This window comes from Arachis stenosperma, chromosome 1 (genome assembly GCF_014773155.1).
Source record: "Arachis stenosperma cultivar V10309 chromosome 1, arast.V10309.gnm1.PFL2, whole genome shotgun sequence".
Classification (NCBI taxonomy): Eukaryota; Viridiplantae; Streptophyta; class Magnoliopsida; order Fabales; family Fabaceae; genus Arachis; species Arachis stenosperma.
This window is the reverse complement of record NC_080377.1, coordinates 130,951,839-131,015,955: the sequence shown is the minus strand read 5'-3', so window position 1 is coordinate 131,015,955 and position 64,117 is coordinate 130,951,839. Positions and strand designations below refer to the sequence as shown.

The following is a 64,117-nucleotide window of genomic DNA, read 5'->3' as shown; positions in this document are numbered from 1 at the left end:
GCTTGTCCTAGTGGCTGATGAGTCTCATCTGTCGGTTATAAAGCCAACCCGACAAGTCCTGGTAGCTAACCATTGGACTGTCCCTCTGTCGTGCATCCCCAACTCGAGTAATTCTCAATTATAATCATAATCATAATCATAATCATATTCATATAATACCCACACTGGTGTTTATTCACGTGGCCAATCTCATATGGAACTTTCACAGTATCCGGCCACACTTACGACATAGAGTCAGTAGAGTATCGAGTCTCAACCTAGAGCACTTGGTGGCTAGCCACTGCTTTCACCCAGGAAAACTCGTATCTCAGATAGTCATTTAATACTTATTCATAAACATTCCATAATCATTCATTATGACCATATCATCACATAATTGCATTTTTTATACATCACTCATCAAACTTGGGGCAAGTGGGGCGAAACCACAACTCTTGCGTCCACCCGGGGAGCCTCTATGCTAACCAACTTGGAGCAAATGGGGGCGAAACCACAACTCTTGCGTCCACCCGGGAAGCCTCTATGCTAACCAATGTGGAGCAAGTGGGGGCGAAACCACAGCCTTTGCATCTACCCAGGAGGTACGTTCTCATATATCTAAGAGGAACTAAGGAGGGGATCTTAACCTCCTACCATCTTGCTGGAGGCGATTTTACAATACCAGGAGGAACAAGGAAGGAGATCATCACCTTCCATCATCTCTATGGGGTCGCACTTTCGAGAAAGAGGACTTAAGATAAAACAATAATCCAAATTCATATATTCATTATTAGCCCTAAATTAATATTTATCATAGTCATATGGCTCATAACATAATCCATAACCTGCCATAAATCATTATCAAATATAGCAATTCGGCTCACGGCATACACCACACTTCCACCATCACCCTCAATAACTCATACATTCATTATTAATCATAATTTATCGTTAACTCTACTCTTACTTCATCCTCAAGCTACCACCCTTCCTAGCTTCTTCTTGTTACTAGGCATACTATAAGGATTTAAGACTAAAAGGATGAAAATAGAGGCTTAGAGGTTTGAAATTCGGTTTTTAAAAAACACAAAAATCATATTTGCTGAAAACAAGGTCACGCGTGCGCGTGGGTCACGCACGCGTGAGCGCTAAAGAAATCCCATGTCACGCGTACGAGTGGGCCATGCGTACGCGTGAGCATGCATGTTGTCCCATTACGTGTACGCATTGCTCTTTTTCGTGTACGCATATGGACCAGGCAGAATCGACTGGTCGCGTATAAGACTTTTTGCGTACACAGAATCCCCATGTCACGCGTACGCGTGGGCCACGTGTACGCGTGAACGTGCATTTTTTCCTGCGTATGGGATGTATGCGTACGCATATAATGCAGCAAGACAAAAAGCTGCTGAATCCTAATTTTTCAGTTTATGCACCGAACTTTGGTCGAACATAACTTCCTCATTTTACAATATTTTTCCTCCATTCTTCGAACGGCATAAACATCTCGAACCCAATTTTATTTCTAAATAAGTTTGACACAAATTGGGAGTCCGGAGATCATGTTATGCTTCGCCAAAGTTGACCAAAAATCATAATTTTCACAAAAACCAACAAGCCTCAATTTTCAACACAAACTCTTATCAAACCTCTTTTAATTCAACCAACACTTTACGAATTCAGCCTCAACCACATACTAACTTTCTCATACAATCTATAACCTACTAAATTTATTCACTTTAATCAATCTCAAACTCAATATTTCAAGTTCAACAATATACAATACACATTCATCACCTTACCAATTCTCCATGTTCATCAAATTCCAACCCAATACTTCCAATTCCACAATATTCAATATACAACATCAAATATTCATATCAAGCCCAACAACAATTATCATCATCATATACAATTCACATGCACCAACAACAAGAACATCATTTACACGCTCCAAAACCAATAATTCCTTAATTAATACAATCCATTTTAACCAATCAACCACATTACAAATTCAATTTCTATCTTAGGGTCACTAGCCTAAGTTTTCACATTACATTACATTTTAGATAAGAGAAACCAAAATCATACCTTAGCCAATTTCCCGCTCAACGCGGAACACCTTATTTTCAACTCTTCCTTGATTTTCAAGGCTCCAACACCTCCAATATCAGATTTCCAGCTTGTAAATCCCCTCAAGCTCTCAAAATCTCCATCAAGCTCCAATCTATTTACATATATACCTTGCGTAACACATATAACATGCACCCATACATACAAACTTAACATCTAATCACAACAACTCAAGTATTTTGACTTAGGGTTGAGAATCTTACCAAACCTAAGAATCAAAGAGGTGAGATTAAGCCTTTCTTTTCAAGCTAATTGGATCCTATAACATCAAAGAGCTCAAAATCTCAACACTTTTACTCACAATTTTCGAAATCAAGGCTGAAAAAACTGGAAGGGAAATGTGACTTACCTCAGGAACAAAGTTGTGAGCTTTGTAGAGCTTAACGCTGTGGTCGTGTGGCCACAAACGGTGCGGCGATCGGAGTTTCGGATCAAAAGTTATGGCAATTTGATTATGTAGTGAGGTTTTGTGAAATTTTGTAAAGTGTTCTTCCCTCTTGGTGAACATTCAGCGTTTCAGCATGCAACAAGGAGAGAGAATGATCTAAACTCACTTTATTAAGTGAGTGAGTTGGGCCTACGGGTTTGGTTTGGGTCCGGTTTGATCAGTTCGCCCCAATCTTGAGTCAAAGTTTTTAAAATTAGTGTCGAAATTTTCGTTTTAATTTTTTCTATCATATTAAACCATAAAAATCACATTTCTAATTTTCTAGAATAAATTTTAATTTATGTGCTAATTATTCGTTAATTAACTGGATTTCACAATAGTTACTGGCTAATCTTTGCCGAAGTGTGTGAAAATCAAGAAACTTCTTTGTTTTTGAAAACACCAAACTGAATTCCATGGAAGTAGTGAGAGTAGCTGACTGTCTCTGCTGCATCGATGTCGTACCAAGGGCGAAGTGTGCTTGTGATATTTGGATTTTTTCTCTTTTTTACATTATTTCTTTCTTCATCTATTAGCAATTATATCCTCCTCGATTGAAACTATTAGTTTCAGTAATGACTTTGGAAGTCTTCTTTCTTTTTTTGTGTTGTAGTCCTATAATTTGGACACTTATTTTCTTTCTCATTGAATAAAATATATCTAAAAATTATTTTAGATATTATCATTTATGACTGACGAATGGATTTTTGACGGTTTAGAATTTCACAAATAAAATCTCGTTGTAAAGTATAGTTTCTAAACCAAACAATAATCCTTTCATACAAAAGATTGTTTGTCACAAGTAACAAACCCCTAAATTTATAAACCGAAGTATTGGAACCTCGGGTCGTTCTCCCTAGGAATTACAATAAAGTGTCTTGTTATTGGTTTGAGTTGTTTTGGGATTTTGATAAGAGGCATGAAAGTAAATGACAATGAAAATAAACTAACAACTATAAAAGGCTCTTGGCAAAGTGTGAGAACTAGAAGTCCTATCCTAGTTATCCTTCTCAATTGTGATGAGAATTGTTCATTGCTATCACTTAGTTAACCCTTACTAAATAAAGGAAAGTCAAGTGGATGAATTGACTTGAGCCACAAGTCCTAGCCAACTCCCAAGGAAAGACTAGCTTTAGTGCACTCCAAACCAATTAGCAATCTCTCCAATTATCAATCAACAAAGGAATTAGATAACTCAAGTGTCACTAATTACTCTACCTAGGCCAAGAGGAATAAAATCTACACTAAAACTAAAAGAGACATTTCAACAAACACATAAAGTGCAATAGAGGTAATCATTATTAAATGCAAGAATTAAAGGAATCTACAACTACAAAAACAAGAGATCAACAATAGAAAAGTAAAGAAGAACAATTGTTATGAATTACCTCTTATTGAATTGGAAGAAAGTGGAAGTAACAATACTAGATCTACAACAAAATACAAGAACAACATAAAGGAAATTACAAAAGAGTAAAAGAAGAATGAATGCAACTACAAGGAATTGAGAGATAGAAGTAGAAGGAAGCAAAGATTAAAACCTAGATCTAAGAACTAAACCTAATCCTAATTCTAGAGAGAAGAGAGAGCTTCTCTCTCTAGAAACTACTTCTAAACTAATCCTAATGAGTGTGTAATGACTAATGAGTTGGAATCCCCTTTTCTCTTCAATCCTTGGCTTTAAATAGCATCTTTGGCGCCAAAGTTAGTTGGGATTGGGCCCCACAACCCTTCAGAATTCGTTGGCCACGTTTTCATTAAAAAAAATCATAAACCAACATCGACGCGTACGTGCACATCACGCGCACGCGTCCATGGGGTAATTCGCAGGTGCGCGCAAGCGCCAGGTGCGCGCGCGCGTACATGGGCGAGTTCAACTTCTTTGACTTTTCATGATTTCTCCACTTTGCATGCTTTCCCTCTTCACTCCTTTGATCCATTCCTAGCCCTTTTCAATCTGAAATTACTAACAAACACATCAAGGCATCTAGTGGAATCAAAGGGAGATTAAAACCATCAAATTAAGGGTTGAAAAGCATGTTTTCACATCTAACCACAAATAAGGAGACAATCACAAAACCATGCTATTTCAATGGATAAATGAGGGTAAAAGGTATTAAAATCTCTTAGAATCAATGCAAGACAAACCGTCAAAATGGGGTTTGTCAATGACGCACGGATATTGACAGAGATACAGGACATGGCATGATGCGGGACAAGTAAATTTAAAATTTTATAAGACACAGAAACACGATATATATATATAATATAAATTAATTTTTAATTATTTTAATATTTTTTAATTATATAAAGTATTTAAACTTATTTTACAAATATCTGTTAAAAATAAGATTGGACACGTTGACATGTAATGGTATTTAAGTGTATTTAGAGAATTTTTTTTATTCAAATACGATTGAATATAAAAAATATGCGTGTCAGACGAGTATTAATAAGTATCATATTTAAAATATGTCCACAAATAAGACAACTCAAGAAAAAAAAAGTGTCCTTATCTATATAAATTTAATAATTCTATTAATTACCGATTTATATCATTTTTAGCGTTTTTATCAAGATGCATTGCATCTCATATTTTGTTTATAGTGTAAACAAAATAATTTTGAACATATTTTATTTACATTGTAAATGAAATATGAGAAAATTTTTAAACACGTATACGCAGAAATACATGGACTACATCAATTTTTACGTATTACGTATGTACCCGTAATATGTGTTTAAAATTTTTTTTCATATTTTGTTTACAATATAAACAAAATACGTTTAAAATTATTTTGTTTATAGTCACCACAAAAAATTATTTTGTTTATATTGTAAACGAAATATGAGATGTAATAATTATTTTGATAAAACCACTGGAAATGATGTAAATTGGTAATTAATAAAATTTTTTATTTATATTAAAATGAAATATCACAAAATGTGAAAGTATTAACTCGCAAAGTCGGTTTCAGTGTTGACAAATAAGAACACGCCACGTCATCCTAAGTAGTCAGATGCGGTGCGGGGGATCATCGCTATCCTTCCCTCTTTCCACGACTCTCTCTCTCTGTTTCGCTCCGTTTCGGCAAAACTCCTCCTTGATCTCTATCTTGGATTCAATTTTCGCCATGCGGTTTCTCTGATTCACCTGCATAAACATCCGCTCCCATTCTCCAGTCCCTTAATTCCGATTCGGATGATTTTCGCATTCGCTGAACCAATCGCAGATTAGTTAGGGTTTTCGATTCGATCTGAAAACGACCGAATTGAATGTAAAATCTCTCTCCCCAAATTTTCAGAGCTGGGGGCAAATCAGTCTCGGCCTCACCGAACCCCGGCGGAGGCGGCAGCACTATTATACTACTCCTCGCGGCAGCAGCAGCATCAGCATCAGCAGCAGGGATTCTGGTCCTTCCTCAGCAGCCTTCAGCATGCGCCACGTGTCCCCACTCTCGCCTACCTCCCCCAGGTCGAATCCGTAACCAGCTACGCCTCCGATCTCAACCGCCCCGTCCACCTCCGTCCTCCGCCCATCATGGAATCTGCCTCCGCTGGCGCTGTCGCCGCGCGCTCCTCCTCCGGCTCTGCCGCACCAGCTCCACTCGAGGAGCCCGAGTACCTCTGCCGGTACATGGTCGTGAAGCACTCCTGGCGCGGCCGGTATAAGCGGATACTGTGCATATCCAGCGTCTCCATTGTCACGCTCGACCCGTCCTCGCTCTCTGTTACGAACTCATACGACGTCGCCACTGATTTCGAGGGTGCCGCACCGGTCCTTGGACGTGACGATAATTCGAATGAGTTCAGTGTGAGCGTGAGAACCGATGGAAGGGGGAAGTTCAAGGCGATAAAGTTCTCGTCGAGGTATAGGGCGAGTATTCTGACAGAGATGCATCGGATAAGGTGGAATAGGTTGGCGCCGGTGGCTGAGTTCCCAGTGCTGCATCTTCGACGGCGGGCGTCTCAATGGGTCCCTTTTGTAAGTTATCCTGGACACGCTGTTTTGGTTGCTACTTTTGGTGTAATGCATGGCTGCATCTTCATTGGGATGGTGAAGGGTGTATGATTGTTGGTTTTTAGTCATCATATGTTTTATATTTTTAGCTGCTGGTTATGGTGAAGTTTGAGGATGGGCACGTGTCTTGCATTTTTCAAGTAATTTAGACGACAACGATTTGATATGTAGGGGGAGGGAAGGCCCCGAAAGAGAAAAAACAGAAAAAAAAAAAAGGGGGGGGGGGGGGGGATAGAACACGTTAGGATGAGTTGCTGATGCTTTTCAAAAAATCTGATTGAATTTTTGTATGCTTGATAAAGTGTGTGATGAGCCTCGCTGTACACAAATGCAAAGAAAATAACAGGAAAAGAAATGTATATGCTGTGAAACTAATTATCTTTGTATGACTCTTGACACTTACAGAAACTTAAGATAACCTATGTTGGTGTTGAACTTATTGACACAAAATCTGGTGACCTTCGCTGGTGCTTGGATTTTAGAGACATGGATTCTCCTGCAATTATTATTCTTTGTGATGCATTTGGTAAGAAAAATGTTGATCATGGGAGTGGTTTTATCCTTTGCCCTTTATATGGAAGGAAATCTAAAGCTTTCCAAGCTGCCTCTGGGTGCACAAATTCAGCTATTATTGCGAACTTGGTATGATGACGTTCTTTAAGCCTAAACAATTGTTCTCCTAGATTTTGGCATCTTAATTCATGTTACCATTTGATATTGAGATAATGCGATGGTTTATGTATTGTCTTGTAACACAACTTAACATCAGCAGTAGTAACAGTAATTTTTATTGCAGACAAAAACTGCAAAATCCACTGTTGGGTTGTCCTTGTCTGTGGAGAGTTCCCAAACTCTTACAATCTCTGAGTATATAAAACAAAGGGGTATCCAGTTATAATTATAACATCATTAATCTTCCTTCCACATTTGAATTATTTATTGCCTGTAGTGAGTTTCTTTTGTTTTTGTTTTTTTTTAACCTTAAGCGTATAAATCTAATGCAGCAAAAGAGGCAGTTGGAGCCGAAGATACCCCTTTGGGAGGTTGGTCTGTAACTAGGTTGCGTTCTGCTGCCCATGGAACTCTGAATGTTCCAGGATTGAGCTTAGGAGTTGGTCCAAAAGGAGGACTTGGTGAGCATGGTGATGCCGTATCTCGACAGCTCATTCTTACAAAGGTGTCACTCGTGGAAAGGCGTCCTGAGAATTACGAAGTAAGTGACGCATTTGTTAAGACAACTAGTAATATAGAAAAATGTGTGTAAATGCTTTGGGAAATCTATCAACTTCTGACACAAGAATGTATGCATTGAGTTGCACAACTAGTTTCTGGAATTTAGTTCTGATTTTATCTAGAGTAACACAAACAGTATCAGCTTTTTATAATTTGAAGTATATGCAGATTTGTTGATCACCTATTTTGTGTATTGTTAGGGGCCTACATATTTAAGTTGTCATGTAGCAAGCAACATCATTCTTTTTTTGTCCAGGGCAAAATAGAATTTATGGAAGAATGGAAGTTTTATACAACTTCAATTAATGTACAGTTTTGTGTATATCAATAGTTTTATGTAGTCTTTATACATATCTGACTGAACTGCTTTATATCAGTACATTTCTATCTGCATGTAAGATGATTTTTACTTGGAAAGCTTATATCATATATTGAGAATTTTCACTAGATGTGTGCAGGCTGTTACTGTTCGTCCTTTGTCTTCAGTAAGCGCCCTTGTTCGGTTTGCTGAAGAACCCCAGATGTTTGCAGTTGAATTCAGTGATGGATGTCCTATCCATGTAAGCAATCTTACGCTACTGCAATTATGAAATTTTATGCTCTAAAATTTCTCATTTGTATGGTACTGATTGTAGGTTTATGCAAGCACATCTCGCGATAGCTTACTTGCAGCTGTTCGTGATGCAATTCAAACTGAAGTAGGTAGATGTATCTCATCTTGGTTAAGAATTTTCCTACTATGGCATGTATAGATGGAAGTAAAGTATGGCAGTTCATTTGCTAGTTTAATTGCTTAGAATCTTGATATCAATTTTAAACATTTTACCATACTGAAGCAAATGGCTATATGGCATATTTTTATTTTCCAAAATAAAGAAATCCTGCATTGTCTAAGTGCATCTTTGACTTTTGATGTTTTGTGCAGGGTCAATGTGCCATACCTGTATTGCCAAGGCTGACAATGCCTGGTCACCGGATTGATCCTCCCTGTGGAAGAGTTTATTTGCAATATGGTCAGCAAAAGCCAGTTGCTGATGCTGAAAGTGCTGCAATGCATTTGAAACATTTAGCAGCTGCTGCCAAGGATGCTGTTGCTGAAGGTGGTTCCATTCCTGGATCAAGAGCTAAACTATGGCGAAGAATAAGGGAGTTCAATGCATGTATACCTTTTAGTGGTGTGCCTTTAAACATTGAAGTGCCAGAGGTTACCTTGATGGCCTTGATTACTATGCTTCCTGCGGCCCCAAATCTTCCTCCAGAATCTCCTCCTTTGCCACCCCCGTCACCAAAAGCTGCTGCAACTGTGATGGGTTTTATTGCTTGTTTACATCGACTACTTGCATCAAGAAGCGCCGCATCACACGTGATGTCTTTTCCAGCAGCAGTTGGAAGGATAATGGGTTTGCTTAGAAATGGTTCAGAGGGTGTTGCATCGGAAGCTGCCGGGCTTGTTGCAGCACTCATTGGTGGTGGGCCTGGTGATGCTAATGTGATGGATTCTAAAGGAGAGTGGCATGCAACAATCATGCATACGAAGTCAGTATTGTTTGCTAATCAGAGTTATGTCATTATTCTTGTCAACAGATTGAAGCCTATGTCAGTATCACCTTTGCTGTCAATGGCTGTGGTTGAAGTGCTTGAGGCTATGATTTGTGATCCACATGGGGAAACTACTCAATATAATGTTTTTGTTGAGTTGTTGCGCCAAGTTGCTGGGTTAAAGCGTCGTTTGTTTGCACTATTTGGTCATCCTGCCGAAAGTGTTAGAGAAACAGTAGCTGTTATTATGCGATCAATTGCTGAAGAAGATGCTATTGCTGCGGAGTCCATGCGAGAGGCTTCTCTGCGTGATGGTGCTTTGTTGAGGCATTTATTGCACGCTTTTTTCCTTCCTGCTGGTGAACGCCGTGAAGTTAGTCGACAACTTGTTGCTCTTTGGGCGGATTCCTATCAACCCGCTTTGGAGCTATTGTCTCGAATTCTGCCTCCCGGACTTGTTGCTTATTTGCATACACGCTCTGATGGAGTTCAAGATGAAGAAACGAATCAAGAGGAGTCATCAATTGGGAGAAGAAAAAGACGCTTACTTCAGCAGAGGAAAAGTCGCATCGGGAGAGGACTAACCTCTCAAGAACAACCCTTCGCTTCAGCTAATAATTTTGATGTTTCAGATTCGGGTAGACAGACAGGGAGTGCCATTATTAGGGGCTCAGACAACTACCATAGAGCTGCTCTTGAGCCAAGCTCTGGACAGGCTTCAGATATTCAATCTTCTGTTGTTCATACTAATGAAAATTTGTCCAGTGGATCTCCTACAGCAGTCACACAAAATGGGTATTCAACTGTTGTTGCTTCGGCTACTTGTCCATCTGCAAACTCAAATGAAGCAACGGTACCTGATTTATCAAATTCAGTTGCTCCTGATGGCAATGCAGTTGGCTTGCAGAATGCAGATGTTCCAGCTCCTGCTCAAGTTGTGGTGGAGAACACTCCCGTGGGTTCTGGTCGGCTTCTATGTAACTGGCCTGAATTCTGGCGAGCGTTTGGTCTTGATCACAATCGTGCAGATTTGATTTGGAATGAGCGTACTAGGCAAGAGTTAAGAGAATCTTTGCAAGCTGAAGTCCATAAACTAGATGTTGAAAAAGAGCGTACTGAAGATATTGTTCCTGGGGGTGCTATCCTTGAAATGGCAACAGGGATTGAGAATGTCCCGCAAATATCTTGGAACTATGCTGAATTTTCCGTTCGTTACCCAAGCCTGTCAAAAGAAGTTTGTGTGGGCCAATATTATCTGCGTCTCCTGCTTGAGAGTGGCAGTGGTGGCAGGGCACAAGACTTCCCATTGCGTGATCCAGATGCTTTCTTTAGAGCACTTTACCATCGTTTTTTATGTGATGCAGACACAGGGCTTACCGTAGATGGGGCTGTTCCTGATGAACTAGGTGCATCAGATGATTGGTGTGATATGGGTAGACTAGATGGTTTTGGTGGCGGTGGTGGTTCATCAGTGAGAGAGCTTTGTGCAAGGGCAATGGCAATTGTATATGAGCAGCACTACAAGACCGTTGGTCCTTTTTCAGGCACTGCTCACATTACCGTTCTCTTGGATAGGACAGATGACAGAGCTCTGAGACACAGACTTCTTTTTCTTTTGAAGGTCTTTGTAATTAATCTACTTATTCTTTCTTGTTTTCTCTTTCCTTTTGGTGATTCCACTTTACTAGCTCTACTCAAAGTTAATTTAACTCAATTTCAGGCTTTGATGAAGGATTTAGCTAATGTAGAGGCTTGTGTTCTAGTTGGAGGCTGTGTATTAGCTGTCGATCTTCTTACAGTGGTCCATGAAGCTTCGGAGAGGACAGCTATTCCTTTGCAATCAAATTTGATTGCTGCTACGGCTTTCATGGAGCCACTCAAGGAATGGATGTATATCGACAGAGAAGGTGCTCAAATTGGACCTGTGGAAAAAGATGCTATTAGAAGGTTATGGTCCAAGAAGGCTATTGATTGGACAACAAGGTGTTGGGCCTCTGGGATGCTAGATTGGAAGAAGTTGCGTGATATTCGTGAGCTTCGCTGGGCACTTGCCCTTAGAGTTCCTGTCCTTACCCCACCTCAGGTAGAGTCACCATCTTTGGTGGAAGATAATGTTATATTCATATAACATCAATTGTTCTGTACATATTTTTCTCTATCTCGAATTCTTTATTATTTCTTGTCTGATATCATGATATGTGGCATGAATTGTTTTTTTTTTATGCTATTAATCTTTCATGACTTGAAACCTTATTTATTATTCTTGACGACTTGAATTTATTTATTTATTTTTGGTACTAAAAATCTAATGAGAAAAGCAACATATGTTTAGGTGCCACTATCTTCAATCTCCTATAATAACTTATTTACCAATTACACTGCTATCTTTAACTTGCTTACATTTGCAAAAAATTACCCAAACTTCTTTGATGGCACAATTTTTTTTAAACCTAAAGTTTCTGTGCCTGTTATATTCTTCTGAAAATTGGCATGTTTCTAGCTGGAAAGATGTCATTTCTCTTGGAACATGTATATGTCTTATTTATGCTTTCATTATATTTTCATGGTACTTTCCTGACAATGGTTCTTGCCTTCAGGTTGGAGATGCAGCTTTGTCCATATTGCATAGCATGGTGTCTGCACATTCAGATTTAGATGATGCTGGAGAAATTGTTACTCCAACTCCTAGAGTAAAACGAATCTTGTCAAGTCCACGTTGCCTTCCTCACATTGCACAGGTACTTTAAAGGTTTTTCCTTATTATTTGGCCATGTATCAAAATATGTTTGTTCTGATATACTACTGCTATAATAAAATTTCTTTCTCAAAGATGATAGGAATTGTCTCATTGCTTGTTAACTTTATCATATTTTCAAGTTGTTTGCTATGTGATAGTATGGTTTCAGTTGATTTTTAGTATTTTCTACCCTTCCAATAATTCATTAATATAATATTTTAATCTAGTTTTTATTTTTCTTTTCACTTTTTCCCTCTTTCGTTGTGTGTGTTGGGGGGTGGGTTGTTTTATGAATTCAGGCCATTCTTTCTGGGGAACCAAGTATTGTTGAGGCAGCTGCTGCATTGTTGAAGGCCATTGTTACCAGGAATCCCAAAGCCATGATACGTCTATACAGCACCGGTGCATTTTATTTTGCACTGGCTTATCCAGGATCTAATCTACTTTCAATTGGGCAACTGTTTGCCGTCACCCATGTCCACCAAGCATTTCATGGTGGCGAAGAGGCTGCGGTTTCAACTTCATTGCCTTTGGCAAAACGTAGTGTTCTTGGTGGACTTCTTCCTGAATCTTTGTTGTATGTATTGGAGCGCAGTGGTCCAGCAGCATTTGCTGCAGCAATGGTATCAGATTCTGACACTCCTGAGATAATATGGACTCATAAAATGAGGGCAGAAAATTTAATACGTCAGGTATTACAAATTAAGATCTGATGTGTATATTTTAATAGAATACAAGTGTACTTCCCAAACTACCTTTCCGATATTGTTCATGCGGGTTCAATATATCCCTGTTTACTGTATCAGGTTTTGCAACACCTTGGTGATTTTCCACAGAAATTGTCACAGCATTGCCATGTTTTATATGACTATGCTCCAATGCCTCCAGTTACATACCCTGAACTTAGAGATGAAATGTGGTGTCATCGTTATTACCTGAGGAATCTATGCGATGAGATCCGCTTTCCAAATTGGCCTATTGTTGAGCATGTAGAGTTTCTGCAGTCTTTACTTGTAATGTGGCGTGAAGAGTTGACGAGAAAACCTATGGATCTTTCTGAAGAAGCAGCTTGCAAGATCCTTGAAATATCCTTGGAGGATGTATCTGGTGATACTGTAAATAAAAAGCATTCTTTGGAGGTATCAGATGAAACATCTAGCTTATCAAAGCAAATTGAAAATATTGACGAGGAAAAGTTAAAGCGACAATATCGAAAACTTGCTATGAAATATCATCCTGACAAAAACCCTGAAGGAAGGGAGAAGTTTCTTGCTATACAGAAGGCTTATGAACGCCTCCAGGTAAACATAGTTTGCATGTTACAAGCTTATTTGGATTCATATGTCAATAGAAGTCACTTATGGACAAACTCTAGTTATTTTGAAGTCTTCAAAGGCCATGGGGACATGTTTTGTTGTCTTAAGTTCTTAATTTTTGATATGTAAGTATATTAATCATGCAAACAAGTCCATGTACTTTCTTTAGTGTGAGAAATGGTGTGATAGCCCCTTGTCACTCAGATTGGGAGTGTGTTGTAGATGCATATGCTGTTGTTTTGTTCTTCTTTTCTCCTTTTGCAAGCCAGCTATAGACAGGCTTAGTTATATGCATGCACAGATTTGGGGTGGCAAAATCACGATGTATGTTAAAATTTCATTTTGCTTCTTGGGTGGATGTTTACAGTGAATTTATGCGATATAATATCATTTGCTTGCAACAGTATATTTTTATATTCTAATTCACTGAAAATATTTACCTTTTGTGGACTGTATCTTAGGCTACAATGCAAGGATTGCAAGGTCCTCAGCCTTGGAGATTGCTTCTTTTGTTGAAGGGGCAATGCATTTTATACAGAAGATATGGAGACATATTGGAGCCATTCAAATATGCTGGCTATCCCATGTTGTTAAGTGCTGTTACTGTGGACAAGGATGATAACAATTTTCTTTCTTCAGATAGAGCACCTCTTCTTGTTGCAGCATCAGAGCTTGTTTGGCTGACGTAAAATTCCATTTTCTTTCATATTGGCTTCACTATTTTCTAAAATATTTTGAATACCATTCTAACTCATGCTGCACATTGACTTTTATTGTGGCTAGATGTGCATCTTCTTCACTGAATGGAGAAGAGCTGGTGAGAGATGGAGGAGTGCAACTTCTTGCAACCCTTCTTTCCCGTTGCATGTATGTTGTTCAGCCATCTACTCCTGGAAATGAACCATCTGCCATTATTGTTACAAACATCATGCGAACATTTTCAGTTCTTAGTCAATTTGAGGCTGCCAGATCTGAGATACTCGAGTTTTCTGGGCTAGTTCCAGACATTGTGCACTGCACTGAGTTTGAGCTTGTACCAGGAGCTGTTGATGCTGCTCTACAGACTATTGCCAATGTTTCTGTTTCATCTGAATTGCAGGATGCTTTATTGAGGGCTGGTGTTTTATGGTATGTCAATTAATTTTTTTGATAAAATGCTTGGTATTTATCTCTCAACTATAGGTATGCAGGAGGATGTTCCATGTGAATTTAGGCTTAGTTAGCAAACTTAGTGTTTTTGTGTGCCTGTGTCGCCAAATAGCTTAAGTACTTATTGAGTAAGATGAGCTTTACCATTACATGAAAATTTACTGTGTATGAAAGTAGTTCTGTAAACAGCTATCTACTAAGTTCTCTAGATTTTGCGAAGGCTTAATTTTCAAAGCTTAATATATATTACTTATGAAACTAATCTCAACATCTGATTGGGTTCAAAACCCGTTTTACCAAGTTCATCCATACATGACAAAGATGTTTCATGTGTGCGCTCTTGTTGGAGCAGATAATACCAAAAGTACTTATGTACTAGAATGGTTATTTTTTTGAGAAATGCCTGGCATATTATTTGGCCACTATTTTAAAATGATCTGTCCGCTCCTATATCGGTGGAGCTATAAAGGGAATGCTGTATGTTACTCTAGTTATAATTCGATGATAATTTATTGAGGGATCATACTATCTCCCTTTCTTATCATTTTTATGTTATTAGAGTTGTGTCTAGTTTGGAATTTTCTAGCTATTCTATTTTGTAGTATTATCATAATTTTTGTGGGTTTTGGGCAGACCATTTAAACCTAGCCTTTCCTTGTCTTTATCATTGTCAATTTGATCCTGGGTTCCTCTTCCTCTTGGGACTTCCATTTCTTTCTTAACCTTAATGATAGAGAATCATTTCAACTTTTGGCTCTCTTAGGTATCCTTGATGATTTTTCTTTGTCTTCTAACCCGACAAAAGGATATTGTCTCTTGATTCCTCTGGTAGTTTTACCTGTAATTCTCTCTTCCAATTTTTACTCACTCCTCTATCACAACTTTGGTCTAGACAAACCCATTTGTAAGTCCCAAGCTTCCTCTAAATTCAATTTTTTTATATGGGTCAGCTGTGCTTAACATAGCTAATGCCAATGTCTTGTTGCAGGTTTGAAAATCACATAAGGCTAGATGTGTGTTATGTGTGAGACAAGCTCAGAGTCAAATTCATATCTTTTTTTGCATTGCCCAGTAGCTGTTTTCTTGTGGAGCAATTTGTTTATCATCTTTGATGAATGCTGTGTGCGCTGTTTAATCCTTGACTGATTTCTATTGACTAGGTTTGTTGGGTTCGTAGTAGAAAAGAGGCAAAACTTTTGTGGCAATGTTGAGAGATTGGAAAAGCTATGCTTTATAGATAAATCTAAACCTTTTTTGCCTTTGCTTTTGTATAGGGGATCCCTTACCAACCCCCCCCCCCCCCCCCCCCCCCACCCACCCACTCACACAACAATTTGTATTATCCTTGTCCTGATAAAATGAAGTTCTTTTATCCCCCGGAAAAAAAAAGTGGTTGACCTGTGTGGTTTTCATTCCTTAATGTATGTCGGTTAATCCTTTTGATCAAGCGATGACTTTTCTGCTGTGGATACCTAATGAACTTGTATATGTGGACAGTACATATTTGTGTTAATTTCAGAAAATGACTGTTCCAGTTATGTTATATGCTCACAGAATATTTGTTGGACTAAGTCATTTAGTATGGTCCCTGGTCCATGATAGGTACCTATTGCCGCTGCTGCTTCAGTATGATGCAACTGCTGAAGAACCGGATGCAACAGAATCACATGGTGTTGGTGCCAGTGTTCAAATTGCCAAAAACATGCATGCCATACGGGCAGCCCAGGCTCTGTCAAGGCTCAGTGGTTTGTGTGGTGATGAGAGCTCAACTCCTTACAATCGGGCGGCAGCAAATGCCCTCAGAGTTTTGCTAACACCTAAGCTTTCTAGCATGTTACGAGACCAATTACCTAAAGATTTGCTGTCCAAGTTGAATGCAAACCTGGAGTCTCCAGAGGTGGGTCCCCACCCACTACTCTCTTTCTAGCTAGGTTTTAATCTATCTCCTTTTGTACAGGTTATTGAACATACTTTGAAGGCTGAGTCTGTTAAAAGTAAAATACAAATATATGCTTGGTTGTAGCTTCTGTTCCTATTTGGAATCTGGTTAAGTAATTCTATTTCTTGTACCAAAATGTGCAAATAAGCAGATAACATACTCGTAATTCATGGCTGCAGTAGCTAGAATTTCAATTTTTTTTGGCCCATCCTCCATTTCATCCCCCTAGGGCCCTGCCCCTGGCGGGAAAAAAACATGAAAACGAAAGTAGGGTTACATGCTGACTGGTTATGGTGGTTAATGACAATCCATTATCAATTATGCTTGGTTTAAAATGCTGCTGTTCTGCTTCTAAGATTACTGCATTAATACTATGTTTTTATTTTGTAATCTACTTTTTTAGATTATATGGAATTCTTCAACACGGGGAGAGCTGCTGAAATTTGTGGATCAGCAGCGTGCAGCTCAAGGTCCTGATGGTTCATACGATATCAGAGACTCACATGACTTTGCCTATAAAGCACTATCAAAGGAATTGTTCATTGGCAATGTTTACTTGAGGGTCTACAATGATCAGCCAGAATTTGAAATTAGTGAACCAGAAGCTTTTTGTGTTGCTCTAGTTGATTTTATATCTTATGTTGTGCACAACCATCCTTTTGAGGATGCTGATCAATATGTTGATGGCATCTCTTCTCCTGCTCAGAATTATGAGGATGCTGTTGATGGATTTGTGAGTGAACAGCCTGTCCTAGATAATTCTAGCACAATATCCGAGGAGCAAGTTGTTGGGAAGGAAGAAGCCGAGCTAGTTAAAAGTCTCCGTTCCGCATTGATCTCCCTACAGGTTAATTGCTTAACAGCTTTACTTGTTTGTAATACTTTCTGAGCATGTTTGACTAATCTATCTTATTTTCTGCAGAACCTATTGACTAATAATCCAAATTTGGCATCCATATTTTCCAATAAAGACAAGTTACTGCCTCTTTTTGAATGTTTTTCTGTCCCTGAAACATCAAACAGCAACATCCCTCAACTTTGTTTAGGAGTGCTGTCACTCTTGACGGCACATGCTCCTTGTTTGCAAGCTATGGTTGCAGATGGATCTAGTCTCCTTGTTTTACTACAAATGCTTCACTCATCCCCAAGTTGTCGTGAAGGGGCTCTCCATGTTCTCTATGCATTGGCAAGTACACCTGAACTGGCCTGGGCAGCTGCCAAGCATGGTGGTGTTGTCTACATTCTTGAACTACTGTTGCCTTTGAAAGGTAAGAACTTAATTGATTTATATTTTTTCCTCATTCCTGGAAGGTTTGCAGATTGTTAAATGCTGATGATAAAAATCGTTCATACAGAAGAAATTCCACTCCAACAAAGAGCTATGGCAGCCTCCTTGTTGGGGAAACTTGTTGGGCAACCAATGCACGGTCCAAGAGTTGCTATAACACTCGCAAGGTTTCTTCCAGATGGCCTTGTATCAGTAATTAGGGATGGACCTGGTGAAGCTGTTGTTGTTGCGCTTGAGCAGACTACTGAGACACCAGAACTTGTGTGGACGCCAGCAATGGCAGCTTCCTTGTCTGCACAGATTTCAACCATGGCATCAGAATTATATCGGGAGCAGGTGAAAGGCCGTGTTGTTGATTGGGATGTACCTGAGCAGGCATCTGGGCAGCAGGAAATGAGAGATGAGCCACAGGTATGACCTAATAAATATAATTTAGACTTTTTTTTTTTGTTATTTTGTGGAGTGGAATCAAGTTTTGTTTTGATTCAGGTTGGTGGCATCTATGTTCGTCTATTTTTGAAAGATCCCAAATTTCCATTGAGAAATCCTAAAAGATTCTTGGAAGGCCTTCTAGATCAGTATTTGTCATCCATTGCTGCCACACATTATGACACTCAGGTTGTTGACCCAGAGTTGCCTTTGCTTCTATCAGCTGCATTAGTTTCATTGCTTCGTGTTCATCCTGCACTAGCAGATCACGTTGGATATCTTGGATATGTCCCAAAACTAGTTGCTGCTGTTGCATTTGAGGGAAGGCGAGAAACAATGTCATCAGGTGATGCAAATATTGGAAAAAATGCAGATAAAACATATGACCCTGATAATGGATCAACAGAGCACACACAAACTCCTCAAGAACGTGTGCGGTTGAGTTGTTTGCGTGTCTTGCATCAACTTGCAGCTAGTACCACATGTGCAGAAGCTATGGCAGCAACAAGTGTAGGAACCCCTCAGGTATGAGATTACATATTCTGGAATGTCTAAAATGTATTTACTGTGGGAGACAGAGAGGAGAATGTGAGCTAGATTACCTTTATATATATGTATATATTCTTTTCCCTCTCAAATTTCTTCTTCCAGGTTGTTCCACTGTTAATGAAAGCTATAGGGTGGCAAGGTGGAAGCATATTAGCTCTTGAGACCTTAAAGCGTGTTGTGGTTGCTGGAAACCGAGCAAGGGATGCTCTTGTTGCCCAAGGACTTAAGTGAGTACCTTCAAGTTTTTTATATCATTCGAATATTTTCTACTTGGGAGATTAAAACTGCCAAAAAATGCAAATAAAATAAAAACTTCTATGCTAATCGGAAAAATAATTTAAATAGGAGGAAGTTGGATGTGCTTGTGTGGAAGGTCGTGTAGCTTGTTTTGAACTCTAATCTCCATAGTCCGTATAACATTTAATAATTCTGATCATAAAATTCTGCTATTTTTTTTGTGATGATTGGCTGTGTTTGGTTGTTATCCATGTGTCCATCAAAGACATGGACACAGTGACATAGGTCCATTAATGGTTTAATAAGACACAAATTACGAAGGATGTGCTGACACACGACATAAAAAATACATATATTTAGTATCTTTTCAGATTGTTAGGACACATATCAGATACGACAGATTTTTATTACACTTTTTTCCTTCAAAATTTTTAAAATTCCACTTTCTACCCTCATCACGTTGATCACCAACAACTTCTTCCTTATTAGAGGTAAAATTTGTTTCTAATAACAAATGTGCTCATGTCTCTTTATTAGTGCCTTAACAACCAAACAGGTTACATGTATTCATTTTGTCTGTGTGCATGTATGTCTGTGTGTTTGTCTTCATTGTTCTGAAATAGTAAATAAACACGGCCATTTGGATCTAACAAATTGTTAGATTGGGTATGGTTTTGCCCCATTGAGTATAATTATTAAGGCCCAAGGGACAATTTTTTTCTATCTGTGGATAAAATTAGCCTTTCAGTGTACTTTTCCCTGGTGTACCTGGATATAAAGTCCAGTAAATTGCAATGCATCCTGTGATACACTATGGATTGGCTTTCCAACATGAGACTGTTTGAATAATTGACAAATCGCTTATTTTGTATCGTTTATGAATATGTTGAACAATTTTTGTGACCAATGAATATATCTTGGAAGTTCAATTGTGATTTCATAATCTCGAGGATACCGACTCAAATGTATTCCTACTTTCAATGCAATAGAGATGAATAAAATTTATGCTAGAGATTTATTTTGTCTGTAGAGGTGAATGCTTCAAGGCTATATTTTGTATTTACTGTTGTGAGAGGTACATTTGTCTCTAACCCTAGCAATAATTTTGCAAACAATGCAGAGTTGGTCTTGTTGAGGTACTTCTTGGTCTGCTTGATTGGAGGGCTGGAGGGAGAAATGGCTTTTGTTCTCAAATGAACTGGAATGAATCTGAAGCTTCTATCGGCAGAGTGCTTGCAATTGAGGTTAGATGGATTTTTTTCTTCCTCAAGTAATGAGTCCTGCATATTTTGTTTGGTTTATGTTATTTCCCTCTATACAAGACTATTATCCTAGCTGCTTCGTAAATCATAACGGTCTTCTGTAAAGACTCCCCTGTTCTCTTTTTGTTTTGTGTCATTTTTTTTAAAGGTAACAATCAAAATGGTCATTTTTCCAAAAAACTTATCAGGGTTGTCGCTCCCAATTTTTTTTACCTTAGATCGAGTTAGTCCTTCCTTCAAATAGCAAATTATTGCTGTTAACGTGGACCGTTAACTGCAAATGTGGCAGAGCATTAGGCATGCCTGACATGGCATAAAGTTGGTTCAATCAATTTGGTCTCTATCAACTTGATCAAACCCAAAGAACATGTAACTTACACACTGCATCATCACCTTCTTCATGTTCTTCCCTCTTTTATTTCTTTGCAACCAAGCTCTCTTTCATTCTCCTCCAAGATTTGAAACCTTAGTAATTAGGAGGAGTAATTAAAAGGATTCAATTTAAAAACAATAACAAAAAAGCATCCAATTTTTTTTTTAAATTCCTTCCCAATTTTGCCATTGCAAGGTAAGCTCCTCTACTCTCTTTTTTTTTTCATTTCTTTTCTTTCCAGAGAGGGTATTCCATCATTGGGAGGGAGGGATTGCTAGACTTTAGGTTTTAGGTTTCATGCATTTGATAAGGATTGGGGTTTGACGTATACTGGTTTTGATTGAGATTTCCACATATTGGATTGCCATAATCGGTCTTATTCCTGCCTTTCTTTACTATGTTTACATCATCATTTTGGTTGTATATCCTGGTGAACACCCTCTAAGGTTTTATATCTTGGAGGAGGAGGAGAGATTGGTTATGGAAGGAAGATTATGCAATGTGTGGATTATATATTTGTTGGATTTTGATCAATTTTGGTCTGAACCAGATTGATTCAATCACCTTGCATGTCTAATGTTTGGCGACTTCGGCAGATAACCTTCCACATCAAATTCCCTTTAGTAGTGTTAATTGGCTTTCTGACAGAGGACTAACTTGATCTATGTAAAAAACGGGGGATCATTTTGATAAAAGATAGAGGGACCTTTTTTATTCTTACCATTTATTTTAATGTTAAATGAGTTGGATCTTATCGTGATTGTCTAATCTTTCGACTTCAAAATGAGAATCGTTGCATTTATTTGAGTCCATAATATTTGTATTTCTTTCTGCAAGAATTTTTTACTGATTTGAGCTGACTTTGTTAGTTCATCTACGCTGACATGGTGCATTTATATGCTGAATCAGGTATTGCATGCCTTTGCTACTGAAGGAGCCCACTGTACTAAAGTCCGAGAAATATTGAACAATTCTGACGTGAGTCTAACACATCTGGATTAATAAATTCATATGATTGTTTTCGCTTTGCCTAGTGGCACTTCAAATGTTGGTTCAGCTATTTTGCCGTCTGCCTATTGCAAATATATACCAGCCAAATCACCATTTACGATGTTGTTCTCCTTTCGTGTCTTATAGGTTTGGAGTGCATACAAAGATCAAAGGCATGATCTTTTCCTTCCTTCAAATGCACAATCCGCAGCCGCTGGAATTGCTGGTTTGATCGAGAATTCATCATCGTCAAGACTCACGTATGCCCTTACTGCACCTCCACTGCAGTCATCTACTTCTAGACCTCCCCCATCATCCACATCCGACTTCCATGGAAAGCAAGAACTCTCATAGTACAGAAAGTAAGTCCATTTTTTCAATCAGGTTGACGGAGAGCATATATACATATATGCCTATACTTGTAACTCACCTGTATAGTACACTGTACAGTTTTCTTGTCTACATGCTTCTGGGTTGCCCAAATTGAAGCATGTGAAATTTTTCTCTCTCGTTATTCGTTTGTTTTCAAGAGGGACTCTCCCAAGCATTTTCCTTGTAAATTGGATGGTGTATTTACTAATTTGCTACGAAAATAGCGAGGTATGTGCATTTCGTGAAAGTTCAGTCACAGTTGCGGCAAGGATTCAACATACCTTTTCCCTCTTCTATAGGTCTATTGTTTTTGCTTCTTTTTTCTTAAATAAATTGTCACGTTTTCGTTTCCCATTAGTTTTAAATTGATTGGTCCGTACGTGCGCCACTTTAGCAATTTAGGTATGCTAGATAAGCTAAGAAAAAATCATAATAGCGCTGGAGGAAAATAATTGTACTGCAACTTTTTCAATGCAAGATGTAACTAACCACCTATACATCAATTTCAAATCACCTTGATCTGTTTTTTGGGTTTTACTAATTGGTAAGATTTTAAAGGGAAAATTGTGAAAGAAAGTTTTACTTAGTGAATATATTAGATTTTATATTGGAAACTTTTGGGTTTCAAGTTTTATTTAATGCCTAATTGTTTGTACTTATAAAATGGTAATTTATTCTAGCAATTCATACTTTATAATGTTAATGACTCGTAAAATTAATGAAAAAAAATTAAGAAATTTATAAATTTTGTATTATAGGATGTTAGGATTTGTAACAATTAAATTTGGTTTTACATGATTAATAAATCAATAAAATTAAGTACATTAGGGACATAATTTTGATATTGAAAAGATTTAGCATGTGACATGTAAAGAGTTATAATAAATTAATGTATAACAGATCAAAATAATAAAATTCATAAAAAAATTAAAAAAGCTTGAATAAATAAGAAGAAAATAAAACAGAAGCCGAGATAGGTTATGATAAAATGAATTGAGTTTTTTGTTTTTTTAAATTTCATATCATATTTATTTCAAATAATAATAAATAAAAATATGTGAAAAAACGATGAGATAGAATTATAATATAATTTTAAAATAAAAGTTTAAACTAGATCATTATATTATTACACAACACAAATTAAAGTAATTTTATATTATAATACACCATACAAATAAATAAATAACTTAAGCAAGTTTATTATAAAATCTTTTTAATCGAATTGGAGGGTATGGTGGCTTGTGGTCACAAGTTTCCTTCTTATAACAGTGCCTTATCGGAGGAAAACAAATTACGATAAAATTATTCAGTAACAGAGTAATTGATAAAAAAAAAAAAATTTCTTTTAGTATATATGATCTTTTATAATGGTAAAAGAAAAATAGAAGGAATAAAATTTTATTTTTTTATATTAAAAATAGAATTTGATATTTATCTTAATAAAATTAAATATAAATATTTTAAGAATTAATCAAATCCATTAATTGATACAAAAATTAGTATAATTGAATTCAATTAATATCTTAAGAGACAATAATTTTCTTAACCAAATTAATTTGTATTTATTGTATTCAATTAGAATAAGTAACAAATTATTTATTTTATTATGTATCTTATAAATTAATGAATCAAAATAATCGATATAATGCATTACAATTAATTGATTAATATAAATATAATAAATTGTGTGATATTTAACTATTTAATTGAATTAATTAATTTATATAATTATTTTACCATAATAAATTATTTCTATTGAGTTAAAAAAATAAATTAAAAAAAACAATTATATAATAAATAAAATAGATCGAATAGAATCAATAGATTCTTCAGTAATCGTTGTACATTTATAAATAGGCCCTCATTTAATCGTACCCCTACACTGCTCTGCCGCCGCACTACGGTTGCATGGATGAGAGAGAGATGGCGGAATTGGGTGCGCAACCGAAAAGAAGGAAAGTAGAGCGGAAAGAGATGGATGGATCGTACCTTTGCTTTATGACAACGGAAGACATGTTCGTGATCAAGTTAAGCAATCTGGAGAAACAAGAAGAGGTGAAGGACTGGACTTGTTTATCTCCACTAAAGTTCTATTTCAATTTGAAACTACCAGTAGAGTATTTGTGTCCTTTTGAGTTCGACTCCAAGATCTATATGGCGCCGGGCGAGTTGCGCAGATGGGCAAGGGGGAACGGGCGTTCCTTTCCAATTTACGAATTCAATTTTGAGGAGAAAGAAATCAAGCCTACGGAATCCCTTAATCAGCCATCCGTACCCTTTAAGTCATCATTTGTCACAAACATCTCCGGCTGTGGTGATGTTTACTTTTATGTGGATACCAAATTCGAAGGCCATCAACCTACACTGATGATTCTTTCTGCTGCTACCAAGAATTGGGAAATATTTTACCCGAAACTTCCTTTTCCGCCGGGCGAAAGTGATCCTATCTGTTGCGACATGTTCGCCCTGCACGACAAGATCATGTTGACATCTTCCTTCTTTACCCCTCAGTCCTATTGGACTTTGTTCAACCCCGTAACCAAGTCTTGGACGGATAAGCCAGATGGTGATTACAATATATTCAGCTTAATACGTGCTAAGTGGGGCGACGTGTATCGTACTCTTTTACCTCAATTTGCGGTGTCCGTTCCAGGGCTCAACAACGACTACAGTGTTGCCCTTTCACACACGTATGCTGAACCTCCAGAATTCCCAAAAGGATTTAAGAATGGTGATTTGGTTTGTGTAAGGGTCACTGCTTTTATGGTTAACCAGAATGGGCGTGTCGCATTGTTTCAATACCTTGATAAGTGTTTTGAGGGGATAAGACCCACGCTGAATGCATGGGATACGATTAAATTAAGGATTCTTGACCTTGGCCATGGGAAGCTGTGTGCACTCCTCTTTGGTTATACAATGGAGCAGCACATTCCTGTACTCTGCATATCCATTTTCACACTCTCCGTGCTCAGTGATGCATTGCAACTTCCTGCCTCCCCCATGCAGCGAGATTTCTTGCAAGTGACTGTCCATAGTAAAAGTGCCTACTCCTCGGAGGAGGTGGTTGAGTCTCTTATGCATCACGCCTTTGTTTGGCCGCCTATCCAGGGAGCACGATTTCACCGCTATGACCCGGACTTTTCCCCGTAACTTTTATAGTTGTTGTTACTTGCTTGTGGGTTGTCATGATTTGATTCCAAGATAAGGTAGCATTGCAACTTATCATGTCTTTTTTCATTTTCAATTAACTTCTACTATCTATTCGGATATTTGGAACCTTTTGGATTTCAATCTAGTGCTTGATAATTATATTACTACATCAGAAGTAAATATAACCATTGTAAAGTTGGTGAAGAACTCTGCAATTCAAGATTTTACGGGGAAGAGAGTGGCCAACATATTGTACCGATGTGGTTCAGAGTTTTATCACTCAACAACTTTTGTTGATTAGGCAAGTAGACAAGTTCAAGAACTTGTGCTTTAGACTCACTCCATTGCATTGCTTGGAGCATTTTCCTAGTTGAATAAACAAGTAATTGTTTTGTGACTTCCCTTTCGATTTGTGAAAGAAAGGCTAAAAAGCTTAGTTGAGTATGCCATATCCCTTAGTAGTTGTGAAATACAATTTTAGGCTTCATCGTTTGGTCTAGATTGTAGCATACTTCACTTGTAGCATTGGTAGGTCTTTATATAACCAATTTTACATAAGGATTTTCTTTTCTTTCCTTGAAATGCAGCTCAAATTTTTCTTGTGTAGTATATATATTTGATCATGGACGGTTGCCCATTAGCTCCTTGTTTGCTCCAGGCATTGACATTGTGCATGATCTTGTAATTTTCTTCCTACCCTTCCTGATTTAGACTTTTAGTACTAGGATTACTCCTTTATGTACATGGGATTTTTGGGCCATACATTTTTAGCATGGCACCTCTTGGTTACTGTGGTATTGCCATTTATGCTCTAATTAAAAGTATTAGAGCGATTAGGAAAACAATTAGTATAGGTTACACTTTTTAAATATTAGATTATACTATATTATACTCATCATAAGATATCACTCTAACTCACAATAAGCCTTTTATTTTGTTATTTTGCTTCTTCTTCGATTGCTTTGTTGTACTAAGCCGAAGATTACCTCTATTATTAAAGGAGCTCACCTGTCATTGTCACCCCTCTTATGCTGTGTTCTGATTATACAAGAGTGATGTTACATGTAAGTCTTTTTGTAATCAAGTCCAATTAAGTTAGTGCAAGTTCACCGGAAAAAAATGTGGACATACGTCGGACATGTGTATTATTTTTCCTCTTTCGAGCTTTTTGCAGCACACAAGTTTTTGTAGGAGAGCACAAAAAGTTATTGATATAGTACATAAACTTTTAAAGTATAGGACACAAATTTTTGTATATAACACAAATTTATCGATATAACATACAAATATTTGCACAAGTAAATAAACCATATGCCATTTATGCGCATGAATCCTGAAGAAGATTACAGGGAGACTGGCCATTTCATAAATTACAATAGACAAAATTATGTATAAATTACCGAAATAATAATTAAGCCCAATGCCCGACTACCTAGACTACCACAAAAAAAATGTAAAGATACACATAAAAACTAAGGCAGGGAACTATTCATTTTCTATCTATCTCAATAGATAGGGAAGGCACATGAAATTTTAACAACTGCAATGTGTAACGATGCCTCAACTGTTCTCTTAAATCTCTCCCAAAGTAACTCAACCAGAGAACTTTGCAATCAACTTATCAACATGAATAACAATATCATCTATCCGGGGCCGCACAGCAATCTGGGGCTGAAGCATCCACGATACAAACTGATGAAGAGCGTCTGGATATTGAGACTTACGTTCAGTTGGCCATTTGATTTTAGCATTTAAAACAGCTGATCGGAGGTCTCCATCAGGCTCATCAAGTGCATATTCAAATGGAGATACCCCATACCTGCAAAAATCAATCAAGTGATAATAATTATTACACTGTATTATCTAACAAATTAACGCATTTATTTTCTCATTACAGTAAACAACTCTGCCATTGGACTTCGGTGGAGTGCCAAATCAATGGTTAATGTCAAGGAACAACCCTTGGATAGCAAAACAAAACAAAACTAAAGTGCAGAGCCAGCAGATTTCACTTCATGTGTTTCTATCTTTTGATCATGAGCATTGCCCAAATCAATAATCTATGCACAGATGGCTTGCACATGAGTTTGTTCTTTAGTATTCACTGTCAATAGGGACGTGGGGTTGCATAACAGATGCATGGTGTAATGCCATTAAGGCAGCAAAATTGTAAAAAGTTTTAAACATAAAGCTTAAACACATACAAAAGAAAAATCAATTCTCACATTATTGCATATAATGTGCATCCTAGTGACCAAACGTCAGTCCTCTCGTCTATATCACCTTGGCTTGGGCATTCCCACAGCTCCGGAGCTCGGAAAGGGGCAGAACAGTGTTCAGCTGCCCATTCCTACATAGGAAGACAAAAAATAGGAAAAGAGAAGGTCAGATGACTGAAATTGAAACACAATCCTCCCATACATGTAAAACCCGAATGAGAATGTAGATAAGCAATTGAGTATTTACAAATGGAACAGAAGCTATTATGTGGAGTAACAAAATCAGAATGATCTCACACTAGCCTGCTGATGCATATAAGCCTAGTTTCTACAATATTAGGAAATACAAGCTCACAAACTACAAATGGGGCAAAAGCATCAATAAATCAATAAATCTAATATGCGGTTAGCACAATGCATGAATTTCATTTATAAAAAAATTTAGAGAGAAAAAAAAAAGGGGGGCTGAACAAAGCACCTGCAACTGGAGTGCCTCTGATCTGGAACCAATGTGCTTCCTGGCAGGACGAGCACTGCCAAAATCCATGAGTATGGCAAGAGGCGGTTGTCCTTTTCTATGTGTTATGAGAACATTACCAGGTTTGACATCATTATGAGCATATGGAGTATCTAAACCATGCATATGCTCGAGTCCTGCACAAAGCTGTTGAGTTGATTTGTCATGGCTAAAAGGATTTCAGAAGAAATCAAACTTTTGTCAGTTTAAGCCGGCTTGGGATCATTAACCAGCTAGATAACGCCTGTGTTTTATGTAATAGAGATGTGGAACATGTGCAACACTTGTTTCTATGCTGTGAGTTTACTTGGCAGGTGTGGAGTGCTTGGATATCAATGTTTGGCCAACAATGGTCTATTTCAGGCACAATGAAAGAACATTTTCTGTGTTGGACAGAGGAGCCGAGGAGCATGGAGAACAGAGAGCAACGACTAAGATGCTTCTGGAAATATCTGGTTAGAAAGGAATAGAAGAATATTTCATAATACAAGCAAAAGTGTTGAAGAAATTACTCACATGACTCTCATAAACTATAACGAGCGGAGAGGTGTGGACCCTTCTAGTTGTTGATGGCTATGCCGGAGATGACAAGAGGAATTCTTAATGGCTGTTGTGTTACTTTTAAGTTGTTACTTTGTCTCTTGTTTGATTGCTCCACTGTATTGTGTTGAGCTCTTTGTTTTCAAAAAAAAAATATTTTTATTTTTTATTTTTTTATTTTAAAAAAGAAAGGTTGCTTCTTAGATTCTAAACGTAAAAGTAGTATAAAAGCAGTATAGGCCAGAGATGTCCATATTTATCCTTCAATTTGATTCTTAACAGAGGAAATAACCTATTCCAAAGAATTACTAGGTAAATACATATATGAAATTCATGACAATCAGAAAAGGATACAATAGATGTCAAACAAGTAACACATGTTTTTATCCAAAAAAAAAGTATCATCTGCTGAAAATCTTGAATTGCAACTATAATGCTTGAGATACCTGATCCCTGGTTATAATAAGCCAATTACATGACAGAAGAAAAATCTTTTACCTGTTGAAAGATTTGAAGAACATCAGAGGTAGGAAAGGATTCCTTCCTGGCTTGCATTGTCTTGGTATTATCTAGCAGTGTTCCATCCAAACGAAGTGGAAATAACAAGTATGCCTCGTGGTTCCAAGATTTTTATGGAGTAGGCTGCCAACAAAAGGGCCATGTTCAACATAAATATAAAAGCACAACAACTGTAACAAGGGAAGGAACAATTAAGTTGCAATTCACATCATTTTCATTCCCATGTAGTGAAATTATCACTTATCAACTTAGAACAATTAAGAAACTACACTAGCAATGCCACATCATACCACACAATTTATACATAATTCCAACCAAGTTTGGAAACCAGATCTTGTAGCAGCAATAGATAAAGGTCCTTGTAAAATAGCACCATTAGTAGTGATATTATGTTTTCAAAGACATAATACCATAAGCAAATTATGTGTGCCACCTATTCAGAATCTTATAAAAAGACAAGTATTACAACAATGAAGGAGCACTATCTTCATCCCTGATTATCAGAATCAAACTTAAGAGTTGACAAAATGCAATAGAAACCCCTATTTCCAACCCTTGAATGAGCAAGGAAATATACAAAACAATCCGTATCAATCACCAAGGGGAGAAACAGTATCATTTTACCACAACTACTTTCAAAATTACAGAAATGAACAATAGCGCACACACACAACTCTCTTCCAAATCGAAGCGGCAGCATTTTACAGATACAAGAAGCAGGAAGCTCGAATTAGCAATGAACTTCACCAGATCGAACGGCACCGACAAAAAACGGAGAACAAAACGGCTTGGAGCATTTTCTTAGTTGAATAAACAAGTAATTGTTTTGTGACTTCCCTTTCGATTTGTGAAAGAAAGGCTAAAAAGCTTAGTTGAGTATGCCATATCCCTTAGTTGTGAAATACAATTTTAGGCTTCATCGTTTGGTCTAGATTGTAGCATACTTCACTTGTAGCATTGGTAGGTCTTTATATAACCAATTTTACATAAGGATTTTCTTTTCTTTCCTTGAAATGCAGCTCAAATTTTTCTTGTGTAGTATATATATGATCATGGACGTTGGCCGTTAGCTCCTTGTGCATGATCTTGTAATTTTCTTCCTACCCTTCCTGTTTTAGACTTTTAATACTAGTTTTACTCTTCTATGTACATGGGATTTTTGGGCCATACATTTTTAGCATAGCCCCTCTTGGTTACTGTGGTATTGCCATTTATGCTCTCATTAAAAGTATTAGAGCGATTAGGAAAACAATTAGTATAGGTTACACTTTTTAAATATTAGATTTTACTATATTATACTCTTCATAAGAGATCATTCTAACTCACAATAAGCCTTTTATTTTGTTATTTTCCTTCTTCTTCGATCGCTTTGTTGTACTAAGCCGATGATTAGCTCTCTATTGGAAAAGGAGCTCATCTCTTGTCATTGTCACCCCTCTGGCCCTCTTATGCTGAGTTCTGATTATGACAAGAGCGATGTTACATGTAAATCTTTTTGTAATTAAGTCCAACCAAAAGTTAGTGTAAGTCCATCGAAAAAAATGTGGACATATATCGAATATGTGTATTATTTTTTCTTTTTGCTTTTTGCAGCACATAAGTTTTTGTAAGAAAGTATAAAAATTTATTGATATGACATACAAATTTTTAAAATATAGCACAAAAATTTTTGTATATAACACAAATTTATCAATATAATACACAAATATTTATATATATAGTACATAGTGACGGATCCAAAAATTTTATAAGAGGGAGGTCAAATTAAATACAAAATAAATTAAAATATAACATAATAAAAAATCAACAAAATATAATTTATAGTATATAGATCAAAATTAATAATTATATTATATAAAAATTAACATTCAACTACGTACTTTAAGATTTTGGTATTTTTGAATTTGTTTTGCAATATTTTATATAACTAAAATTATCAATTTACCATTTGAAATAAATTTTGAAGCATTTTCTTTTTTAACATACATAATCATAGAATCTACTAAGAATTCGTCTTTTATCTTGTTTAAAGTATTGTTTTAATAATTTTTATTGTTTAAAAAATCTATTCAATTATTATTGTTGTCATAGAAAGAGTCAAAACAAAATTTTTTTATAATTGTTACTTTTTACATTAATCTAAACTTATATTTTTTAATAATTTTTTAATTATTTATATATTTATACGATTTTATTATTTTTTAAACCTATTTATTAATTGTTACGAATATATTATAATACACATTATAATTTATACATATTAAATTATTAATATATAAATTTTTTTTAATGTGTAATATACAAAAATATATTTAATCTATAATATATATATATATATATATATATTAATTACATAATAATAATAAACTAATAGTATTATTTTTTTAAAAAAATTGGGAATCATGACCATCTTAGACTTCCTTTGAATCCGCCACTGATAGCACACAATTATTTGTTCATAATACAAAATTTATTGGATATAGCACACAAATTTTACTTGCGAATATATTATTTATTAGGTGTGTCAGGGCTGTTTGGATAAATAATTTGATTAAATTCATTTAAAAAAAATTTAAAATATAAGAAATTATATTAATAGTTTATACATAAATAATTTTGTATTTGATTTAGTTCTAAAAATACTTATTTTAAGTTTGAGTCAATTTCTAACCATAGCCAATTTATAATCTCTCTATTTTTTACTTTTCAAAACATTGAGACTAAATTTATTTACATAAATTGACGATAGCATTATAATATTTCAATTAGAACCATCGAAATGGGCTTGTTTAATGACTTTAAATTGACGAACTTTTAACTCTAAAGTAGATTTGTTAAAATAAACATTAAACGAGTTCTATCTAATTAATCCATGATTAAACGAGCTCATACTTAAATATTTTATTATTATTTTTTATTTTTTAATGTTTTCAACAATTTTTTTAATAATTCAATTCAAATATCTTGAGTACTAATAATAGATATCTCTCATTCAGATCTCATAATAATCTATTAAACAATCTTGCTATACATTCAAGCGTTGTTATTAATCAAATTGACTTAAACCCAACAAAAATCACTGACATATTATGCATTTTTTTTTATGTTTCTTTTTTTTTTGGTGTTTACTCGTCATTGGTAACAATTAAATTTGATTTTACATGATTAATAAATCTATAAAATTAAGTACAATAGAGACATGATTTTAATATTGAAAAGATTTAACATCTAACATGTAAAAGAGTTATAAGAAATTAATTATAAAAGATAAAAATAATAAAATTGATAATAAAAAATAAAAAAGTTTAAATAAATAAGAAAAAATAAAAGAAACAAAAGAAGAGGTAGATTATGATAAAATGAATAGAGTTTTTTTTAATTTCATATCACATTTATTTTAATAATAATATATAAAAATATGTGAAAAACGATGAGATAAAATCATAACATAGTTTTTCAATAAATAAGTTTCGATAGAAGCCTCCAACAAATCTTGAAAACCTAGCGCGCGTTCTTTCAAGTAAAGGAAACAGAGTTGAAGTCTTTTGAAAGCCGCCGCCGCCATCCCAACCTGGGCTGCGGTGGCCCTCCTCCTCACCTCTACTCTCCTCTTTTTCGTGAAACTTTCTTCTGTTTTTTTTCTTGTCCCTTTTTTTTTCTTTTCCTCTTAAACCTTTCATATCTCCCTTCTCAGCTCTTTCTCTGTTCTCGCTGGCCACAACCCTGCACTACCATTCTCTTACTATTTTCGGCTTTCTCTTCTTCTTTTAGCAACCTTTTTTTTGTTTCTCCCTACTTATTTTGTTTGTTACTTTGTTTCCTGTTTCGTTTTGTTGTTTTATGTGTTTAGAGATCTAGATCTGAGATCCAAATCTAGATTAAATAACCTCTTTTGGTGTTTCTCTCCTCTTTTGTGGTGTACTGGTCCCTTTTATAGGTGTTGTTGGTGATGTTTTCGCATGTTCGGGATGAAAATACAACGATAGCCTTTCATCATCTATAGAAATATTTACAGTTTCAGATAGCATTTAGACCGATTCTGAGAAGAAGAGAAGATAAGTTTTTGTGGTGCAGCACTTTCTGTGTAGATTTAGAAACAAAAGAGATTGTATCGAGTCTTTGTTTCTCTTGTATAAGATTCTTTGTAATCGAACTTTGTGCCTCCTCTCAGACAATAGTTCAACATAGAACTTATCCATTTTCTTGTTTAGTTTTAGATCAAATGGTTCTTCTGCAATATGTAAGTGTTGTTTGGCTATTTTCTTAAATGAAAGTTTTCTTCTGTCAAAAAAATCACAACACAGTTTTAAAATAAAAGTTTAAATTAGACCATCATATTATTGCACAACACAAATTAAAAGTAATTTCATACTAAAATACACCACACAAACAGGTAAATAACTTAAACAAGTTGAAACATTAAATTTTTTATTTATGCATACATGAAAACACAATGATCTATGAATATTTCATGACTAACATATCATATAACTCTGAGTGATGAGCATTTAATTAATAGAAGTTGGAGAGTGTGGTGGTTTGTATCCACAAGTTGCCTTCTTGCGATAGTGCCTCATACGAGGAAAATAGATTACTGTTAAATTACCCAACAAAAGAGTAATTGACAAAAGAAGAGTTTTTTTTTAGTATATATGACATTTTATAGTGGTAAAATAAAAATAAAAGAAGTAAAATTTTATTTTTTTATTAAGAATAGAATTTGATTTTTATCCAAATAAAATTAAATAATTGATTAGTTATAATTAATGTATTTAAATAAATTTAACAAATTAAATAAAAATATTTTAAGAATTAATCAAATCAATTAGTTGATACAAATAATTAGTATAATTGATTTGATTTGATTTATTGAATTGAAATAATAAATCAAGAAATAGTTGATTGAATTAATTAGTTGATATAATTAATTTATTATAATTGATTAAATTTAATGAATTAAAAAAAACTAAAAAATATTCTCTTAGAAGACAATAATTTTCTTAACCAAATTCATCTGTATTAATTGTATTCAATTAGAATAAGTAACAAATTATTTATTTTATTATGTATCTTATAAATTAATGAATCAAACTAATCCATATAATGAATTACAATTAATTGATTGATATAAATTACAATAAATTATATCTATTGAGTTAAAAACGATAAATCAAAAAACAAAAAAATATATATAATAAAATAGATCGAATAGATTCTTCACCAATTGTTATACATTTAGTACTTATTTGAACGCCATTAAATCGATTAAAAAAAATTTTATTGAAAAATAATTTTTTTTTATTTTTCAGTGTGTTTGACAAGTTTCTAATAGTAAAGGTAAAAATCACCGAAAAAAAATCTTTTTTTGAGAAATTACAATTTACATATTTTTTTTAAAAGATCTTTTTTTCTAAAAAAAATATTTTTAAAATAATAAATAAACAAAAAATACTTTTATCTTATTTTACTCAAACATAATTGATAAATAAAAAGATTTTTTTACATGAGATATCTAAACGTAAATTACCTTTATTTTTATAAAATATTTTTTTTTAAAACTCATTAAAAAAATCTTTTCTAAAAATATAGTACAAGTCTTTATAAATTAAAAAACAAAAACAAATTTATATAATAAAATAGATCGAATAGATTCTTCACTAAGGAGCTTGACTGCAAGACCCACCCGTCGAGCAGGGACGAAAGTCGGCCTTAGTGATCCAACGGTGCCGAGTGGAAGGGCCGTCGCTCAACGGATAAAAGTTACTCTAGGGATAACAGGCTGATCTTCCCCAAGAGCTCACATCGACGGGAAGGTTTGGCATCTCGATGTCGGCTCTTTGCCACCTGGGGCTGTAGTATGTTCCAAGGGTTGGGCTGTTCGCCCATTAAAGCGGTACGTGAGCTGGGTTAGTTATACATTTATAAATAGGGAATATCTCTAGTGGCTTAGTTGTGGTGGCTAAATGTGATTTTTTGTTGACTAATAAGTGTTTTATCGACACTTTGGCGCTGGTCAATGTAAGAAAAGCGTTAGTTATAAAACTAATGAAAGAGACTATTATGTAAAGCGCGCCAAAGACAAAAGTATAAATGTATGTCCAAAAATTGTTTTTTGTCATGTGGGTCATTAATTTATTATTGGATCATGGCACTTGTTTCCATGAGTTTCGTTTGTTCTTTAAAATTGTATAATAATATATAATTTAACGATCATTCAAAAATAATACAAAAAACTATTTAAAATTATATTTAAATTAAATATTATTTTAAAATTTTAAAATTATTTTAAATATAATCTTTGAACATATATTTTAAATTTTAGTATTGATATTTAGAATTATATTTATTAATTTAAATTAAATACTGTATAATTTTAAATTATAAGTTAGTATATGTAAATTATATTAATTAGTTTATTATTAATTTTAAGGGTAACTAATTAAAATTAAACTTTGAAAAATTTATTTCTATTAAGCATGAAAATTCTACCATTAATTTTTTTTTATGAAATATTCAAAATGTAACCTAAACCAAGTTTTTTTTTAATATTTTCTATATGATTAAACTAAAAAACCAAAAAAAGTTTATTTTTAAAAGTTCATTAAATTAATAGATTAAAAGTTTATATTTAATGATGAATGTTGGGAGTAATCCCAAACTATGGACTCATACGATCGAAAAATGAGATTCCCTCATCAACCAATCCAGAATGACTGCAAGCAGATAGCATTCCAGTGAATGTCTGATCATCAAGCCAAAGCCGCAATCTCTGCATCTCTTGAAATGCTTCAATTGCTTCTATCCCATATCCATTAGCTGCCAAACCAGAGATCATCGCACTCCATGAAACCACACTTTTATTACAAGTTCCCTTGAGTACCTCATAAGCCTGATCTAATATATAGATATCAGAGAATTAGACAAATTGAGAGCAGCACCATAACCATGTTCCATGATGTATCTATGAATTCGTTCACCGAATTCCAAGGCATTCCAATGAGCACAAGCTTGAAGAAGAAGCAAACAAGTAACATCATCAAGTCCACATTCATACTTTGAGCTCTGCATGACATCAAACAAATTCAGAGCATCCCGACTCCGTTTATTACGAATTAAGCAAGAGACATCAAACACCTTGCATGCATCATGACATTGCTGACACTGCGAATACAAGTCCATGAAAAAAGTGAGCAAAAGGCTATTTAATTGGTGTCCATCTTTGAAGACATTGCAATGAACCTGTGCCCTTCCAAAAAGACACAGGAACCTGATACAACACTTAATAGCAAAAGATGAAGATAATGGGTCTGCAGAACACCTCTTCTCCTCATATCTCGATACAATAAGAGACCTTCTTGGGGTGAATCGCTCATATAAGAGGCCCTAATCTTGGTATTGTAATGAGAAACAAAAGGGTAAGTAAAGTTCTGGAAGTAATTCTATACATTCACTTAAATTTGTTTAAAATCAAAATGTCATTAATCATTTTCTAATGGGTTAATTTGTGTGTTTAATTATAATTAAATAATTATTTTGGATAGAATGAACTGTCATTTTTTTATTATTCTTTTATTTATGAGATAAATAATGATATATCTTCATTCAAGAAAATATAGTTAAGCAAACTAGACTCCTCATTCTTTAAACAAGTTAAGTAGTTAGTCTTATCCTTTAAAATGTTTATAAATTAATAAAAAAAAAGTTCGATGATGAATATTTCTATTGTAGACAAAAAGTAAAATTATTTTTTTAAAAATATTTTTAAGTTATTATTAAATTATTTTTTATTTAAAATTATTAGAATAATTAAAGAAAACTATGGGCATTACTCTTATAAGAATGGAGAAAGGACAGAAAACAATATATACACACACACGTGTTTTTTAGAAATATAAAAATAAATCTTTTCTATAAAAACTTTATATTCTAATTAAATAATATTTAATATGCAAGAAAAATAAAAAGTCTAACATTTTATATATTTAAAAAATGAATATTCTCACGACATATATCAATTAGTGGAAAAATTTTCATAAATAATATATGAATAATTAATGCGAATTTTTATTATTTATATAATATAAACTAGTATATGTTCCCGTATTCTATACGGGATAATACATAAAATTATAAAAAAAATTATTAAAAACTAAAATAAATATATATAGTAATTATTATTATAAATACTTTACAAAGTTATAATTAAAATCAAACTCTAAAAAAAATTTTAATATTAAAATATTAAAAATAATTAGTTGTCTTAATCAAATTGAGTTTGTTCGGTGGTCATCTCATTCGTCCGCTTAAATAATTATGAAGAGTAGAATCTTGTCTTGTGTGTGTAGCAATCCATTGGCTAGCGGTAAACCCTTAATAAATAGAGCATCAATACGTGGTTAGACTTGGCAGAAGTTTCTGAATACGGGAGCACCAACCTATCCATACCTAGTTGGAGAGGGTAATAACTTGACTCGAGTCAGGAAAGATTTTGCTCGGGATAGGACATGGTCAGGTTTAGGGTGTATCTGTCCTAGATATATACGTATAAATTTTTAGGAATTGGGATTTGCCTCACATTACATATTCAGTGACATACAACTTCAATCCATACTCTATAGTCATGTCAGAGAAACTCAACTATCCTCACCTAGAGTCTTCTTCTTCGCGGCTTCTTCACAAAAAACTTTATAGCTTTCCTCATCGTTGTTGCTGAGCCCATCGCCGTCTACCTCTTCACAGCTTGTGTCCCGTCGCTGCTTATTCCGTTACCGTCGTTGTTGAGTCCGTTGCCACCTTTTTCCTGTCGAGTCCCTTTTTTTAGATAAATTTTTTCCTCTATCTTTCTTTCTCATTTTGAGTCTGTTAAGTTCTTCTCTTCTTCTTCTTTCACAAACACATCACTTGGTCGCCGTCGCTATGAGCCCGGGCGTTGTTGTTGCATCACGTGATTCTGTCACTGAATAAAATAGAATTTTTATTCAAGTTAGACCAGTTGGAAATAGGCATGCATGCGATTATTTTGCATGTAAATTATGAATTTTCTCATCCAAATTTGATCTATGTGATTGAGTATTTTAGTATGGCGATCATCGTGGTTTCGTTGCGACACTAATGTGATAAAAATTGCGATAATTTCATAACTAATATATGAGACAGACCAGATTATTAAAGTAATCAGAAAAATAATATTTAGATGTGCGCATAAAATTTATAATATATGATTATCTCAGAAAAATAATCAAAATATATATGTATAACCCAAGTGAAAGATTGTTAGGAAATTATTATTTTTTAATATATTTATGGATAATATATATATTAATTATAATCACAAATTAAGTAATTTTACATTAAATGATTTATATAACGGTGATCATATTTATTGTCATAAATGTTGAATTAAATAAGTCATTATTACTTTTGATTTGGATAAATGAGATTAAAACCATAAATACTATTTTATTTGGGTTTTAGGGATTAATGAGTGTCACGTTTAAATATAAATAATGACTTTAAAATTTTGGTCCCCAACACATCAAACCCGCATTCGTAGCCCTTTTCTCGCAGTGGAGTTATGATTAAGTTCTATTAGGGATATAGAAGGTTTTGGTTGAAGAAATTCAAAGAACCACAAGAGTCAAGCTCTCTGATCTCAATCATGCTCTCAAATGAAGGAACACTTCCATATTTTCAGTTATATTTCTTAATGATTTAACATGGATGATCTTGAGGTTGAGAAATTATAAAATTTTCAGATAAAATAGAATTTTTATCCAATCAAATGAAGATAAATAATTTTATTGAATTAAATTATATAATGTGATAATTGGATGATAAAGAATGCTAGAAAAATGAATAAATAATATTTTAAGAGTATAGAAATATTAAATTATTATTTTATTTTACTTTTTTAATCAATGACAATAAATATCTTAAATTAATTAAATTTTAAAAAAATATATATCTAAAATTATTTTATTTATTTAAAATTTTTTTGAACATACAATAGTTCAATTAGAACTTGACTATTGAGAATTAAAAATAATATTTTTAAATTCGTATTTTTAATAAAAAGATGTATTTAGTTCTATCCATCCTAAATAATTCTATATTCACTATTACTTATCCATTTAAATAATTCTAACACTGATAGAATATTGTTTTTAGATGCAAAAAAAATTAAAATATATTTATTCTATTTCAAAAATTAATATTCATATTTAACTTAGAATTTCAACAAATATGACAAAAAATATTACATTTTTTTGTTAAAAAAAATATCTATAAATATATTTTCATAACATATATAAGAATGTATATTACACATAAATAAAAAATGTTAGGTATAATAAGAACAAATATATAACTTAAAGTAAAATTTAGAAAAATAAGAACCAACAAAATATTGAAGGAAAGAAATATAAATAGAAGAGAAAAAAAAGTATTAGACGAAAGAGAAATAATATAATAAATTTTATGTGTATATAAAAGAGAAATAAAAAGAAGATATACAGTACTTTGTTTAATTTAGCAAGATTTATGAAAATAAACACATAGAATAATGGATTAAAAAATAATAATAAAAATAAACTAAATATATGAATTAATATAAAAAATAAAAATTAATAAAATAATAATAATCTATCATAATCTTAATCTTTTAATATAATTAATAAAAATATAATTAATCTACCATAATCTTAATCTGATCTTTTAATATAATTAATTTTAATTAAGTAATCAAATAAATTGAATATAAATATGTCTAATTTAATCGTATAAAAAAATAGTAAATTTTTTACAATTAGACATATATATATTGGAGATAAAACGTTATTTTAAAATGAGATTATATTATTAATGACATATAAATATTAAAATTGTATTAATGCATTAATTAAAATATATTATTAGAATAAAAAGTTGCCCGAATTAAAATAATTAAAATTTATTAATTTTAATTAGCATAAAATAAGAAAGAGATGATTAATGAAGGTTAAATAAATTAAAAATATTACTGAATAAAGCAAATGTCACAATAATTATATTATCAATTGAAAAAAATAATTCAATCAATTTAAATTTTTATTTAAAATAGATAATTAAATATCACCAATGAATAAAAATGAATGGGATATAATAAAGAATAATTTTGGTATTATAAATAATTAAATTAAATTATTATATACAATTTTTATTTTTTACCTTATTATAATTTAAGTTAACATTAACGGTAAAAAATTAATTTTAAATAGTTTCAATTTGTATTTTACAACATAATTAAAGCACAGTTCATAATTTTTTATTTTGTGATTAATAACCAATATTTTTTAAATTTTTTTTGTTAAGTCTTCTATATTTTATGATTGACAAATTTTTTCTGCAAAACACAAATTTGTGATGAATTATTACAATCATAATTAATTAAGAAAATAAAAAAATTATAAAAAAATCAAATAAAAAATAAAAAGTAGAGTAAAAATTTATTTTAAAACTAAAAATTTGTCAATTATGCTAAAAATTCTAAAAATTTATATCTTATTATATAATCAATTTTGTTACTCACTTCAGCTTCATTATTCTTTTATATCCAAAAAAGTATATAGTGTCACATTTATTTAAAAAAATAAAACTTTTTAAATATACAATATAATGTATAATTTAAAATAATAAAATAATAAATATCTAAAATTTTATAATAATATTTAAAATTTTCAATAACGATAATATAAATATATATATTTTATACAAATTAATCTCTTATATCCATATAATATCATTAATATTTCGTCTTTGAATATTTTTTATTTTTATTAATATCATCATAATATTTTTTTTGCTACTAAATGTCATAGTTATTAATTATGTATATGTAGTAAGATGATCGACATACAGTTGATAATTTAATAATAATTAATAATTTTTAACTATTAATTTTATTTAAAAACATTTATAATAAATTATACAGGAAACAATAATTTTTTAATTAAATTAATATATATTTATTATTTTATTACATTTAATTATAATAAGTAATAAATCATCTATTTTGTTATGCGCCTTATTATAAAGTAATGAATTAAAGTAATTGATAATAATTGATTAATATAAATTATAATAAATTGTGTGATATTTAAATATCTAATCAAATCAATTAGTTGAGATAATTAATTTATTGTAATGAATTGAATTTAATGAGTTAGAAGAAATAAATCAATAAATACTTTTAGAAGCATGTCACGTCAACTCCATTACTAAATGTAGAAATTGATTTTTATTTTTATTTTTATTTTTATATAATAAAATATAAGAATATATGTTTAATTAAGAAATGTTCCAAAAGTATATATTAAGATTATGATTGAATTTTAAATTTTTATTTTAAATAAATATCTAATAAATACATTAAAAATGTAAATCTTATATATTTTTATATTTTTTCTCAATTAATAAAATCAATCAATCCTTAACTAAACCCTATATTGGGGGGTTACGACCCTTTCACTACACCAAATATAGCTACCTAAATTTGGGGCCCTAATTCTAAGGATTTCCATTAATTAACATTATGACACTTATAATATATATATATTTTTTTGACTGTCAGTATTGGAGTTTATATCTCTCTCCACTTTTCCTTTTACTTTCCATTTCTTCCAAAACCTTGATTGCTACCATTTGAGATGTGATGAGAAGAGACGAGAAACAGAGAAAGTAACACCATAACCTTCACCGTCGCAGTTTGCATTCGCCGTTCACCGTCGCAGTTTGCGTTCGCTGTTCACCGTCGCTGCGTCGCAGTTCGCGTTCGCTGTTCACCGGTGCGGTTCGCCCTCGCCTTTCACTGTTCGTCGTCCCCCGCATCGTCTTTTATCTTCCCCTCTTTTATGTGTGCGAACCCTACTTCCCCATTTGGCGACTTTTTCCTTCTCTTCCAACTGCACTGAACACTGATAGTGAGTATTTAATTGTTCTTCTACTGTATTGTTCATACTAAACATGTTCGTTGAAATGCTTCAACAAGATTTCTTTGAATGCTCTATTTGTTATTTCTTCTCTTGATTCCTTTGATGTTTTCGTGCCTTGATGGCATCATGAACTGGTTAATGTTCTTCTTGAATGATGTAGGTGATGTTGATAGCTGAAGCCGGAAATGAGCGAGCTGAGTATGCAGTTGACGGGTTTCTAAGCACAGTTGGTAGGTTGCAAGCTGAACAACATAAACAGGTACTTTATTGATGGTTCTATATTTTATTGTAGGGTTATGCACATGTTGTTTTGTTACCTTGTTCTGCAGATATTCAATATTGGCCCATTTGTATGCTGAAGCTGATAAAGCATGTCAACCTAAACTAAATCTTTTTGATATACATATCTTTCATGGCATTCGGTTAATAAGGTTGTGAATCCTCAGTGAATGATGCAGCATATTTTGCTAAATTATGCTCTGTTTTCACCAAACTTGTCTTTCTTCATGATCAAGGCTTAAAGTTAAAAACCATTGTCGTCTTAGGTACTTCTCATCGGATCCCTTCAGAATACTAATGATGGGATGGAAGACACTAATGAAATTATAGTCTTTAAGTTCCTGAGAAAACGGAATTCAGTAAAACAAGACTTGCTAATGTTGTGAAGAGTCCGAAAAAATTAGGTTCCAAGGATCCAAGGTATGTTCTTATACTATCTTGTGATTTATTGATTTCAAGAAACAAATTCATCAACAATCTTCAATCTCTTGATTCAAATTTTGAGCCATGCATTATTTTTAATAAATAGCCTTCCATTGAACTCATGGTGTTGAAGCATTAATCTTAATTAGCTGGTACCAATAGCTATTTAGACTTCAATAATATGTTTAAAATAGACATAAATTTAATTCCTCAATACATATATGATTTTAACCCTTACTTTAAAGAATTCATTTTTGCAGAAAATTTAAGTCCTATAACTTGGTCCATGCAAAATTCAATAGAATGAACAATTTAGCCACTAAGAGAATTTAACTCTTTCTTTTGTTTTTCATTCTTTGTTTAAAAGAACTATTAATGAAAAAAATAATTAATTCTATTGGCTAATTTTTAAATAAATATTTATTTTAGAATCAAATCCAAATATATTTAGAATAGAAAAAGTATTCCTAAAGGAGTTGTCTGTGTCATGATTGATGAGTGTAAAGTCCACTGAATTATGCAAATTAAAGTCTTGAATGAAGGTACCTGAATTTGAAGTCTACAGCAAGAGACACTTGTTACTAATCTATGGTCAAGTGAAGTCAACACTCAACAGTTGCACACCTCATTATCGATTCCCACTTTATTTGTTTGCTTAACATGATCGAGACATGATTTCTAAAAATGTTTCATTTGATATAGTCTTGCTAGATAAATTGTTTCAATTGTAGATATCCCCTCTCCTCTTCCTTTGCCAACTTAGCTCTAACAGTTATTTCTTCACTTTTCACTGGAGAAGACTACTCTTGTGTATAGTTAAGTTCTTCTTTTGCAACCTCACAGTTTTTCAAATTAATTACAATAAAATGAACCGGCAAGTGAGCCGAAAAAATGCACATCAGGCAGAACAAGTTGAAAGGTAGCTCAGACTTTATTTCAATTATTGTTCTAATTAATAATGATGATAGATATCTATCACTGCTTCTGTAAGTTATATATCAAGATTGCAGCAGTGAATTATTATTGCAAGGTTCTTGCAGCATGCTTTTCTTTTCATGTTCTTCTTAACTAATGGATTTCTAGCATGGTTTAATTTCATCTTCATTAGCTTTTGCCCTCAATTTTCAAGCAATTGAGAAAGTACAGCATAACTATGCTGAAATCACCCAAACTGAAAGAGAGACATGTAATCAAGTATATGCTTGAAATGTGTCTTGTTTTCTGCTATGTATCTATGTATGTTAATTGATGCTTAAGATAGATATATAAAAATGTGAAATGGTAGTAGTAGTAGTAGCTTTGTCTCCGGGCCCCAAGGAATGTTTAGCTTATTTCACGTGGACAAGAAAGCTACTGAAGCCATCAACAGTATCCTAACATATATACATTCATCAGATGTGAAATTCTTTCTTTTCCTAATCTTTCTTTTTCTAATCTTTCTTTTCTACCACTAGCTATATAGCTAATAGCTTCTATATAGCTGCTGAGTGCTGACTCACTCTCTCTTTCTCACCCTCTCTTCTTCCAAGTCCTTTCACCTTTATTTGCTTGTTCACCTTGAAGAAATAACTGTTTTCTTTTCTTACTTATTTGTTTGATAAGAACATCCATGGATCACAGAAGTGAGAAGCAATGTAGGTTGGCCAATTAATATATTTACAAGGATTGAAAGGGAAGGTTATAAATCAATACAGAAACCTTTTTGTGGAGGCCCGTGGCAAGGGTTCTGCCAAAAAGGATCTTAATAGTCAGAGGAACTTGTTCTGAGATATTTCAGAATTTTTTCAGGTATTTGTGTTTCATTTTATTTATTAGTTGATATTACTATGATAACGGAAGTCATTCATCATCTTATAAATCTAGTATTTAAGTGCTGATCTTACTTTGTTAGAGGTATTTTTCAGAGAGGAAGAACCACTGAAGTTGAAGCAAAATTTGAGAAGCTCTTGAGAAGAGTAAATGTGAAATCTGAAAAGGTTGACCTGTCAAAGAGGTATTATTATTTGGTCTTCATTGATTATTACTATTTAGTGGAGTGGAAGCTGGATACCAAGTCAAACTTTAAATCTATTCAATTTAACCAAAAAACTTGTAACCTTAAATTGTTCTAAGGACTTGCTACAAAATTGTATTCAAAGGGGTTGATTAAAAATTATCAAAGTATGGTTAAGCCTTTATTATTGATTTGCTTCACAGAGCTCAGAACTAGTTATCTGCTGTTGGTGCTCGGAAAGATAGTAAGAAAGCAACTCTAGTTCTCTGTAAAATGATGAAGAACTACTGGATCTATGTTCAAGGTATGGGTTTTGGTGTTCTGAGTGTATTTTTATCAACGAGGTTCGAAGTTCGAACACGGGATGGCAAGGATGCAGCGTCACTCCCTTGCCACTATGCCATCTTGATTGTGAGTAATATATGTGATAAAAATTAAATATATAATAAACCATTAATGAATTTTTATTTTCTTTTTTATCCTTTTAATCATGAATCGAAATGAATACCAAACATAACAAGTAAAAACACATAATATATAAACATATAATATATAAATATATTGATATTGATTGTGTTATTTTTTATTTTTTCTTATTCATTTAAATTGAAAAAATATTTTGTACTAGTGACTAATTTATTATTTATTTTTCATTATAAATTATATCTAAGAATTGATATTTGATTATTATTAATTTTTTTAAAACATGCATTTAATTTTTTATTTTATTTTTATTTTTATAATTTTATATTTTTATTTAATTATGATCGGGTTAACTGGGTAAATCAGTAATCCATCTGTTGAACCAGTAATTCAATCATATGACCGGTTAATTACGATTCGGTTCTAATAACTATACCACCAACACTACCTTATGCATACAAGAGTTATTAAATTACTAATAATATTGTTTCAAGTGGATTGCCACACCACTACCTAGTATGTGTTTGGATTAGAACGGGAGTTTGCATAAAATTGATTTTGTATACTAGATTTTGATAAAAAATAAATTTGTGTTAAATAATTTATGTTTTGGCAATTTTTGTATCAAAATAGATTATAATAAAATAAACGTTGTTTAGCTTATATTATTCAAAATTATTTTCAGATAAAAAATTACAAAAATAGCTTTTTTAAATTTTTTATATTATCCTATTATTTTAATTTAATATTTAAATAGATTTTATTAATTAAATTTTATAATAAAATTAATATTACTTACTAAAATAAAAAGAACATATAAAAATAGACAAAAAAATATTTTTAAATAAAAATAAAATATATATAAAATCAAATGTTACATTTTTTAAGTATTAATGTGAAAATATTAATTTAGTATTTTTTTACATCGTACTCTTCTTTTTAATATTATTTTAGAATCCAATGTATATGATTTTATTATTATCTATGATTAATTTTTTATTTACTTTATCTTTCTTAATGAAATTATAATATATATTATAAAAAAATTACACTAAAACATAGTATATGAAAATTACAATGATAAAAGAGAGTACTAAAAATAATAAAAAATAAATATTTACTTTGAAGTGAATGAAATAAATTTAAAAGTTCTTGATGATATTTTTTATGTAGTATATTTTTATTTTTTTAATATATTATAATTTTTTACTATTATTATTATTATTTACAGTTAATTTTTTGTTTAATTTACTTTATCTAATAAGATTAATAAATCATATTATAAGAAGATAATAACAAATATAATACACAAAAATCACAATTATAAAAGTGTATAATGTTAAACAAATAGTTGACAAAAAAATAAAAATAATAAATAATAAAAAAATAGAACTCATATAAATAGAAATAACAAGAACTCTATAAATAATACAATAACATAGATAAAAGATAGAGTTAGTAAAGGGTAAATAAATGTTTAATATCCATGGCTAAAAATCCGTTAAAAAAACGCAGAAACTAAAAATGGTTGTTTCGTAATTTTGATAACAAAATCACTTCTGGGTTGAAGTTTTTAAGAAGTCTAAACGTGCTACTTATTTTCCAACGTGTTAAACACACTCATTGTCAAGAAGAGTGAAGAAAGTAACGTGTTTACTATTCACACGCCTACAAATCAACCTCACTCCTAAAAATTTGGTCAAAATACTCCTCAAAGTCTCAATACAACAACAGATACACTAACCCCTTGCAATTTCTCCATCAAGTCATTAGAGTAATTCCCACTTTTTAAACCTAGACTCACAAATTGGTCAATCTAAAGTTTCGCCAAACCAAAGCACTATATAAACAGCCATAACAACTCATAATTTCTCTCAACTCTCATTCTCTCCCTTACAATCATGGCAACCACACCAATGAATTCAAACCTCCTCTACAAGATTATTATTGTTATTTCCTTCCTTGCAATCACAACTTGCCCGGTTGCCTCAGCCGAGGAATGTGCCTCGAACCACCAAGGAGCATGTCACAACCGGAGCGAGGCGCTCAAGTATAAGATAATAGCAATACTTGCAATTCTAGTGATGAGCATGATCGGCGTATCGCTGCCGATGCTCTCACGCGTTGTGCCCGCGATTCACCCAGACCGTGACCTTTTTGTGCTAGTGAAGGCCTTTTCCTCCGGTGTCATCCTCGCCACCGGTTACATGCACGTATTGCCGGACTCATTCAGTGACCTCATGTCGGACTGCTTGCCGGAAAAACCGTGGCACAAGTTCCCATTCACTACATTCATCGCCATGTTTTCTGCTGTTTTCACCCTCATGGTGGACTCTTTCTCCAACTGTTTCTTTAAGAAGAGAATCCTTGCTTCTTCTTCTACTACTACTGGTGATTTTTCCGAGAAGAACATTGAAGTTGATGGTGGTTGCCGCAATGAAGTGAATAAAGAATTGGAATTGCTTAGTCACAGTCACACTCACGGTGATGAGATTGAACACGGAAATGGAAACACGAAAGTTGTGAGTGGGGAACAGTTGCTTCGCTATCGTGTTATTGCTCAGGTTAGTTATCTTAGTTGGTAAACTACCAAAATAGTAGTAGAAAGCTTATACCATTAACAAAAAAGAACTCCGACAAATATGAATGATAAATAAGTTTTCGAAAAAATTATAAACGTGATAACAATAATAAAACAATATCATATTTTGTTATTTTATCGTGTTTTTGTTATATGCATGTAGCACAACTAATCTTCGTTTTATTATTGTTGTTGGTGATGAATTTTGAGCTTGTGGATTATGTTTATTATTTATTGTTTGGTGTATGAATTGTGAGATGTAGTAGTGTGTATATAACACGTATGCAGGTGTTGGAGCTAGGGATTGTGGTGCACTCGGTGGTGATTGGTTTGTCAATGGGAGCTTCGGATAATCCATGCACAATTAGGCCTCTCATTGCAGCACTTTGCTTTCATCAATTCTTCGAGGGAATGGGCTTAGGAGGCTGCATACTTCAGGTTTAATTTGTTGATTACCGATATGTATCTTTATTATATTTTTTTATGTTAAAAAAATTAACTACACTAAAAATTAATACTAGTTAATTTTATTAAAATCAAATTTTCTTAACTACTAATAATGAACTAATGAAATAGTTAGAAAAGTTAGTTCCTAGTCATTCTCCTAACAACGATAATTTTCTATTTTTAAATATATACATGAACTAAGAAAATAATTAAAGAATTTTAAGGTTACAAAAAATTGAATCTAAATTAACAAAATTATATTAATATTTTTTCACGTATTCCATTAATTTTAATATTTACCAATATTTCTTTTCTTAATAACTTAGTTCAATCATGTCTTTGTGTAAATGCATAATTAAAAAAAAGATATTAAATATTGTCACCAATGTTTGTTTATTTTGTAAAAATGATATCTTTTTTTTTTGTCTCTCTATTTTCATTTATTGTATTTTCTAGTTTTACAATTTTAAAAGTGAAAAATTGAGAATAATGAAAACAAATTACATATTTTATTTTTCACAGTTCTCTAAAAGTAAATATAAAACACTAAAAATAACTTAATTAGTATTCTGAAAGTGATAAAATATATTGATGTTTATATTCGAATGGTTTAATCCTAGTAATTTAACAGTCGGGTAATACTGTTGTCGGTTATATGGTATCCAAAGAATAAAGAATAATAAAGGAAAAAATCTTAAAAGTGTAGAGTGAACTTTCCATTTTGGATTCTGAAAATTTTCATTTTTTAACAAAATGACTTTTAAACGAATGAAATAACATTTTGATCCTCCAAAAATAATCTTAATTTGCAAAATACACTAAGAATAAAAAAGCATACTCAAAAACAACTTTAGAAGTCGAATGAAATCTTTTTGGTAAAAACATAAATACTAAAAAAATACTCTAAATATTGAATGTTAGGTAAGTTTTCTGTACGTACCTTCTAAACAATTTCTACATGTTATAACAAAAAAAAATGTAAGTTGTTTGCCCATTATAAAAAACTACTATATTTTTTTAAATTGAGACAATTTTTCCAAGTTCAATTTTGTTTCTTTCTTTTGAAGATTATTTTGTCAAATATTAAATTATTTGGGATCAAAATTATGATTTGCTCACTAGTGATATTCAACTTTATGTGAAAAAAAAAATGTAACTAAGAATGATTTAATATATAAATAGATACCCATTTAATGAATATATATTTCTTTTCCAACATCTTTTTTGGTAACAGGCAGAATATGGGATGATGATAAAGGGCACTATGGCATTCTTCTTTTCCGTGACAACTCCATTTGGAATTGCATTGGGGATAGCTTTGTCGAAGGTGTATAGTGAAACAAGTCCAACCTCACTCATAGTTGAAGGTGTTTTGAATGCTGTGTCTGCAGGGCTTCTCAATTACATGGCATTGGTAGAGTTATTGGCCACTGATTTTATGGGCTCAAAACTTCAAAGTAAAGTGAAACTTCAAATGTGTGCATATCTTTTTGTTATGCTGGGAGCAGGAGGAATGTCAGTCATGGCAATATGGGCATAGAGAAAAAAGAAATGTTGTAAGAAAGAATAAAGTAGAATTTTTAGGGTGGGATTGCTTTTTACCTTTTTTTTTTTTCTCACATGCATGCCTTGGTTAGTTTTTCAAACCTCAAAGTGTTTGGTCACTTGTGGATTGCCATCCAATCAAAGTATCATTGGCTTTCTTTAAATTTGGTTTTAAGGATAAAAATCATAGTAAATTTTTATTTTAGTCAAACTTACAAGAAGACAAACTCTAAATGTTTGAAGAGATCACCTTTTCTTCCTTCTGATTAAATAGTTACTCAAAAAAGTAAAAGTGTAGCCTAGAAATTCTCTTGGTCAAGATCCAACCAAGTTGAAAAAAACTAAAACTAAATAAAGTACACATCTATTAATAATAAGTGATATAGTAACTTTGACTTAGTGTTTCCACTTGAATTTATGCCTCATAGTATATCCACTTTACCATAGAATGAATTTAGTTTAAATTTATCTCTATAGTTAAACATTATATATCATGGTATACTAAAGTTTTAAAACAAATATGCAACATAAGACATACAATTTCAAGCAAAATAAAGAGATAGTTATATCAGCATAATATACTTCTACTTACATTACATAATACTAACCACAAATCTCAAAAATTTTTCAAACAAAAAATAAAGGCAACAACAAACATAATTCTCGTTGTGCAATATAAAAAGGGATAACCTACATTATAATCAATCACCACATTGATTCATCTAAGAGCCCACAATATAGACATGTAATTAGGGGTGTTCGCGGTGCGGTTTGGATCGGTTTTGAGTCAAAAACTCATCCGATCCGAACACTAATTTTACTTGCGGTGCGGTTTGGATTGGATGATGTTTTAAAAAAAATCCGATCCGATCCGATCCAATTTCAAGCGGTTTGGATTGGATTGGATTTGCGGTTTTGTAAATTAAAAAAATTAAATACATATAACAAGTCTTAACATTAAATTTTAAATAATTAACAATGACATAATAAGTCTCAACAATATCTTAAAAAACTAACGATAACATAACATAGAAATAAAATTATAGGTTAGTTAAAATAAATAATAAATAACATTTTGAACATAAACTATTTATTAAATAATAATAATACATGAATAATATAAAATATATAATAAATTAAACATGTTATAAGTATAATTATAAATATAATAATAAAATAATAATATTATAGCACATTGTGCGGTTTGGATTGGATTGGATCGGTTTTGAAAAGTAGATCCGAAATCCGATCCGATCCAGCGGTTTGTAAAAAATAAAATCCAATCAGATCCAAATTAGTGCGGTTTTAATCGGTTTCGGTTTGAATTGAATTGGATGAACGGTTTAATTTAAATCGGTTTGGATTTGAACACCCCTACATGTAATCCCACCAAGAGTCCAACATAAGGCACCATCGGTCATCAAGAAACCAGCTCTAATCCCTTATTGGACAACTGACAACTAAAAGTAGTTAACTTACTCAACTACTATACTTTTAAGCCAATTACTCAAATGAAGATGGCAAAAACATCTTTTTATAAAGATGTTTTGTTTAAAAATGTGACTTATTTATATAGTCAAATTTTAAACAAAAACAACACTTTTTATAAATATCAAATCTGACCATACAATCCATCGTCTAAAGGTCAAAAAAAAATATTTTTACATAAAAATAATTATAAAGTCTTCGTTATAATATCCACATACTGTTAAAGTTTTATAAATAAGAAGCATAACTATTGGATCATATATTAATATGGGTTAAATATCTTGAAGAAAATCACAAAATACTCTCCTATTTATGTCAAATGCAGAGGTAGAACCAATGTGAGTGGCAATGCAGTTACCTTAGGACAAAAAATATTGTTCCTGTATAATGCACATTCTGCCACAATTATTGAAGATATTACTGCAATTTTTGCCATCTGATAAAAACTAATGCTGAACACAAAGAAAGATAGCAGGGACAAAAAATAATTAAGAGTAACTTAAACAAAACATAAAGAACAAACAAAAAAATAAATAAAAAATAGAACAAATGATACATAGTTGGTTTACCTATTCTACTTCAAGCTGACATTAGCAAGGCCAGATAGAGACATAACAAAGCCAAGTATAAACAAAGAAGACATGTGAATGGATTTTGAGGAAGGAGATGCAGGGAGCAAACTTAGTGCATTCGACACCGCCATTAAAAACCAACTCACTACATAGTGAATCAGTGAGAGAAGTATTGAGAACTTGAACTGCACAGTTCATAGCACTTAGATAGAATCAAAACAAAATAAAAGATTAATTAACATATAAAAGAATAAGTTATAATTTCTATGATAAGAGAGTAAAGTAAAACAAATAAACAAACTTTTTGTCGATGAAGATATGCCAACTGCAACAAGAAAGTTGAAGGCAAGTGCTGCAGCAGAAAACTAAAAATTATATATATCTATATATATTTATTTTTATTATGATGTTGTTTTTGCCCTCTAATAAATTATAGATGATTTTTTAAAAATTTATCTTTAAAAAATATTTTATTTAGTTAAACTTAACATGTAACAGTATTTATCTTGTGAAATTTGATTTAGTATTAAAGTTAGAAATAAATGAATCAACTCAATAAAAAAAATTAATAAGTAGTGATAAGGTATTTTTTAAAATTAAATAATTAATTAATTACTAAAATAAAAATTTAATTTTTTAAATACACATAAAATTATCAATATCTTTCTTCGCCTTAAAAAATTATTTGATATAAGAAAGAACATTATTTATTTATCTATCTATTAATTAATATTATATATTTTAACTTTAAAACAGTTTTGCTTGTATCGTTATTTTTGTTTAAAAAAATATTTTTTTCATAAATATTATAATAAATAAGTAAACTTTTTAATTGAGCGGGAGATAATTCATATAGTTAAATCTTTTGGTACTTAAATATAATTCAAACTTCAAAGTTTAAATACTAGTATATTAATAAATTTAACGTGCCTATTGATTAATTTTTTTATTTATTAAATATGTAAAAATAATAAAAATGGAGTTAATTGAGAACATGAAATAATAAGTTGTTTATAATTTAACTAAGATTTTAAGTTTAAATTTTAGAATATAGCAAAAGAAATATCTTTTAGAAATTATTTATAATAAAAAGTTTTTTTTAAATTGTGCACTAATTTTTTTAATTTTTTATTACATAATATAAATATTACTATTTAATAAAATTTATTTTAATATATTTTTATTTTATTATTAAAATCTTTGTAACCTGGAATCAGGTACAACACGTATTTTTGTAATAGAAAAGTATGAGGAGACAATAATAGAGATATTGTACAATGCATATAATGGAGTTAATTTAAAATTTAAAATATTTGATAAGCAATTAATTAATTTTAAATTATAGGCAACTAATTAATTTTGAATAGTTTTCAATTTGAAATTTAAACCAAATATTAAGATTACCGTCGATTTTGGAAACAAATAAATTACTTCTCTCTCTCACTTCTCTCTCTCAATACCGTTTGTCAGCATTCTATGCCTTTCTCATAAAGTCTCGCCGGTACACTAACGCTTTGGTCACCAGTCACTATTGAAAATCGCGCCGATACCGTCCTCACTTCCTCAGATGCGCCTTCACTTTTTCCCATTCTTTCGAGTCTCTTCTCACCGATGATACCACCATGCTCTTCTTCTTCGGATCCAAGCATGGTTAGCTTCTTTCATGATTTGAGCCCTATGCTTCACAACAGTGCCGCTTTTGTCATGACTAGTCCTTCAAAATTATGTTTCACCACAATAATAGTTTCTTCTGTTTATTCATCTTTTTCTATTTTAATTGTCAATTTAGGATGGTAATTTTAGTAGGTATGCGGATGGTTATTTTATTTTTATGTAGATGATTATTTTGATTGGATTGAGTTTAGTTATATATAATTAAAAATTGTTAGATGTTTAATTCATTAGGTATGCGGATGATTATTTTTATCCTTAAGTGGATGGTTATTTTTATTAAGGGTGAGTGACTGACAAGCCAAGTAGCGATGGTGAAATGAGATGATTATTGATGAAGGTGAGGTGGCCGCCGGTTGAAAAAGAAGAGAGTATTGGAGGATTTCAGATGATTATTTTTTTGAAATAACTAACGAAATATAGCGGGCCTTTTTTGTAATTGCATTGTTGCCTTTTTTTTTTGGTCGGTGGATTGGACAACTTTCAATGCTAGATACCCCAATGAATTGGATAATCCCCAATTTTAAGTATACAACACATCCACACACTCCTCACACATTTTTATTGTTGTAAGGCGGGCCTTTCACTTGGCCAGGTAAATAGATTTTTGTTTGTGCATCTATAAAATATTTTTGTTGGCTAATTTGTACAAGAAAAAGCTAACAGATTGGGGCTTATGCAAATGTGGAATTAATGCTTGTGTGGTATACAAATAGTTTTTTTTTTTGTACACAGACATAGTTATTTAAAGAACTAGATAATTTTTTTTATAAGTTTTCATTTTTTTACCTATGGGCCTCAGTTGGACCATATGAAAAGATATTTATGTTTAGAAATGCGTTAATGTGTATTTTGTGCTAACTTTGGAGAATTAAAAAATAATAAAATTTTAGTCATAATTCTAATTAAGTTCATCCAAGTATTTTAAATTTACGTGTACTTTTAGTTGTCATCACTTCTTCTTTTAAATTCGCACACATAAATTCTTTTCATATGCTGCGTCTTCTTCTTCTTCTTCTTTTTCTTTTCTTTTTTTGTTATTTTTTTTGTTATTGTCATCACCAATAACACTAACATTTTGTTAAAATTTTTATTAGTTCTGATTTTCTATGGTGCTATCATTAAATAATTTCGCCTCATTTCTTAGTTTATTTGAGGTTCATTTAAATCCAAAAATAAATTCGATGTGTTTTTGTTGATGATTAACTCTTTTTTATTACTTGTTCAAATCTAAACTAATTTTGTTCATTTAAAAATTAATATAAGTAAATATATCATGTGATAGGGATGTATTTAGAATTATATTATTTATTCTATTTTTTAAAAAAAATAAAAAAATAAAAAAATTAATATCTCCATGTATTATATATAATATTTTAAATAAATTATATTTTAAAATATTTTGATAAAAAATTATATTATATAATAATATTTTTAACAAAAATAGTTAATTAATAAATTTTAAATATAATAATTTAATTATTTATCAAATAATAAAAAACAAAATTTTAATTATTTTATATTTTTATGTTATAATTTAAAATATTTTTTTAATATTATAAAAATTTCTTGCATAATAATTTTAATGAATAAAAAATATTCATATATTTTATATTTATATGTTTTATATTTAGTTATTTAAGAATAAAAAATTCTGTTATTATTAAAGTATTATCATTTAAAATATTTATTTATATACTAAAATATTTTGTATTTATTAAAGTCTATTAATAATTTTTTTATATTAATTTTTAATTTTTATTTAATAAAATCTAATAATCTATACAAATATAATACATCCACTAAACACATCATTATATATTATACTCATTTTAGATATACCTTGTCACTTTACACAAAAATAATTTCTGATTCCAAACACATCCTCATAAGAATTAGACATAGCATTAAATAATCTGTTTTACGTTGTTTCCGAACTTCCTTTTTTTTTTTTTTTTGTACAGTTTCCGAACTTCCTTTTCCATTAAACTTCACATCCATGGCGCCAAGTGCCAACCATGACCTGAATTACACGGCACTTACCTAAACATATATATAATAGCTTTCGATGATTGTTCTCTTATATAATATAATACAAGTACTATTTCAACAATTAAACATAGCTTAAAAACTTATAGTAAAAGGTAAATTATCTAAGTTATTTTAGAATTTTGTTAATACTATTCAATAACTAATAAGGATGATGATTTGAGTAATTCGTTCCCCAGTTATTATTTGTAAATTTATTTGTAGTTATTAAAATAACATTTCTCATAATATTATATATATATATATAGATCATACAGCATTTTTTTTGGATATCCAAATAGACAATAAAATAAACAAAAATGAGAGACAAAAGAAAACTGGATTTTTAAATAAATATTTTAAATATTTTATTTATCAATATATATATATATATATAAAATAAAAGAAACTAAAGTTACGTTTTTACTTTTTACTATTTATTCCTAAATAAATTTTTAAATTATTGTAAATCAAGAATAATATATATGACTTAACATATATAACTAAACATATATTATTAATTATATATTACATAACAAAAGAAAAATTAGTTATATATGTTTAAAATTTGAAAAATAAATCAACTGCAAATTAACGGCAAAATTAATGGCAGATTTTTAAAAAATTAATTACAAATCAACTGCAAAATAACGGAAAGAAATTAACAGCAATAATATTCTACATTTATGTAAAAAATATTAGTCAGACGCGCTTTCTTTTTCACTCACTCGTTTGTTATACATGCACTATATATAATGTGCTGCAATCTAAAGCTTTGCATAACGTAAACTTTCTGCTGCAACGTAAACTTTTTTTTTGCTCACGTCTTCTTCTTCGATCTGCATTTTTTAATCGAAACAATGAATGACTCAACTTCAAATTAATTGAATGAGAGCAATTTGGATTATTCTTCTTAAAGAATCAAACTGACGAAGTTTGGATTATTCAATTTTGAATCGAATTGAATGGAATGCAATTGCTAATTTGAATTGAACTGAATTTGAATTGAATGGACGGAGGTGTATTGAATTAAATTGAATTGATAATCTGTAAATTGCAGGTAGAGCTGTTTGAATTTGATTTTATATAATAGATTATGTTTCGTTCACTCAGTACTATACAATTGTTTCACCATGAGTACTGTGTTCGATTCATTATGCAGAGAAAGCTGTTTGAATTTGATTTTATATAATAGATTATGTTTCGTTCACTCAGTACTATACAATTGTTTCACCATGAGTACTGTGTTCGGTTCATTATGCAGAAAGCTATTTGAATTTGATTTTACATAATGTATTATGTTTCGTTTACTCAGTACTATACAATTGTTTTACCATGAGTACGTGTTCGGTTCATTATGCAGAAAGTTGTTTGAATTTGATTTTATATAATGGATTATGTTTCGTTCACTCAGTACTATACAATTGTTTCACAATGAGTACTGTGTCCGGTTCATTATGCAGAAAGCTGTTTGAATTTGATTTTATATAATGGATTATGTTTCGTTCACTCAATACTATACAATTGTTTCACCATGAGTACATGTTCGGTTCATTATGCAAAAAGATGTTCGAATTTGAATTTATATAATGGATAATGTTCCATTCATTTAGTACTATATAATTGTTTTACTATAATAATATTTTGGTTCATTTCTATTCTGCACAATTCAAAACTTTTCCTCCTCATCTTCTACTGCTTCTTCACCAGAAGAAGAAGGAAAAGACAAAAAATACAACAGCAACAACAACAAAAGAATGACGATAAGGAGAAAACATGTGAAGAAGAAGGAACGCGAAAAAGAATGAGGATAATGAGGAGGAAGAGGAACGCGAAGAAAAAGAAGATGCTCCGTGCGTAAACGAGCGTGAGAAGAAGCGCGGGGAGAAGAGAAGAAGAAGAAGGAGAGAAGAAGCGTTAGGCAAGAGCGGTTTCGTGTGTGTTGGGCGCATGTATTTTACGTTTCATTTAATGGTATTGGATTTATTTTGGTATTGGGCCAACTTGGATGAACTTAAATACATAATTACATGGATGTGTAGCATGACTGTAAAATTAGTGATTTAAAACTACCTACGAATAATGAGAAAGTTAATTGTAGTGAGGAAGTTATTAATCTAATTTAATAAATTCAATACAAATAAACGCTAATAGTAGTGAAGTTATTAATTTAAAATTTAAATGAGATATAAATGGATTAAAGTCGATCTAAATAATAACAAAAAATATTGATTTTTAATGCAATTGGTGTTAATGATATGAAAGATGCTGAATAAGAGCCTAATCTGGAGGTAAAGTGATTTTATTATTTGTTAGAATCTGCCGCGAAACCTTTACTTGAGGGGTGCATTCACTCGAAATTGTCTTCATGTGTTAGAATGATGAGTATTAAGTATAAGTCAAATTATGCACAAGAGTCTTTTGATAAGTGGACCACCCTTTGGGTGGTTGTAGTTAAGATTAAGTCAAGAGGTCGCATCAAGTCTGAAGGAATGGAGGGTCAAGAACCTTTTCAAATTGATGACCCAACTCTCTTGAAGATTGTGGTTGATACTGGTGATTTGATCACCCTTAGGTCGAATATTATGGATGATGACATCATTGACCTTAGGATAGATAACGAGACACTACGAGTAGATGACAACGATATTCAAGAAGAAGAAGAATAAGAGAAAGAAGAAGAACCAGAGGAAGAGGAGGATGAACCAGAGGAAAAAGATGATGAATCCGAATAAGGTTAACATAAATATAGTTTAACTAGCTTGTTATATATTTAAATTTAATTAGTAAGACTATATAATTACAATGCACGCTAGACTTAGTTCTATCTTATATATTTTTTTATTAAACTTTAATTAGCTTATGATATAATTACATTGTTTCAGGTAGGCATGATGACAAGTAGGGATGTCACGAGACAACCTCGTGATCAGGGTAGAGGTAGGGTAACTACTGGCTCCCATGGGACTTCTTAGTCCTCACCTTTTACCTCGGCTTCCTCTAGGTCGTTACAGGATCAACCTTTTATCATGGTCCCTAATCCTAACTACGTGGGTCCTGCCACGCCATCCCTCCTCCGGGCAGTTGTCCTACTACTTCACGAGAATGGACTCTTCCACCTCCTCCACCCACTCAGCAGACCACTACTTTAATGATGCCACCTTCAATGAGAGACATCGCAGTGTTGAAATCCTCTCAGGGATCCTAGCTAGATGCCCCAGCATCGCCACTGGTCGTACGGATGACGATTTGGCCTGATGGTTTGATAGCATGAGTACTATTTTAATTGGTTTTAAATGAAATTTATTTTGAAGTTCTTAAATAACATTTGTATTTATTAATCTTAAGTTTTTCAATGATAGGTTTGCACCAAATAACAATGCATGTACACAAGAGACAAGAGTATAACAACGTCATTAAGCTAATGTACGACAATCCATGGCTGAGCTACAAGAAGATCCCTGTTGGGTGGTAAAAACTCTACATAATCAAACTTTAGTTAGTTTATATCTTTTATTTTGTTTAATTATGTATTTAATTTTGATTAACTGGTGCTAAATGTTTTCTTGTGCAGGAAAAATTTATATGAGAGAAAACTCATGATGACATGATTAAGAAGATATTCGACCATTGGAGGCAACTTCAACAGATGCTTAAGAACGTACGTAAGAGGTGCAACCACCTTACTTAGTGGCTCCGCCCGAACATTAAGAAGGTCTTCTATTTCTATTGGGAGACTAATGAGGGGTTTAGGTCATCACCGAGCCACAAATATGGCCAACAGAAAATTTGCCAAGTCATTCAAATATATTGGCGGGTCAGCGACTTTTATAAAGATAAATATTAGGATGGTATGTAACTTGTTTTAGTATGTTAAATTAGTTTTTTCTTTGACATATAATGTAATTATCAATTGATTTAACATATCTCTTCAATATGTGCAGTCTAAGTTGTTGGATTGCAAGACAATGATGGCGAAAACCTTAAAGTATACTCACATCTTGAAAGAGGAAAAGGAGAGATTTGTCGGTCATCAGTCTCAGGATTATTACGTGAAAAAACGTCATGTTTTGAATCAGAACATATAACGATGTGTTTCAATTAATTGTCGTTATAATTACTTTTGTATATAACGTGATACGTAGGAATCCTACACACAAAGGTTGGAGGCCACGACCCAACAATCTCAATAGAGTGGGAGGATGGCAACAACTCCGCTGTTTCTGTACTTGATCCTGATACAATGTGGTACGAGACCGCAACTGAGTCATACATGAATCGTGTCTACTAGTTGGGGTTATTTTTCGCCGACAACCTCCGCACCTCCACCTTGAGGACTTTGTCCGTCTCAGCCACCAGCCCTGCCGATTCTGAGGTTGTTGATTTGCGGGAGCAGGTTCTTGTCCTCACCCAGAGCTTTCATAACCAGGCTCAACAGTTGTATCAGTCTAAAGAGAGGTATAACGAAATTCTTGCACGGATAGAAGTGATGGATGCTCGCGATGCAAAGACAGAATCCCTAAAAGAAAAGCTCAGGCCGGAGCTAAAGCATATTCAACAGATGCAAGGATAGATGGCGACACACTATGAGCACATGCAGCGGTGTTGTTGGAGGGGGCTCCTCTTCCTCTACACAGGACCTAGGACAGGCACCGACACCACCACCTAGATTGCCACCTTAGCAGGACCAGGGAGACGATGACGATGACTACTATCAGGACCAGTAGTCATTAGGGTTTTGTTTTGATTTATTTGACAGCATTTTATTCTTCTGTGTTTTTATTTTGCATACTTGATATTTCGCAATATATATAAATCATCAAAAATACCATTTGTACACCAAAATCAATCACTAAAGTCAACTACCAATGTATTTGTGTATAAATACATGTGTGATTTAATTTATTTTCAACATATATTTATATTCTGGCATGTATTTTATATGGATGGCTAATTCTAGTATACACGTAACATAGTCCATAAATCATTATTTTCAGATAAATTACTACTTGATTTTTATTAATTGAAATTTGACTATTAATTATTGAAAATTGATATCGGAGTCTATTAAATTTAGAAAAAAAAAAAAAGAAAACTATTCAACGGTAACGTAGCGCGAAATCATATCACTTAGCGCCAAAGTTCGGAAATTATTGGATGGTAATTACTAATTATCAAGAAATTTTTGTCATCTTTATATTAAAATCTGCCGTTAATTTCACCCCAAATTATTATTGGAAGAATAAATTTGACAATAAATAATTACTAGCGATATATTTATTATTGGATTGTTTTCGATGCAAACTTTGACTGTAATAAATTTACTAGCAAATTTTATTCGTACGGTACTAAGTGAATTTTTTTATAGTGCACACTCCGAAGGCTTGACACCTCATTAAGTCCATCTTGTTAAAAAAAAATGGAGGCATTAGCCCACATAGCACTTAAACTAGTGGGATCCCTAGTAACCCATACATGGTTTGACTCCAAATTATTTAAAGATTCGAAGCATTGATATTAGTCGACATCTAGATTCCAGAGAATTATCGATCGACTTAATTTATAGATCAAAACCTACCGATCAATTCTACAACCAAACGACTTATAGACTTATTGACCGTAGTCGAACGATAGCATTAAATAATCTGTTTTACGTTGTTTCCGAACCACCCTTTCCATTATACTTCACATCCGTGGTGCCAACCATTACCTAATAAGATACACGGCACTTACCTAAACATATATAACAATGATTTTTCTCTTATATATAGCATTTTTTTGGTATCCAAATAAACAGTAAAATAAACAAAAAGGAGGAAAAAAAAAAAACTCAAGCCTCAACAGGTTTCTGCTTCACTACTAATAGCTTCAAGAAGAGAATTCTAAGGTTGCAGCGATTCTAAGTACTCAGCATCTCTACGTTCTGTCTAGCTAAAAGGTCTGCAATGGAATTGGCTTCCTTCACAATTAAGTTAAAATGAAACACCCAGTCTCTGTTCAACAGATCATGAATTCATTATTAATTAAATTTTTTAAAAAATAGAATTTTTATAATTATTTTATTTATATTTTAAATTTTAATCTCTAAATTATAAACTTTTAATCCTAAATACTAAATTATAAACTCTAAATTTTTCTAAAGAGTAGAATTTTTATAATTAAGAACTAAAAATTAGTTAATGTTAGTGAACTAAAAATTGGTTCCAATATTTTCTCTTTGAAAAATTATTCATCTTAACTTTCTTTTTATGAGAAAATTTACGGAGTCAGGTAGAATTTAAACTAGCAAAAAAAAAAAAGTGAATAATCCTACACCATTAAAAATATTAATGATAGCTAATTGATGGCTATAAATCACAAAACTTGCTTCCATAGCACTCTTTTTCTTAACTATTCTTTTGTTTTACATGCTTTAACACGTACATATGTTTGTAGAAATCATTATGGTACCACTGATTATTGCTGCTTCAGCGTGTTCACTTCACAATGTTATGTTACCATCACAAAACTATGGTACAAAGAAAGGCATCAAATGTGGCACTAACCTAGGACAAGGGTTTGGAATGAAGCGTGCTTGTTGTGGTGGCTTACAAATTAAGGCAAATTCCCAAAATTATAATAGCGATGATAAGTTTTCCAGAGTTCTTAGCACATCTTCTATTCGTCAAAACTTTGCTATCAGAGCATATGAAGTTGATGCTAATGGAATAGCATCTATTGAGACTTTGATGAACTATTTTCAGGTTTGTCCTTAAACATCATCATTCTTAATCATACACATGAGCTCTGAAAACAAATTAAGTCATGGTTAATAAAGTTAACAGACATTATCTCAATGATAGACTGTTTATATATATATGTTAATTAACTTGAAATTTTGACAAAATAAAATGTGAATTAATCATGTTTCAAGATTTAGGTAACAACATGAAAATACACAAAGTATGACTGAGAAATATGATGATGTCCATTAAAATGATCCCACAAAGCAATAATTCGTACAAAGAACTTGAAGATATTATTACTGTGCAATACTTAAAATTCAAATTCATCTTAAATTTTTTATTTATTGTACAATAATAGGTATGCTAGAAACAAGGTAGAAGAAGAGAAAAAGAGAAAAAAAAAAGAGAGAGAACAATTGAGAGAGCAATGTGATTCAATGTGTGTATTGGATTATTGATTCAGTACATACACCTTCCTCTGCTCTTCTATATATATATATATTATTTAGATTTAGATCTTTTAAATTTTGAATTTTACTTTAAAGAGTAAAGTGTGATCTCTCACCATTTATTTCATAGGTAGAAAAAAGAGAAAACATGAGAAAAAAATATTTAAGCGTGAGAGATTACACTTTATCCTTTAGAGTGAAAATCCAAAATTTAGAAGATGTATATTCTATATATTTAGTTAAGAGATAGAACAGAATCTACTAACAAACTTATAACTTCCTTAATATAACTAACTTAACTAACCTTTTATCATTTACATGTATACCGTAACATAGAATAATATTGTTATCTCATTTCGCTCTATTATTTGTTTCATAGCACTCTATAACTTATCACTGTAAGACACTTGGGGTCCATGATGATGTAGCTGGTTCTACGAAAGAAATGATCAAAAGGAACTTAGTATGGGTGTATAGTGAAATGCAGGTTTCGACTTATCGTTACCCTAAATGGTAAGTCTTCCTATATATTTATAATTTTAATCATATTGATCTTTAATTTGCAATGAATAATGATGACTCTATAACATATATATCGCTGGATTTGGTTAAGTGGTTTATAGGAGATTGATTGATATTTGACTATGAAACAAAATTGCTATACATTCATGAAGGGATTAAGAGAAGAGTGAGAATGATTTCAAAAACAATAAAGTATTGAATTGAAAGTGTATTAGAATTGATTTACTAAGAGTGCAGCACTATGCTATGTTGTTGACAAATTAAGATGATGCTATATGGTTAAGTTATTTTGATAACTAAGTTTAACTAAGTTAATTTAATAGTTTATTGGCATAATAAAATTCAATTGAAAAACAAATTAAAGAGGAAATACATAAAAAGACAAAAAAAAATGGTTGAACATAGTTATAGAAATCACTTGTTCACCTAATATTTTTGGACAAATTAAATAATAATAATAATATATTGCTTTCTTAAATAATTATAAAAGTCTATGTACTATATAGTCTCTCTGTTAGAATATGATTAGCATCAATTAGAATCAATTAGTATTATTTAGTATATCTGAATATTTATTATAGGAAATTACGTCTTTATTATTATGATTCTCTTAGTACCTATAAATATCTTTTTATATTGTATCATTCTACACAATTTGAATAAACAACTTAAATATACTCAATAATACAAAAATTCTTTCTCTAGTTTAGTCTCTTATTTCTAACTCTCCCTGTATAATATTAAGTCTTATGGAATTTAATTTTGTTGTTGTCATATTTTCTCATTTAATTTCTTTTAATTTGTTTTTGACGTATTATCCGAGAAACAAATTCTTGCAATCTTCCTTATGTTTCATGAATATAAAGGGCAGAATATATATTTGTATTATAGGGCTGATGTAGTGGAAGTGGAAACTTGGTTATCTTCAGCAGGAATGAATGCTGTGCGCTTCAATTGGATTGTGCGAGATTTCAAAACAAATCAAATGTTGAATAGAGCCTCAAGGTATATAAATCAATTGCTTTTAAAACATTTTCTTTCTCACTTTCCAACAATCAACGTCAAACCTAAAAAAAATTGATCTT

The 64,117-nt window shown here is 32.1% G+C and overlaps 4 protein-coding genes and 1 pseudogene across 9 annotated transcripts in view; 3 read left to right on the top strand and 2 right to left on the bottom strand.

Annotated features, from left to right (window-relative positions):
* Positions 1-5,575: 5,575 nt before the first annotated feature.
* LOC130981764 (dnaJ homolog subfamily C GRV2) lies at positions 5,576-22,220 on the top strand. Of its 2 annotated transcripts, XM_057905446.1 has the most exons (22): positions 5,576-6,524; positions 6,966-7,202; positions 7,357-7,444; positions 7,565-7,773; positions 8,252-8,353; positions 8,429-8,491; positions 8,719-10,953; positions 11,053-11,415; positions 11,930-12,070; positions 12,369-12,761; positions 12,876-13,370; positions 13,847-14,070; positions 14,169-14,513; positions 16,137-16,431; positions 16,877-17,320; positions 17,396-17,741; positions 17,829-18,172; positions 18,251-18,715; positions 18,842-18,966; positions 20,097-20,220; positions 21,521-21,589; positions 21,749-22,220. In XM_057905446.1, exons 1-22 carry the CDS (start codon positions 6,081-6,083, stop codon positions 21,953-21,955), a joined length of 7,758 nt encoding a protein of 2,585 aa, XP_057761429.1. In that variant the 5' UTR covers positions 5,576-6,080; the 3' UTR covers positions 21,956-22,220. The 2 variants fall into 2 exon arrangements, with proteins under 2 accessions (XP_057761429.1, XP_057761439.1); XM_057905456.1 differs by lacking the exons at positions 5,576-6,524; positions 6,966-7,202 and having other exon boundaries at positions 8,242-8,353.
* A 4,496-nt stretch (positions 22,221-26,716) lies between these two features.
* On the bottom strand, positions 26,717-29,029 carry LOC130934998 (uncharacterized; the record flags this gene model as incomplete). The annotated part of the gene is made up of 4 exons (XM_057864531.1): positions 26,717-26,942; positions 27,349-27,473; positions 27,821-28,006; positions 28,898-29,029. Coding segments are annotated over 4 exons (669 nt in total), but the record flags the coding sequence as incomplete, so codon positions are not given.
* A 6,547-nt stretch (positions 29,030-35,576) lies between these two features.
* On the bottom strand, positions 35,577-41,782 carry LOC130934989 (pentatricopeptide repeat-containing protein At3g47530-like; annotated as a pseudogene).
* LOC130942430 (fe(2+) transport protein 1-like) lies at positions 41,568-49,832 on the top strand. 5 transcript variants are annotated; one of them, XM_057871006.1, is made up of 9 exons: positions 41,568-41,874; positions 42,047-42,145; positions 42,432-42,585; positions 44,191-44,376; positions 44,493-44,581; positions 44,785-44,885; positions 46,997-47,568; positions 47,874-48,023; positions 49,267-49,832. In XM_057871006.1, exons 6-9 carry the CDS (start codon positions 44,855-44,857, stop codon positions 49,570-49,572), a joined length of 1,059 nt encoding a protein of 352 aa, XP_057726989.1. In that variant the 5' UTR covers positions 41,568-41,874; positions 42,047-42,145; positions 42,432-42,585; positions 44,191-44,376; positions 44,493-44,581; positions 44,785-44,854; the 3' UTR covers positions 49,573-49,832. The 5 variants fall into 5 exon arrangements, with proteins under 5 accessions (XP_057726989.1, XP_057726987.1, XP_057726988.1 ...); XM_057871004.1 differs by having other exon boundaries at positions 42,432-43,956; XM_057871005.1 differs by having other exon boundaries at positions 42,432-44,376; positions 44,480-44,581.
* An 11,947-nt stretch (positions 49,833-61,779) lies between these two features.
* LOC130934981 (palmitoyl-acyl carrier protein thioesterase, chloroplastic-like) overlaps positions 61,780-64,117 on the top strand; it is a 4,524-nt gene continuing 2,186 nt past the window's right edge. The window contains exons 1-3 of the mRNA XM_057864511.1: positions 61,780-62,079; positions 62,890-63,023; positions 63,924-64,037. Coding sequence (XP_057720494.1) covers positions 61,780-62,079; positions 62,890-63,023; positions 63,924-64,037 — 548 coding nt within the window. The remainder of the gene's footprint in view (positions 62,080-62,889; positions 63,024-63,923; positions 64,038-64,117) is intronic.

What these genes read in the sequence shown, in the direction of transcription:
- LOC130981764 (XM_057905446.1), top strand. Translation starts at nt 6,081, where the DNA reads ATGGAATCTGCCTCCGCTGGCGCTGTCGCCGCGCGCTCCTCCTCCGGC. An exon ending in TTGAGGGCTGGTGTTTTATG is followed by an intron (nt 14,514 to 16,136) that starts GTATGTCAATTA and finishes GGTCCATGATAG; the next exon opens with GTACCTATTGCCGCTGCTGC. An exon ending in CAAACCTGGAGTCTCCAGAG is followed by an intron (nt 16,432 to 16,876) that starts GTGGGTCCCCAC and finishes CTACTTTTTTAG; the next exon opens with ATTATATGGAATTCTTCAAC.
- LOC130942430 (XM_057871003.1), top strand. Translation starts at nt 46,906, where the DNA reads ATGGCAACCACACCAATGAATTCAAACCTCCTCTACAAGATTATTATT. An exon ending in GCTATCGTGTTATTGCTCAG is followed by an intron (nt 47,569 to 47,873) that starts GTTAGTTATCTT and finishes ACACGTATGCAG; the next exon opens with GTGTTGGAGCTAGGGATTGT. An exon ending in TAGGAGGCTGCATACTTCAG is followed by an intron (nt 48,024 to 49,266) that starts GTTTAATTTGTT and finishes TTTTGGTAACAG; the next exon opens with GCAGAATATGGGATGATGAT.